Source organism: Sander lucioperca, chromosome 2 (genome assembly GCF_008315115.2).
Source record: "Sander lucioperca isolate FBNREF2018 chromosome 2, SLUC_FBN_1.2, whole genome shotgun sequence".
NCBI lineage: Eukaryota > Metazoa > Chordata > Actinopteri > Perciformes > Percidae > Sander > Sander lucioperca.
In genome coordinates this window covers 15,949,891-16,021,979 of record NC_050174.1, presented here as the reverse complement: position 1 = coordinate 16,021,979, position 72,089 = coordinate 15,949,891, and the positions used below count along the sequence as shown (strand labels likewise).

The 72,089-nt window shown below is 40.9% G+C and overlaps 2 protein-coding genes across 4 annotated transcripts; one reads left to right on the top strand and one right to left on the bottom strand.

Annotated features, from left to right (window-relative positions):
- Nucleotides 1-19,691: 19,691 nt before the first annotated feature.
- On the top strand, nucleotides 19,692-26,246 carry ccnh (cyclin H). Of its 2 annotated transcripts, none has more exons than XM_031308785.1 (10): nucleotides 19,692-19,861; nucleotides 19,992-20,110; nucleotides 20,220-20,342; nucleotides 20,450-20,523; nucleotides 21,994-22,207; nucleotides 22,858-23,021; nucleotides 23,304-23,374; nucleotides 23,495-23,600; nucleotides 25,829-25,892; nucleotides 25,997-26,246. In XM_031308785.1, the coding sequence occupies exons 2-10, from the start codon at nucleotides 19,994-19,996 to the stop codon at nucleotides 26,021-26,023; spliced, it is 960 nt and encodes a 319-aa protein (XP_031164645.1). In that variant the 5' UTR covers nucleotides 19,692-19,861; nucleotides 19,992-19,993; the 3' UTR covers nucleotides 26,024-26,246. The 2 variants fall into 2 exon arrangements, with proteins under 2 accessions (XP_031164645.1, XP_031164648.1); XM_031308788.1 differs by having other exon boundaries at nucleotides 19,692-19,869.
- Nucleotides 23,896-62,131, bottom strand: rasa1a (RAS p21 protein activator (GTPase activating protein) 1a). 2 transcript variants are annotated; one of them, XM_035994123.1, is made up of 27 exons: nucleotides 61,768-62,131; nucleotides 60,852-61,480; nucleotides 41,123-41,275; nucleotides 38,065-38,200; nucleotides 37,003-37,073; nucleotides 36,233-36,350; nucleotides 35,924-35,955; nucleotides 35,206-35,258; nucleotides 34,875-35,025; nucleotides 34,628-34,706; nucleotides 34,181-34,304; nucleotides 33,866-34,022; nucleotides 33,605-33,692; nucleotides 33,132-33,212; nucleotides 31,613-31,770; nucleotides 31,362-31,438; nucleotides 31,058-31,230; nucleotides 30,796-30,955; nucleotides 30,353-30,495; nucleotides 29,058-29,173; nucleotides 28,819-28,905; nucleotides 28,109-28,176; nucleotides 27,929-28,017; nucleotides 27,692-27,769; nucleotides 27,441-27,575; nucleotides 27,265-27,344; nucleotides 23,896-25,445 (listed from the first exon to the last, which is right to left on the bottom strand). In XM_035994123.1, exons 2-27 carry the CDS (start codon nucleotides 61,391-61,393, stop codon nucleotides 25,397-25,399), a joined length of 3,198 nt encoding a protein of 1,065 aa, XP_035850016.1. In that variant the 5' UTR covers nucleotides 61,394-61,480; nucleotides 61,768-62,131; the 3' UTR covers nucleotides 23,896-25,396. The 2 variants fall into 2 exon arrangements, with proteins under 2 accessions (XP_035850016.1, XP_035850018.1); XM_035994125.1 differs by lacking the exons at nucleotides 60,852-61,480; nucleotides 61,768-62,131 and adding an exon at nucleotides 50,938-51,277.
- Between the last annotated feature and the right edge of the window lie 9,958 nt (nucleotides 62,132-72,089).

Sequence of the window (72,089 nt, the reverse complement as noted above, 5' to 3'; positions counted from 1 at the left end):
GTAGTGCATCCAAAGCACCTAGCACTTCTTTCTGTTTTTTCAGATCCAAAGGTTTTGTGCCCTCTCAACGCAATGAAATTGAAACAAAGTTTGGTTTTGAGTTCTGTAAAAAGTTGTTACCTTTTCCACAATATTCTATTCTCTTGTTTAACACCTGATAAACCACCCCTATTCCATTGTTCAACACCTGATAAACTCAATTCGTAAGGGCCAGGAAACAATTCTGCTGAAGAGAGAAGCAAGAAAATAGCTGCAATCAGCCACTAGATTGCAATGTTTTGTCTGTGTTTTGGAAGAGTGGAGAGATTCTATCAGGCTAGTTGTTGTGGCTGATATGCTACTGGTAATACGTTCCGCCCAGGTAAACTTCCAATGGGATGAATAGACATTTTATATAAACTTTCATATATAACACTTAAGAGCTGGCATGGTCTTTTGGAGACAAACAAACCGTGCTTCTCCATTTTTTCCAGGTGTAAAAATTCCCATCTCTGCCAATGTGTTTCTTTTTTTCCCCTCAGCCTTGAGCAGATTGTAGCTTTATAATTACTTTGTGTTACGGAGAGACAAAACACTGAATTAAATGCAGTTAATGAATAAGAAAGGATTAACAGGAAACCATTTAATTATTTCTTAAAGAAGAGAGAGAACAAATCAAAGTTCAGGTGTGTGGATTTTATTTTTATTTATTATATTCCCCAGGGATGACTTCAAAACATTTAAAGATGTGAGAGGGACAGAGTGAATCGTAATGCATAAAACAAAATGGCTGCCATTCATCACAACACATGCAAGCTGCACCAAGAGAAGGAAAAACAGCACAGATCCTCTCTGTGCAATGTACACCGCAGACCATTTCTCCCTCAAGATCATCTGCTGCTTCTATCTTTACTCTCCACAGGAACAGTGCTGGTCCATGTGTGTGCGTTCGGGTGGAGGGGGTCTTTCTCATCGTCTCTCAAAGCAAGCGAGCACGCACCCCTCTCAGATCAACAAAGCCCTAGTCACACATTACTGTACACGTCTATTCCACTGCAAAACCAGACTCCTGAAAACCCGTCAGAGACCCAGAGAAGATACGAGCAGGGGAACATTAAAAAAGGATGACCTTATTATAAGTAGGAACGTCGGTTATATTTTTTATGGCATGTAGACAGAGAAAAGGTGATAATGGCAGGATGATATGTTTTATTTATCCATTTTGCCGATGTCTATTTATTATTCAATAGCTCAGTGTGTTAGCTTCAAATGACATCCTAGGACTACAAGAGGCAAAATGTAAATGCACATCTACTTAGTGAGTAAAGCATAAGGAAGAAGGAATTTGTGTGCTAATATTGCAGGATCATGCTGTGATACAAATAAACATATTTACATATTTACTACATGTAACAAAAACAAACAAAGTAGGATTGTAAATGAATTATAATCAGAATATTGCACAAGATTTTAAAAGGGTTTGTCTCTGCTTTACACACAATTTGCATTAGTGATAGAAACACCTGTGATCGCTCCAAAAGCCCAACTAGTGATTAAACCAGTTAATAAATCATGTTTTTCATGTCATTCTGGGTCACAAAATGCAAATATTGTATCCTGTGACCTCTGAAATTAGTTCTCACACACAGAATGTTAATCCATTTTATTATTCAAGATATTTTACTTCAACTTTTTTTGCGTTCTACTTACATTACGTTGTTATTCTTTCCTGACTGCACGTCAACGGCAGCTGCCATCATTATTGAATCATCATACTATATTTTGTGATCACACACCTTGGTGTATTTTCTACAACACTGGTTGTTGCTCTTACCCTGCTAAAATTACCATGACATTATTTGACTTCATTATCCATTATCACAATTAGTTATTAATAAAACCGGGGATTGGACCTGCACAGGTGTGTAGTCAGTCACACATCTCACACACACACACACACACACGCACACACGCACACACGCACACACGCACACACGCACACACGCACACACGCACACACACACACACACACACACACACACAGACAAAGCCCTTTGTACTGTCTGCACACCAGCACTCCTCCAGGGGCCAATACTGTGCTCCAAAGCCCTTTAGAGGGGCAGCAAGCCGGAAAATGACCCCATGCTGTCCCCGCTCGCCTCAGCCCCGCCTGGTTACGCCCGTTTCCCAGGGACCCGCTGAGGGTCCAATGCCCCTAGGCCTCCCTCTCACGCCACACTACCTCCCAGGGCCAAACGTTAACGGGGGCTCCTCGCCACGGACAATGGGTGCCTGGAAACGTGGGAAAGAAATGTCACAAGGCTCTCTGACAACCGAGGTTCGACCCCCTGACCTCCAGGGCTGGTCCCACTGGGCCTCTTTATGTAAACACAGGGTGTCCAAACAAAAGCAAACCCTGTGTTAATCAGATTCATAACCCATGTGAGACGTTGTATAGAAGCTAAGGTGTGGAAGATTTACGTTTGGACTGGTAGCAACGTATCCATTGGACTGAAGAAATGCTTGATATATGTATATATCTTTTTCTTGCATTGTTATATATTTATTTGGGAATAACTGCTACTGATACATTTTATCATTTGGATCAATTATTCAAGATTATTTAAAAAAATATATAAATTCATACAGTTGACCAATAATGGCTTAAATACTCTGTCTCTCTACTCTGTCCGTCTTTAATGGAGTCATTAACAGAGTGAGGACAAAGACTGGACAAGCGTCTGCTGTTTGAACTCCCCATCGCCTTGTAAACAGTCCTGGTCATTTAACCTCTGACCTCCCGGCAGTGTCTCCTCTCTATCCGTCCAGTGCCTCTCTCCATATGGGAGATGTAGGTCAAATGAGGATAGGATGGGGGGGGGCACTGGATGGACACAGACTGCAATGGTAGGGGGGGGGGGGCAATTTGTTGAGGAGTGGGGGGTGAACGAGGGAGTGATAGGCACTAAGCAACACTCGACTTAACCAAGACTCCTTGGCTTTGACTATTTTTTTGCTGGGATTAATGTGTGATTGGTGAGAGGCATGTTTGGGTTCGTACTGTTTTAGCATTTTTTTTTTTTTGAGCTGCTATTTTTCTTTTGTTTGTGTAAATTATTACATATTGCTTAAATTGTAGGATCAAATTTATGTTTCACCTTCAAAAATAGTAAAATATTATTTGCATGGTCTCCTGCTTTTTCTCAACAACGAGGTGTTACGCAAACTATTTGTTAATAAATGGTGTCACAGCAGAAAAAATACACATACATCTTACCAAGGGATGCCTTTAAATTTGCCAAAAACTTCAACAACCACTTGAGCTCCCAATAAACTGGGCCTCGTGTCAGTTTACTTCTTCACGGATCACGTAATTATAGTGACGGGCAGTGAGGCAGCTGGTCATCCTGTTTACAAACAATGGGCCTAATCTGTTTGCTCAAGGCCCTTGACAATGTCCCATTGATGACCTCATTGGTACAAGAGCACATGTGTGGGTCAGACCACTGTGGTCACAAGAGGTCAAAGTTTGCGAACCAAACACCACGACCTCATTCCCAGGAGACTCTTGCTGAAGGATTCCTGTGCTAGTTAGTGGACATCATTAAGGACTTAGGGTGGAAGAGTGAAGGATTAATGACCCTTGACATGATGAGTTACTAACCTTGGCGGTCAGAGTTATGACCAAAAAGCAAGGCAAGTATGTTCAGTTTTAATGCAGGGGAAGAATAAGACCACATTGTATTCACTGAATTCCCAGTCCAACACCTGCCCTGATAAAGCCCCATGATAGAAAGCATTATAGTTTGAAAGGGGAAAAAAATGCACTGGAAGTCATTAACAATGCAGAACTGTGAGTGGGAAACGATAATTAACTCTTCGGATGGGGTCTAGAGGGACAGTCTTTGAGGATTGCATTTTCCAGCGTTGATCTCAAGGTTAACTATTCAGCATGGAAATAAGGGGCCAAAGGTGCAGCTTTCCCTGACCATGAGCTTCATCCAGAATTAGCATGTTAATATGTGGTTTGTATCCATATGAGCATTTGCATGGTAGTTTTCATATGAATTAGAACTGACTTGGTTGGGCTCTATTATCCATCCAAAAGCATCATAACCACAACATTGTGCGCAACAGCTTACTCGCTGTCCTTCCCCACCTTATCCCAGCCTCCTATTTCTCCATCACCTCCTCATCATCGCCATCATCACCACCACCATGACTGCATACAAACTCACAGGACTGTGCTATTTACTGTATATGAGTATATATGAGATGCTGCATTGTCCCATGTCTCCTTGTAACCCCCATGATCATAAATCTGCCAGCATGGCCTATGATCGTTTACTAGCACTTTACATGAAGATCACTCTCACAAACAACGCCCTTCAGCCAGTAATGAAAGCCAAGCGTCAAAGTTGAAGATCAATGTCAGGTTACGAGATTCGTGACAGGGACTGCTTATATGTATATGACCCCATATGTAAGGAAGATCTCAATGGGATGTGAATGGCGAACAACGGGAGATACAGACCGAGCCATTACGACGGGTGACATTTTGCTCGATATGTCAACAAAATAATGGTACATGAGCACCTTTTTTAACTGAACTTTGGGCCTTTAAACAGATCTACCCATCAAACGGCCAAAGAAAAGCAAAGTTATCGTTGAGTATGAAAGTTCATTCTTGACCTCGAAAAGCTTCTTCTTCGTATTATTTTTTGTCCAGATAATTATATTATGTAAAAGATGTCAAGTTTTCAAAATCTACTTATCTATAGCAAAATAGGTGTCCAGAAGAAGAGAAGAATCTTTTTTAAGCCACAGGCCAACTGAAATAAACTGAATCCCCAAATTGGGACATGCTTTCAGCTAGTAGCTGAGGTGAAAGGTTAAATGACTGAGGTCAGAGAGTCTTGAACCTCTGTCTAGGGACCTCTCAGATCAATGAAAGGGTGTTGAACATGTGTACTCATAATGGGGGATTGATTAGAGGAAGGACAAGTGTCAGAGGGGTTGATTGGTCTGTGGTCAGTGTTACAGAGAATTATTCTGTTATATCTGTTATCCAAAACAAAAATGTGAATAAGTATGTAATATTATAAAAGCATACAAAGTGGATATTTTGGTTTTGAATGCTGGAAGACATGTTCACATAAAAAGGACATTCTTCATTGAGAAGCGGACACTCCGGAAAAACCAGCAAGTTCTCCAAATAAGATGACGAAAAATACGTCATACGTTTGTAATTGGGACTTCTGATCTGACAGGATGTCTTCCAGAACTACAACCTTACAAATCCATTGTATGATGTGATGAGACTTTGGTTAAGATTTGGTTAGGTTTAGGCACAAAGACGACTTGGTTAAGTTTACGGAAAGATCTCAGTTTGGGTTAAATAAGTTCTTAGTTAAGGTTAGGGAAACATTGTGGTGTGGGTTAAAATTACTAGTTTGTAGAGGTGGGGACCATGGTTACAATAATAACCACTTGGATAAGGTTAGTGAACGATTGTGGTCATGGTTTGAAAAACACAACATTGACTAGCGATTTGAAACGGGAAATGAATTGCAGTCTGTTAAAGTCAGATTTTTTGTTAACTCATCCATCCACCCAGAACACCTCCCTACATTGACTCCTCGTTATAACATAACTTGAACGTAAACAAATGTCGTTTAAGGGCCCTTGCCGAAATTGCCTGATCTTGATCTTGTTTTCTTGGGAGGACAGACTGGAAAAAACACAACTGAACCTAACATTTATTACAGCGATACCTGTCCACTTCTTCAACCTTGAATGCCTGGTGTTTACCTGATGCTGTGACCAGACTCAGCCTTGGCTGGGCCCAGGCAGGTGCCAGCTCAGATCAGCACCCCACTCTCTGGCCTGGGCCACAGATTAAAACATGTCTCCCCTTTGCCCACTTTCATCTACGGCCAAATGTCCAGCCAAGCATACCCTATGCCTCCTCACCCCTGCCTCCTCTTATCCTCTTCCTCCTCCTGCCTATGCTTTCTGTCTCATGCAGGGGGCTGAGAGTGGCATGCAGGGACAACCCTGAGACCTTAAAAAGAAGAAGAAGAAGAAGAAGAAGAAGAAAACAGGAGGGGAAGGACATTGAGGGGTGGGCATGGTGAGGAAGAAAGGAGACGAGGAGAAAAAGAGAAACGCACATTGTACTTTTCAAATGGATGGGAAATGATTCGCTGGGATTTGCTGACAATTATACGGTGGGGTTTAATCAATTCGGACCATTCACAGCGTGGAGAGGGCTGATCCCCCAGTACAAAGGAACAGACCGTGGGAGGGCGGTACCTGAGAAAGCGCCGGCCTGGTGTAAGTAACATGAGGCAACACTCCCCTCCCCACACATTGCACCGCAGCATATGGCCCCTCTCTGAACTTATTAGCTGGCGGATTAAGGCCAATCGCAGAGACCCAATGGCCTGTGGCTGCCTCCGTCGCACCCTCCCTCGTCCCTCTTCACCACCAGGAATGAGGCTGACTGACAAGGGGCATTGTGTTGGGCACCTAGATCGCCACACCCCTCACTTACCCTGTCATGCGGTGCAGTTTGATGAGGTTATTTGGTAGAGAGAGCAGGATCTGACCATTAACCTTACAGCCACACAACACATTGTACATGCGCTTAGATAATTACTGCGTGTTATATCAGAACAGGTCCCTTCAAACATGTCTACATTCTAATTTTTCACAAGATAATTTTAGCCTTTTCCCTTGACCACTATGTTAATACTACCTGCAAATTAGCAAGCTGTCGGCTATGGAGTGGATTAAAAGCACCTGAATGTGAACACACAGATTAGCCCTGTAGATATGAGGTCTAATTAGCATCTTATTGCAACTCGACATGCAAGCTCAACATGAGTGCAGACACGCTGAGAGAAAAGGCTCCATTGGCCAGGGGTTGATTATAGGTCCATTATGCACACAGTACTTAGTGATGGGCTGAGAGTAGGAATTAAGAGCTTGATGGCTACTGTGAGGGGACCTGGGCTGAAGTACAGGGGTGTTAGCAGTCAACAGGGTCTCAGGTCTACAGGAGGCCAAGACTGGGGGAGGCTATACAGTAGTCTCTGGCCTTCCTGAGTATTCATGGAGAGAGATTTGACAAGAGAGTAGCCCCCTATTTAAGCCCTCATTTGATCTGGCAAGCGGCAGGTGATCCTCTGCCTCTTTTTGTGTCAGACCACAGGGGTTTGTCGACCCCTCGTGACCTGTCTTACCTGGAGCGCTTCAGGACACCTCATTTAGCGAGGAAGAGAGAAGATAATTCAGTAGTGGGTACCACCCATCGTGGAGCTCCACCTGGCCACAGGGTTGCAGGGTCAGCTCCACACTGAGACAGCGGGGGTGCTCGAGGCCTGCTTTGCTAATCCCCTCATATACTGGGAACTCTTGGAGGACCCGAAGGCCAGAGAAGGAGCAGAGAAGCCATCTTCCTGGTTCTTTTAGACAGGATTAGAAGCCCAGCAGGGGTTGGTCTTCAGGGGCGAGGTCTCACGCTTGGAGTTCATGAAGGCATTTCTGAGAAGGGCAGAAGAAGAAGGGCCCAGCTTTGCTCTGCTTCCCTCTTGAGACCAACTGTGACCTATGACCTCATATTGATAGCGCACATCCACAACTTATCCTGACAAGTGCGACGCCGGAGAGTTTAGTGGAGGTACAGAGTTGACAATATGCAATATCGTCTATTGTGGAAAGCCTCTTCTCCGTTTTGTGGTTCCTACCCTCCAAGTGAGTGCCTGTTTGTTTGTTTGCTTTCAAGAAGGAGTTCTCGTTAGGTGAGAGCCGAGCAGTTGATCTTTAATGAGAGGGGAAATCCTCTCCCCCTTCTCCCTGCACAATGGTTCACTATACTTTATCTTGAACCCCCCCTTGCTAGCTTTCATGTGTGTCTCGTCATTCTGGGGTGAGTGACTACTCCTCAGAGAGACTGTGTCTTTGAGAACCAGTGATTAATGCTCTTTGAGGATGGGGGGGGGGGGTTCTGCACCTCACCTTCTTTACATACAAAGTAAAATACCCTCCTTTTTCCTACACAAACAGTGACGCCACAGAGAAAGAGTTGGTAAGAGAAACACACACAGGCTGCCTGCACACAGATGTCCTAATAGTCAAATATTTTTCTCCAACCACCTCTCCCCAATCAGCGCTTCTGCACTTTGTAGCTCACCATTTCTAACACTCTCTCACCTCCGAAAACACCCCAGAAGCTTGGCCTCTCTCATCAAAAGCTTTTCTCGCACTAAAATTAGCCACGGTATGGGAAAGATCAACTATTTTTAAGAGTGAATGACACATATGGAAATAGAGATGAACATAGATGTTCAGTGGAATCAAAAAATTCAATCAAAAATACAAACCCATGAACAAAAAAAATAAACACGTACACATGATTGCATTTGGATTACATTTTTTGATTTCTTTCATTTACTGAATGCCAATGATCGCCACACTAAATGCTTGTAATGCTCAAGAGCATTAAGCAGAGGCTATTAGATAACCATAGTAATAACACCAAATAGCATCAGTGCAAGGGCAACTGTTAACATTTCAGATTAGCTCCATGCTGAACTTTGGGGTTCATTTGGCTGCATTTGCTTCCATTATCGACTGAATAAGCAGATCCAGCTGGCAGAGATCCATTTCTCTCCACACACTGTACCACTCCGCCTGAGCCCACTCAAATCACGTTAGCTAGTCAAATCAGGTTAGCTCCTCTTAAGCGGCAAACGTACTTTTAATTCAAAGCATCACTTCATCGACACCAGACTTGTTGGCATGCCAGAGCCTGAGTTGTCAGTGCCTCTGCACTGATCCACATCCACTGGGGTCAGACAGATCAGGATATTGAGCCAGTCTGTGTGTGTGTGTGTGTGTGTGTGTGTGTGTGTGTGTGTGTGTGTGTGTGTGTGTGTGTGTAACTATGAGATATTTTAGGGTTGGATGAGAAGTTACTGACAATCTGGCAGTCCCTCACACTGACATGTGTGTTTGATGGTACACACAGCCCGTCGGCAGACTCACTGACCCAGTGCTGACACAGAGGGTCGAGTATGAAACAACGTGCTGCGGAGGCCCGCAGTTTGTAGAGGGTGGGTTGGTGGGGGCAAGGACAAGGCTGGGGGTTGGCGCTGAGGACAGAGGTTGTGTCGAGATTTCCAGTCCTTGTGGTTGTAGGTCATGGAAATACACCCACCAAGTTTTTTTTTCCCACCATCTTGATTTCACAGAAATCAGAACAATGCAATCATTTCTCCATGTTTTTAAATAAACACACACGGGAAACAACATATTTCACTTTTCTCCAAAAATGCCAAATCTAGATATAGAGAATGTCTTTTTGGACAATACAGAACCTTTTTTTTTTTTTTTTTATAAAAATTGACTTATCCATGCGTCATCATGTGCACTTTGTGATTCTTGTGGTCATTCATTTCTGACCCACTGCAAATCCACATGAAAAGCCGAGTTGTAGGCAGCAGTAACACTGTGTCCTATCTATAATAAATCAGCAGGTTGAATGCAGAACAGCAGCGCTACACAGAGACAGTATTTCACAGCCTTTCACTCCGAGGGCTCGGTGTAGACATTGTTAGAGTCCAACTACAAACCTAGCTTTATCACAGACCCCTGCTCTTATCCCACTCACTGCCTGCCAGGTACGATTAATGTCCATTTCTATAAGCAAAAAGGTTCCAAGGAGCAAAGAGATGTACAAGGTACAAACGAAAGAGAGAATGACTCTCTGTCAAAAGTTGAATTTTCTCTTTTCATGCGCCTGAGGCTACACTTGCATCATGTAAGACTAAATAAGACTCCCTGACCATATATGAAATAAAATCACAGGGGATAGGCTGAGCTGCAAAGGCTTTAAGTTGCAAGAATAAAACAAAAAAAACTCTTATAACTGTATTTACAACACACATTGCACTGTGTGCTTTTCCACCATATTGGAAATATTTGTTTCATGATTGCTAAAGAATCTCTAATGATTTCACTGTCTTAGATATTTTACTAATATCTCACTAATGTATTTTTTACCGTAGCAGTTTTTTCATTCTGCAGTGGCAATTTGATGCATACACATGGAACAATTATGCACTTGAAAATAACTGAGACTGCAGGTCATTCTGACTCATACATATATACAGTATATGCTGCGAGGTGGAGTCAGGTAGCCTGATTGTCTGAGGCTAATAACAGTAGAGTGGGAGGAAGGGGTGCACAAAGGAGAAGTTTAAAAAGGCTATGAGGCTTACAGTGGGTGTAGGCGGACGTCTGGGGCTAAACGTGTGTGCTGTATATGCTGTATGTTTGCGTGAGGGCACAGGGAAAGTGTAGGCACAGTGTGGTACGCTAACCCTATTCTGATAAATGTGTGGGATGTGAGGATCGTTGTGGAGCCCCAGAGCCAATCTGCCCAAGACCCTCACTGTAGCCTGAGGGCCTCCTCAGTGCCTCCCTCTACCTGCCTGTCTCTATTTTCCACTCTCCTGCTATTCAAACACTCCAGGATTGACTGAATAAAAAGGCTTTCTTGTTGTTTCAAGTGTGTGCATTTGTCCATTTTTTGTAGGAAATTTCACAGTTTGCAAATTGTAAAAAATCTTCAACCAAATTACTGATTATTGGCCCTGACTTGAAATATTAAACAATTAATAAAAGATTTGATCTGATGTTGCTTTGATTAACTACAGGCAAAACATCTCCAAATCAAATTCACACTCAACTGACTATTCTTGAAAAGGTAAACCAAGTCCAAACATTTTTAATGAGAGTTTTCATAGCCATTATTACAATTCTTCTTCTGACAAGTCCATCATTAAGAGCGGCCCACATTAAGGTAAACGCACAATGCCCTCCTCTGTTGAAACTGAGAATTAGCTGCTTCGTTACAGCACAGCGTGAAGCCTCGCGACAATCACTCTGCAGCAACACTGTAATAACTGCGCTGTGCATCAACAAATAGACATTACAACATGTGAGAAATATAGATGACACAAACACTTTGTGAATGTAATTTTTTGCATTTGAACTGATGAGTGGTGCAATATACAGGGCTGGAATCAAATAAAGATTGTGAGAGAGGAAGAAAAGAGTGATGCAGAATCAGTGTGTGTGATGGAGCTGAGCAGCAGACAGAATAAGGTGGTTTTGATCAGGAGTTTCTCTGGGATAATTGTCAGGATCTGCTGTTTGGGAGATGACTGACAAAAGGAAAAATATGACAGTGGAATTTGTTGAGGAAACATGAAAATGTGTCACACATCCGTCAAATAAAGAAATGCAATATTTATGAATTCTTGAAGAACCTCTCTCTCTCTCGCCACACAAACACACACACACACACACATGCAAATTGTTAGTCTTCTCAGCGTCTTCTCTACGAATCATTTCTCATGTCGTCATGCGTCTCTCTAATGTTCTCCCATAAAAGGATTAACATGCAAAAAAGGCTGTTTACATAACAATGACAAGAGTGTTTAAAAATCCACACTTCAAAACATGATTATGATAAGCATGTAAAAGTTTGAACAGAGCCTCAAGCATATGTGGGAGACCATTTTTATTCTTTTACTACCGGTAATGTTATTGATGATTAAAAGATTACGAGTACAGTACAAACACTTCAAATAATGTGTATTTCAATTCATATACATACACATTTTTTTTCCTTAATTGTTGTCTTCTTTTTTATTATCAGAATATATATATATATATATACATACAGTAAAACTAGGAAAATTAATTTAATTTAACCAATAATTTTATTTAACTAATGATTTGATATAGGCTATTATTTTTATTCTGTTATTATTGTTTTTTTTTAAATATAATCTAATAAGTATATTTGTTCAATTTTAGGTCCATGCTATTGACACATTACACACAAGCATTTACTTGCACAAATAAACAGACCCACACGCTGTCATTGCTAATTGAAATAGAAGAAAGAAAGAAAGAAAGAAAGAAAGCTTTTTTTTCCTTTTTCAGAGCCCGTTGATTAATTAGAGCTATCTGTCTGAAGACCTCCTGGTTAGACAACCTCTCCTCCCTCACCTCTCTTTTTCTCTAACACACGCGCACGCACACACACACACACACACACACACACACACACACACACACACACATTCAGTCACAAAACACTCACACACCTACTAAGAAAACAAAACCCCACTAATCATCTGAAGCCTGTGCTTTGTAGGTGGGGCCCAGTCATTATCAGGCCTCAGCAGTGCAGGTTTTTGTTGGTTTTAGCTCTGCATCCTCAATCAATCGCTAACAGGAAGAACTTTAATCAGGTTTTTAATGCAGCTGTACAAGAGGTGGGCCGGCCCATTGTCTGGGTCTGAAAAGGTTGATCGGAGGGGAGTCCTCTTGCGTTTCTTTACATTCACCTGCTGGGCCCTATTGGGTCTCTTTCTGAAAGAAAAGGACAAGGGAAATGAATAAAGAACACAGTGTGTCCGCTCAACCAGCCTATGGGTTAATCAAGGAGCTACTTGTCATCTCCACAGAGCCTCACAGTTCTGGCCGTTAAGCTCTCCCCTTCTCTTTCCCATGCCAATTCAGACACACTGAGGAGCTGGGACAAGACGAACAACAGCGGGCCATAACACAACCATGAGCTAATGATATGCTACTCTGCAATCAATGTACGAAGGAGGAGGGGGGTGGGGAGTGCTGGGAAAAGAGAAGGACAGAGAGGAAAAACTTTATGAATCACAGAGAAACGCAATTTTAAGAGTCTGAATATACGCGGAAAAACGAATTACATGAAACCTAAAATAGATTCAAAAATATTGTACTGTGGGAAAATGTGTTTCTTTTAAAAGTTATTTTGTTTAATACAAACACTAGTTACATACAAACACCCACAGCAGGCCTACTCAAACTGTAGTGGAGGCTCCATTATGAAAACACTAATGCAACACACACACACACACACACACACACACAATATACACTTGTTTTGTTACTTGGATATTTTTCTTTGCATTTTGGTATTTTGGTAATTATTGCTCACACCTTAGCCATGCACATATGCACATTTGAGCAGGAAAACAATTCAAAGACCTCCTCTCAGAGATTTAAACCATGCACAACTTGCTAAGGTGATTTAAGTTCAGCCCTTACCAAGACCCTGGATTTCTAGAAAAAACTAAAAGGAATTAAATTACAATTTTATCAAGAAATTGCTATTTGCAAAGGTGCAGTGGGGCAACATTTGCTCAGTTTCAAAACCTTTTAAATGAGGCTCTTTCCCCATCTAGTGAAAAGAGAGGGTAATTCCCATCATCCCCACAAGTGTTTATGTGTGTGTGCTGTGCGTGTGTGTGTGTGTGTGTGTATATATGTGTTCGGTGTTTCTCTTAAATGAACATCTCAAGACTCTCAAGAGGAAGAATTAAAAGAGGAAATGAAAGTGTTAACATAATTAAAATAAAATAATAGGAGATAAAGTAAAAGGGGAAAAAAATGTATTTGTACTGTTATCATCATATTAATTATATATTTCCTCTGCTTAATTTTCCTCACACAAAGACCACAAGAGGGCATTATTTAATCAGGGCATTGTCTAAATTTATTGCAGATTACACTGAAGTTGAAAAAATACATAAAACTTAAATTCAGATAAAGACAACAGACATACATGACATAATTTGCCCCATTATTATTATTATTATTATTATTATTATTATTATTATTATTATTATTATTATTATTATTATTATTATTTGTATTTGTATTTGTATTATGTTTAAATTACCATTAAAAATTGTAACACATTTCAGAGTAACTTGAAATGCTTTTTCACACAAGCATTTGTGAATATGAATTCAGAATTATAACTGCAAAGTCTCCTTTGATGCCAAAAATGATGCCATGCCAGTCAGCCTATGAAAATAATGGCAATCATTTTCAGCAATTAAATCAATCAATTTCAATATTTTCAATCGGTGTATTCCAAAATTTTCTATTGCTATAGGCCTACATGTGATGAGATGAGATTGAGATGAGCAAAGGCTCAACATTTTGTATCAACATGTTTTCTGTTAAAAGTTCAACCTGACATTTATGACAATACCAGGATAAAACGCATGCAATTTGTGGTGCACAGAGGGTGCTTTGGAATTATGCATGTACTTTAAACGTCAGATTTGTCAGAGACAATGTAGACTGGTGACTAATGGCTGATCCACCTGACAAGGCTTTTTGTTGAAGTCCACAGGAAGTCTACAGGAGGCCTTCAGTGCTCTGAAAAAGGGATTGATGCACTTATAAGAATGCTCTTTAACAAAAGGGAAGACGGCAATTAGGAAAACAAAAGAGAGGAGGGTGCCAGTGATTATAGTAGGAGCACTTCAACAGCCAAAACCCAGCTTTCACACTGTCAATTTGAGAAGCAATGAAGAGCGTCAGAAAATATACCTTCTGGTGATTCCTATTTTTGAAATATGTTTATATGAAATCTCTGTGGTTAGTTACAGAAAATACAAATAGAAATATTATTCATTTAAAAAATGGATTTGTATCATCATTGTGCAAAAATGTATGCTATTTGTATAAAAGAAACATGAGAAAGACGTATATTGGCATTTTTTCTCCTTTGGCTGTTATTATATCTGTCTGTCATTATATTTGGTTTTATTTCCAGAAATAAACGAGGCATGCAAACTGTGAATCTGTCTGAGTAGAAAATTGAAAATGCCCTCGTGTTTAATTCATATTAATTCGCGTTTAGACTCACTTGAGCTTGCTTAATTAACACAATTCTAAATGAGAAGAATACACTGTATGCACATGCCGGTTTAATTTTCTTCCCTTCAGCTTTTAGAAGCTACATTTAAAAGCTTATTTTGGCTGATTTGCAGTGTTTGAGTGCTGATGTTCACAGGCACTCACTGCAGAAGGTCAGCAATTCACCTGTAAATCGAGAAATTATCCTGCCTAATTTTTGCCGTCCTTCAGGTGCAGCCTGACAGCTTCCTTTGCATTTTAATGTAGACAACCTGATTATTAAATCTTAGAGGGCTTTTTTTTTTAGTCTGAAATAAATGGCTTGTGTTGCTGGGCAACCTGACTTGATCAAACACGGTCCCCCTCCCCCATTTTCAGGCTCATAATTCTCCATCTGTATTCAGGCATCTAGTTCTTAATTAGATTAAGATGCAAAAACCCCTGTGAGCAAATTCACACTGATGTATGTATCTCATACACCCGCTTTAGTGATGTACACACACATTTAAAAATGTAGCTATCAGGGAAAGTGGACATTTTTGGGGAGGTATCTAATTTTTAATGTAATTGCTGCATGTTTGTAAAGAAGAATGTATCTATTTTAAATGTAGCATTTAAACCAAAATGTTAAATTTATTGAGACATTAGAGATTACAATTGTGAACGTTTATCTTATCTCAGAAATTAAATATATTAAATTAAATATATATATATATATATATATATATATATATATATATATATATATATATGTATGATAAATGAATGTAATATTTTTTTAAAGAAAAAAAAGCCTCACAATTACACAATATACAGCCCACATAGTAGACACATCCATACTCAAATACACACATACACTCCAGCTCTTTGGCAAGAAAAAGAGAACAGTGCCAACAGACTCTTACATTACTCTGCAGCACACTATACATGCATCCATTTCACCCAAATGGCCCAGCTATTTGGAAAGGTGAGGACATTGCACGTTGATATAAAGGGTCATTTGGAGGACTTGCTGGAGCTTCGTGAAGGATTGGACTTTCAACAGAATGGCTGCACTTTAACATCACTCCATCTGCCCTTCTCTGCATTTCACTCAAAGCTACGGTGCTCAGAATGATATGTGTTTTTCACTCCCCTGTGATTTAAATTCTGACAGCCATTCACAAATGAACACCGAAGTTACTTTGTTTTCTAAATAAAACATTTCAATCTAAACTCACTGAGGGAACAAACCTGAAACACTTTTGCACTGCTTGTCTTCAAGGTAAAGTTAAATGCATCATTAAATTACACTCAATTCTCAGTGGTCCTACTGTGGAGGAAGAAGTTGTATGCATATAGCAAACCAAGGACAGTTGGATTTGCCATAAAGAGCATGCCATTTTTGCTCTCCCTGGAGCCATGGCTTTGATGAATCCTGAAATGAGTTGAAATGTCACAAATCCCTACCAATATGCTAGAAATGAAAATTGGCCTTGGGGTTTTAAGGTTCCCATTAAGGGCATGCTTAACACAGTCTGTTAAGTGTGGTTGGATTGCATAAAAAATACAACATCATTACGTGTCTCTGTGCACTCAAGCAAAATGTCCCTAAAATTCCTCGATGCTGAGGAAGTCTCTCTGAGGAAGTGCAATAAAGCTCAGGATCAGGCCTCCACAGGACTGAAGCCAGAGAAAAGCCAAGGGGCAGCTGGGTCCGAATTAAACCTGGCAATATTTGAGCAAAACAGGAGAAATTATGATGTCAAACTGGCACCAAAAAAAAAAAAAGCTAGGTAAATCCTGTATTTCCCTGCAGAATGTTTGTGATATGAAGAAAAAAAAATGAAATCACGTTCAAACTGGAGTGCAGAAGCACTGATGTCTGAACACTAACATGTAAAACTCGCTTTTTATCACAATCTTCCTTTATATAATACCACAGTACATCTGGCTACTTTTATGTCAAATTATATATGATACCATCTGCAATGTCTTGTTTTATTAGAAATAATAAACTCTTCCTCTACATCAGGATCTGCTTTCAGGCTGGTAATGCCTGTCTTGCTCTGAATACACTGATTTGATACAACCATCCTCCTTCCTCTCTACCCCTCATCGCTCAGGTAGCTGTGTTTTCAGGAAACAGGAAAATGACTCTCCTCGCTGCTTAGTATTCACGTCACGTAAAGTGGGTCTGTGTTCCTCATTTAGTTCTGTACTGTACAGCTGGGGAGCTGTCCGGCATGCGGCGGCAGTATGCAAATGATTCTGGATTTGAATGGAGATGGAGGTAGACACAAAGCTCAATTAGAGACAGAGAGGGAGAGAGAGATGGTGGGGGAGCTTTGAGTGTCTGGAGGGGAGGGGGACAGGGAGGGAGAGAGGGGGGGAAAAAACATTGGCTGCTTAATGCCAACCTGAGGAAACCAATGTACGGACACATTCAAACACAAAGGCACACACACGGATGTGAATGCACTTAAATAGCCAGGCAGATTTGTACATTCTTCAGACAGGCAGCGGATCTCTGTCGGGCTCAGACAGCTCAGCTCTGTCATGTGTTTCGGTCACACCAATCACACTGAGAATATCCCACATTGTCCATATCACACACGTCATCAAAACAAAAAGGTATCAGGCAAGCACAGGTGCACCTCCTCTTTTGTTTAAAGCCCATGCGGCAAAAAGTAGGTATAAAGGGGATGGTGGCCATTTTGTTCTTGGGTGTTAGCCGATGCCCAGTAGCAGTACATATCACCTGACCCAGCGCCTGCATGACTGTCCTTGGAAGAGTCTCTGACATCAGCACTGCCACTCCTGGTTGCCACGGCAACTGCAGCGCAATGGGGGGGTAGGGCGTTGGTGCTGGATAGAGGGCAGAATAATTAATATGCACATATAGGGAGTTTGAATCAGGATTTAATTGTATTTGTTGGTGTGTGAAGCTGAAATGGATTGAACGCTACAGCAAAAACGGGGAGCATCAGAGAACGGGAAAAAGAGATTAAGCAAGCTCACTGGTCAGATAAATCATTTGCATCGTTGTCAAGGTTATTTTAAAATTATTTCCTTTCATACAAGAAAGTAACTTCAGAGATGAGACGGTGGGGAAGTGGGCTACTGGGTGGGGATTATCTTCCTCTTCCTCCACAACATTATCATCATCATGAATAGTTTACAAAGCCAAGGTGATGCTTTGCACAGCATAAATCCGTCAGTCAACGGCTGACTTTGTGTCCATGAATTGCAATAATTTCAGCATGCCTGGAAAGGTTTTCATAGGCAGCTGAGAAATAACAGACAGGAGTGCAGACTAGACTCTGGGTGGATGAGACTAACTTGATCAGGGAGGCTCAAAGATCATTCAGCTGATCTGGCGATGCCACCAAATCACCCAAGTCTGATTTTCCATTAAACACTGCCTGTCAGATTATATAGGCACAACCTTTTGTCACAGACATACACACTCACGCCTGACCTAACATGTTGTCTCTCTCTTCCAAACCATCTCTCACACACACTCATAGCAATACACACAGAGAGTTTTACTCGCTGCCTCAGTTTCAATAGCATCCAAGCATTTCTTCTGTAAATAAATAGACTGCAAGCTGCATTGATTACTGCCAAAACTGTGAGTAGAAAATTCAACATCAATGTAACAAAATACATATGTTTTAAGATATTCTAACACAAGATAAAAAAGACAAAAATGTGTCATCTACACCACCACACTGCAGAATTATGCGAAATAGCAGAAGGAAAAGTGTTTGGTTATACTGACAAAACAGACGTATATGCACAAAGTCACTCACGCACACACGCAAGCATACACACAGTACACGTTGCAATGGTCTCATCAATAATGCATCGGCACTTCATGTTTATGCAATTGACAGGGCAAGACCGAGCGATGGATACTGTAGATGTAAACCTGGCGCACACTGAACGTAGGCTGTAGCGTTTTACATCCTATCACAGACAGAGCTCAGACATTTAAGTTCAAATCTTTTCCGCCTGTAGAGAAAGAGATTAAGATAATAAAACAGTCCTCAGCACATACCTGTTAAAGCATTATTTCTTTGATTCTGGTTTATGCAGGCTTGAAGGGCTTCATGATAACACCGCACTAAGGAAATAAAACTGTAGCTGTGGTGATATGCAAATTAATGGCTCCCGCTGAATGCAAGGGCATTTATTATTCATAAATTACTCATGTTTATGCAAATTACGGTATAAGGAAACACAGGTGGGGGTTGAGTGGCTCCACCTAAACATACTGTGATTCAATTTCTGTTAGGCTATGCTCTTCATCTAAAATGATCCAAATCCAGGAATTTGACCAACATGGTCATGAAGCAACTATTCTGAAGTTTCAACCAGGTAGTGAGTGAGGAAGTGGAGGGAACTGTGCAAATCAAAGCAGGCTTCCTGATAACTGATTGGCTATTGTATGGACAAATAGTCTTACACACCATGTAAGGATAGGGCCTTGTGGATAAAACTCATTTATCCATCTATTTCATTTTATTTTTCAAGAGCAGGTTGGTTGTCTAACGCTTCTCAAGATGTGGGACACCCAGATGTGGTCCTTTGCATAAGTGGTATATTTTTTTGTCAAAATGCAAAGTTAAATTTTTTTTAATCAAAATGCTTTGGTAAAAAAAAATAGATAGCCTAGCCGAAGCTAAATTTATTATTAAGTAGGAATTTGTAACGTATAGATTACAATAGTGTTGGAGCCAGAAACCTTTGCATTTTTTTAAATGACTGTAATCCCAAGCCTACTTAAATTAGTGTGTGTGTGTGTGTGTGTGTGTGTGTGTGTGTGTGTGTGTGTGTGTGTGTGTGTGTGTGTGTGTGTGTGTGTGTGTGTGTGTGTGTGTGAGTGAGTGAGAGAGAGAAGCCTACTGATAAACACATTCCTTGTGCGTACTGTATCCAAATTTACGGTACTAGCGCGTCATCAAAACGGGACAACGTTGACGCAAGAGAGTGGCGACGCGCATCAATTTTATTATTGCTGGTGTACGTTTTCGTATTTTGTTGATTTTAAGTTTCACGAGGAATTATAGAGGCGGTTTGGTACACAGCTGCCTACTCCTTCATTACACCATTGTCGTCGTCAACGGTATCCGGGTTTGTTGGACTAGCGTATATTTAGACACACATAAAGTGAATTAATGCTAGTGCAAAGTTGTTACACTGTGAGCAACAACTCTAAGCGTTACTGTCACTGTTGTTGTTTCCTCGCCCTGCAGCCATGTTCCACAACAGTTCACAGGGAAAATACTGGATCTTTAAAAGTGACAACGAAGTTGAGCAGAAGCGATACAAGGCCAACCAGAAATTCCGTAACAAGATACTAGAAAGTGGGAAGGTAAGTAAAGTTAGTAACGTTACGTTACACAAAATCAACATCAAGCAAGAACAAAAGTCCAATGTGTGACCGTTTCCTTCACCTCCTCCCGCCTCTTTGTCTGAATCAGCCTGGGCTGAGTGAGTCCAAGTTCTTGGAGCGTCATGAGGAAGACGTTTTATTCCGACACTATGAGAAGAGGATGCTGGACTTCTGCAATGCTTTCAAGCCTGCAATGCCCAAGTCTGTTGTGGTATGTGTGTGCTTTCTTTACATCTGTATGAGAACAATATATTTATATAATAATAATATATATTACTGCCGGAAGATATCTGACCTGTGTGTGTCTTTCCTGTGCAGGGAACAGCTATCATGTACTTCAGAAGATTCTACCTGAACAACTCCATTATGGAGTACCACCCTAGGATTATCATGTGAGTACACATATGTTTGAGGGGGAATCAAATAAGCAAGCATTTCCAAATTTGACCCGTTTTCAAAGAAGTTTCTATATCAGAAATGTGGGTTTCTTTCAACCAAATTGTCAAAAAGAAATAACGTGGATGGTTCCGTACAACGCTCTTCACAAGTATTTAATATATATTATAAATTAAAATGATCAGCTCACTACTTTCATTGAATTTGGGTGTTTTAGTCAATTTTGTAGCATTTGAGGAAAAAAAAAAAAAAAAGATAAAAGAACGTCAGAAAAAGCACCGAAAAAATCGACAAAAACATCAGAAAAAAGTGACAAAATCATCAAAACATCGGGAAAAGTGTCAAAAAAGATAACCAAAACAATGAAAAAAGTTTACATTTTTACACAGAAAATAGGGATGCAAGATATATCGACTCAATATCGTTATTGCAATATTATATCGAAAGTGTCGCAATAAGTATGCAATATTTTTTTTTATTTTGTGGAGCGCTGCGTCCCGTCCGTTGGCTGTGTGGCTTAGTTGTGTTTGATTTAGAGCCCACTTGAAAAGCTATAATGATAATGTTTCATTGGCCAGTTACCGTAGCACTTGCACATGTTAGTGCACGTCAGCACACGGGTCCACTATGTCACAAACCCTATGGAGCGTACCATGTGACGTGTGTGCATATTTCAACAGAGTGACAGTGTAAGTGAAGAAATAGAGACAACAAAATGGAACGAATCAGAGAAGCAAAAGAAAAGTTGTGTCCTGTTCTCTATTTATTTATTTTATACTGTACAACCAGTAAAACATGTCCTGTTCTGTAGACATGGTCCTTATTTATTTATTCATGTTGTACCAGTCCAATATGAGTTGAAATAAACCTTGTGTTGTAAGAAAACTTGTTTAATTTGTTAAGAATCTATTTTGATGTGTTTTCCCGTAACTTTTGTAATTTTACATTTGTTTAAAAATATCAAAATTAATATCGATATCGCAATATCACATTTTGTCAATATCGTTCAACCCTAACAGAAAAGCAAAGGTGCACGGTCGACGGGAAGACAACACAAGGGTAAAAAGAACAATTAGTCCTAGCTCTAGATAATAGTGGTAGGATCCAATTATTGAATCAACACATGAATTAATAAATGAACTCCAGTTGTGTGTTCCAAAATGCTAGAAGCAATATTATTTGGAGCAGATACATAATATTATCAACATATCTCTGCTTTGTGTTATTAGCCGTAGTTTTAAAAAGGTGTGTACATGTGGCGGGCCAGTTCCCAATATGTTGTCAGATCCTCTCAGCTGTAGCCTGGTTTCTGGACATCTAAATGGGCCGCCCACATCTGCAATTTGATTCGAAACACAATGGCAGTGGCATCTAATTAACTGGCAACTAGGGCTGAGGGGAAAAAAAGTACTGATCTACTGTATGTGGTCTATGCAACCTATTTCAAACTCCCCTTCCTGTTTCAGGCTGACATGTGCATACCTGTCCTGTAAAGTGGATGAGTTCAACGTGTCCAGCACCCAGTTTGTGGGCAACCTTGTGCAGGAGACCCCGGCAGGGCAGGAAAGGGTTCTGGAGCAGATCCTGGAGTATGAGCTGCTGCTGATCCAACAACTCAATTTTCACCTGGTGGTGCACAACCCCTACAGACCGATGGAGGGCCTGCTCATCGACCTCAAGGTAGGGGGATTACTGGAGAGCTTCAAATATTACTCATGTACTCATAAAATATCATAACTAGCTAACCAAATAGTAGGGGTGGGGGGGGAAAAAATCGTATGTATCGAGATTTCTTTTTTTGCGACCATTTTTTAAATTGATTCTTTTCCCTTGAATCAGTATTTTTTATTTATTTTTTTAACAAGGATTTACCTTCATATTTTCTGTTTTATACGGTACCTCCGACGGCGACTACATCATATCCGTTTCCAGCAAAACGGAGCGAATGCAGAAAATGCAGAAAATCCATGTTATGTACTTCTTTACAAATGAAATAAATGTCAGACTGACTGACATGTCATGTGCATTCTTTCTAGAAAACTAGTTTTCTAGAAATGTCTCATGATATATTGTCTCTAGAAGTGCGTTATTCAACTTTTGTTTTTGTTAAAGAAGGAAAAGGTAATCCCAATACTATAGAATTGCACTACTTCTAGAATCACGATGAATGAAAATCGCAATACAAATCGAATCGGCACCCATTTATCGTGAAGGAATCGAATCGGGACAAAAGCACATCATCCCATCCCTACTAAATAGTTGACATTTTTTGTCCTGTCTCAATGAACTGTCCTTTTTTTATTTTTATTTTTATACATTTCATCTCTCAGACAAGATACCCCACACTGGAGAACCCTGAGTCACTGAGGAAGAGTGCTGATGACTTTCTGACACAGGCAACCATGACAGACGCAGGACTGCTGTTCCCCCCCTCTCAGATCGCTCTAACAGCTATACTGAACAGCGCCTCGAGAGCCGGTCTCAGCATGGAGAGGTGGGTCTCTATAGACGTGCTCAGGTTAAAACAAGGAACATTGCTAAGTGTGAATTTTGATAAGTGGATTTTGATTTAGTGATGATAAACTGCATGACATTTCCTTAAATAATCAGCTGACCATCATTAACTCATTTGTTTGTATTGCCATTAAAGGGAAACGTGCAACCAGAATAAAAAAAAAAAAACAACTAAAACCTTCAACTGAAATGTCACTCAAGAAGAATTGTTAAATGTGCAAATCAACACTGATGCTTTTGTTGGGTTGTTTCACCTGCCTAGCTACCTGACTGAATGTTTGGGACTGAAAGAGGACAAAGAGACTCTGTCAAAGATGTATGACTCAATGAGACGTAAGTAAAGTGCACCTCCAGTGTGACACCACGAGATGGTGATATTGAGCCAATGTTGTAACGATGCAAAGGACGAGTCTTAGCTGACATTTTAAGTACATGTGTTCTCTGTTCATCCAGGGATGAAAACCCTCTTAAAGAAGTATGAACTTCCCAAACCAGAGGAGGTGAATGCTTGCAAAAAGAAGTTGGAGAGGATTCATGCTGAATTTGCCAGTTCAAACAAGTAAGGAGATTAAGTCCGATACCACAATATGTTGTCACACTACACACTACCATTATAAAAGTCAGAATTTGTGACTTTACTGTGAAGAAAATGAAATGTCTTATCTAGTCCTTATATTGAGACAGAACTAGTTTAGTGTAATTTTGAGCACATTTTTAGTTTCAGCAGTTAATGTTACAATACCAAATGTTCTGAAACGTCGTGCATTGGTGCTGGTGTGTGTGTGTATGCTTTTTGTAATCGCCAGTGTAATTTCTATCGCCCACGCCCCCAAGTAAGCGACTCAAGTTTTCCGTTGTCATACATAGTAACAGTTTTATTTTTAGCCAGGTTGTCGTATCTAAGATGCAAAAGGTTCAGTATAAGGTAGAAAAATAAAAAGGAACACATCATCAGTTGTATGAAATACAGAAAGCAAGTACAACAGCACGCCACATTCCTCCCTACATCACCCATACCATGTAGCACAGCTGATATTGGTATCGCTGATGAGGAGACGTTTAGGCTCATTCGACATCATTTGTCTGTCGCCAGCGGCCTGTTAACACTTGGTGAGGTCGGTGAGGTCCGTGGTATCTTTAAGTGCAACTACAGTAAACAGTTTGGTAAACTCTTGAGCTATGACAGGCACAGATTCAGACTCTGCAGCTGCTTGAATCATCAGGAGGCACACGAGGCCGACCCCTTATGACTTTGAAGTTGATAAATCTGTGCGTGGCATGACTTCTCAGGATGAATCTATATGAAAATAGTCGGTGCAGAGGTGTACTGAAACGCCACCTGTGATGGCAGGACAGCAAGAGAGACTGCAAATGCATGAAAGCTTTTGTTCACACCCCCAAGGCTCATGGGGGGGGGGAGGGGGGGGGGGGATGTTGGTTAGAGCAGCATATATGTAGGCCCACACACTACTGTATAGCAGGATCCATTCAGGGTTAACACATGCACAGTACAGGTTACAGAGATCTCCTACAAACTCTTAGACTATCTTCCAGCTCTGTTCAGCTAGATCATACACAAACACCTTTTACTTCTATGCAAGCCTAAGTATATAATATCAACAAACAAAGCATTATATAAAAATGTAACAAGTGGTTCCAGTGCTGCGTGGTAGTTTATACACAAAGACGGTGGAAGTCATTAGTGGTGTAAAGGAAGAGCTTGTAATAAAACCAGGTGAAGTGGCCGCGCGGATGGTGTGTAGAAAGCGGAGTTAAGGCTTGTGTCATCTTGGAGAGAGGTGCTGTGTTTAAAGTTCCCTGATGACGGCAGAAAAACGCTACTTCATGACTTTGGATTGCCTCCCCTGTAATCCTCGCAAGTGTTTGTCCAAGGAAAGGAGTGGCTGATCAGGGTGCCACATTTGTCTGGTTGTCGTGTCAATCACCAATCGTAACCAGTCAAACTGAGGGAGTGGCAGGCATACCAGGATAAAAGGTCAGACGTGTCTGCGGTAGACTGTATCTCAGGTCCATCTTCATAGAAATCATCTCTTCAAGGTCTTATGCGACAAGGCTTCTTATCAAATTTTTATCAGTTCACACTGTCTGTGTCTGAAATATTTTGGGGCTTTGGAAGGACAGTTTTCAGACATGCAGCATGTGGTTTCCCATGGAGAACAGCCATATTGTGTTTGAACTGTCAGGAATCTAGGCCACATGCTTATAAATACAAACTGACTCAAGTCTTCGGTCGGGCACCTCATGGGATGAGGCCTCACTTTGGCTGGCTGGCTGTGCAGTCTGACTACCACACTGATTCTCGGGTAAGGGTGGGGGGAGGGGGATCTGTAAAACTCACATTACCTGGATGGCAGCAGCCAGTGACATGATGGTGCACTCTGTCCTGTAAGATAAAGTGGACATGTTTGTAAAAGGCACATGCTTGGAGAATCACTTAACTTAAAATGCTATGTCAGTATATACTGTATATATTCACACATGGCGTGAACTGGTCTAAATGAAGTTGCCTAACGACTGAAAATGAAAAGACATGGGGAAACTACAACTACTATTGGTGATCATGAAGGTGTAGTATAAAACTAGATGCCACATTATCTATATACTACGATGAGTGTTAAATGGACTTGAAGGGGTTGAACAGAATGAACAATGTTCACCAACAGTTACGGCTTGCAAAGATAAGTTCTGATTTGGAGTTATTCTAAACTTGCCGTTTTGTTACGCGTTGACTTAACTGCTCTTAGTAAAATTACTTTTGTATTGCAGCAAACGAAAGCGAGGATATGAAGAAGACGGTCATGTAGCAAAAGAACCACGTTTAACAGAAGAGGTGAGACAGTATTTTGCATTACAGGCTGACATTATGACAGACTTCGTTAAGCTACATCATTCTTGTAAAATCCTTCTGAAATTAACTTTTCTTTGTCATTGCAGGAATGGACTGATGAAGACCTGGCATGAGCATTTACCCCAAAATGGTTTTGGATTTAAAGTTAATATACTAGTTAATTTCAATATTAAACTGTCATGGTTGGATGACCAAGCCATTATGTAAAGCACAGTGGAGTGTCATAGACAGTTATATAGTTGCATATGTGTACATGTTGTATTTACTTTCTACGGGATATTGTAGAAACTTGAGTTTGCTTTTGTCCTGCAGTAAGAATAAATATATTTTTCTACATTTTGTCTTACTGTTTCTGCAGTTAATAAATGTAACAAAGCCACATGAACTGTGTGCATACATTTCTCCACCTTTGTCAGGGGTCAATGAATGACTCAATCTACTTTACAAAAACTTTAATAAGTGCATGCATGTCTGATACAGTCCGTACTATTGAAATTTTTTTACTGCTGTAAACAATTGCATTTTACTTGGTTTCTCTGATTATGTGTCTTGTCTGGCATTGAGAAGTTTCAAAAAAGACTTAACCAAATAATCAAAAAATAGCTGATACAATCGGAGGAAAAAAAAAAAAATGCAGCTCATCTCACTTATATACTCATGATTCCAGCAAGAGAATTTATTCTTAATATAAAATAACCATACTTTTCTGAAAGACTTTGTTCCAATCTAGAAAACAAAGAAAAAAAAAAAAATAGACAGAAATGCTAGTTTTAGCACTTTGCGGATATTGTCACAACCTTAAAATAAGTCAGTCAATTACAGTATAAAAAGCATTATCGCTCATAATCCAGTTACAAGAAAAGGTCACTGAGAGAACTAGCTTTTTCTGGTCAGTTTCCTCATATTGAATAGGAGGGGGAAAGGGGGGGGGGGGGAAATACACTTTGGCAACCTGTGCTATCAAAACACATAGTGAGTACAAAGAAACTCTTGAAATCTTAATATTTGGCCCTCATGATGAAGGGAATGAAATGTACCCAAGTCAGAATTTGTGAACACAGTTTATAAGGGGAAAATATGTTTCCTGTGCATACAGCTGTCAGTCACTGGTGCAAGTTGTTTTTGTATTTGTGTTTTAAGTACTGTGTTGGTTGTACTCAGCAGCGGTTGTTGCATAGCTCTCTGGTGGTGAACGGGACAAGATGGTGGGTGGGTGGGGATGGGCGGGACTGTTGGAGGAAGACGTGATGAAGGGGGTTGCCATGGTGATGAGGGTAGAGCATGCTAGGTCTCCTCTGCGCTGCACTCCGGTGGAGGATGGGAAGATGGGAGGAGAGGAGGAGTGCAGTACTACCTGTTGCTGTTGGACATGGCATACTGAGCCTGCTTCTGCTGGAGCAGTTCTGTGATGGCCAGCAGCTTTTTCAACACATGCTGCAGAGAGGAAACAGGAATTAGATAAATCCTCAGAAACAGGGCGGCATACATTGTCCTGTGCGTGCACAGCAGTGCATCTCATCGGTCTCTGACCTGCTGTGCTCCCCTCTCGTTGCTCAGCGTCCGGAGCTCGTCTGAGTGTGTGGCACAGACCTCATGCAGCGCAGCCAGGTCCCGGGACAGGTCCGTCCTAAAGTGCTCTGTGGCTTCAGGGAGGTCAGGGACATTCTACAAACACAGTGGACATTTTGCTAAGCTTGTGAAGTTTAGTCGGCAGTCAGGGTCGGCAAGGAAGAATAGGAGACTTCTGAGGATTTGATCGGAAGGCAAAGAATGTTACTCACCCCCAACTCATCCAGAAACATGATCATCCTGTGTTTGTTGTTTTTGATGAAAGGGTTCACACCCTCCATATAGGGCTCCTGTTTGAGGATAGAACAACCCTTTGTAGAATGAGTCTATCATAACTTACAGCAGACGTAACAAATACCATTGCAAATGACTCCACTGATGTATAGCCACTGTCAAAACCAATATTTCTACTCAACTGCATGCTATTGTTTCAAGTACATGATCCTCACCTTAGCACCGAATTCAACCAGGTTGGCCAGGTTCTGGACAGACTTAGCCACCAGTGTGAGGGTCCTGCCTGCTGCTGAAGATGGAGGGTCTGCAAGAAGAGAGGGTAGTATAAAACACACATTATAACATTGTCACATGGCAAATAGGGGGATTTTGTGTGTTTTTCAACTGATGCTTACCAGCAATGATGTTAAACAATCTGGGGTTGAGGATGGCAGGACAGATGAGTCTTAGAAAGACGAAGCCACTGGAAGAAGAATAGATGAATTAAGTTGGACTGAATAAGAACTAACCATGCCTGGATTATCCATAAGGGCACTTGGGCCAGTGCCCAGGGGCACCAACCATTCACAACCAGTGGGGCACCACATGACACAAGCTTTAACAATGTTTTCCTAAATTGTTTAATTATTAACAATAATCAAAAGTGGCCAGTTTAACCCCCCGAAAAATTTTATCAATGTTATAAAAATGATAAGTGGTTGGCTTTCTTGATTCATTGTAATTGGCAAGCAAAGAAAAACATTTTTTACACAAACCCCCCCACCTCTGGGTGAGACTTGGTTGCGCACAACCCTTCTCCGTGTTTTCCAAGCACACAGCACGACGGTGCGCTTTGTGAGTTTATTCAGTATGCAGAGAAGTGTAAAAGACCGGTCCACAGTCTGCGCTTCTTTTCCTAGAACTCGTATTTCTTTCAGAGGACTTTGAAGTATAGTGCCCAGGGGCACCACATTGTCTTAATACGGGCCTGGAACTAACGCTACATAACATGCTAAAATTAAAGTTGTAATTCTAATGGGCAGTTAACACAGACAAAAAGGTATGTTGACAGCTTTTCAACTCTCAAAAGAAGTGTGTCCGACATTGAGTATTTGTGTTTCTTTACCTTACAACTCTGGTTCGCATGGTGGTGTTGGTGGGCCATTTCTGCTGCACAGACTTCTGCAGACAGCCATAGATGAACCTCAATGTCCTGGATGGGTCATCATCACAGAGAGACAATGACATATTATTTGGGTTTATTAGACCTTTGGCTTTGTATTTCTGCATGAACAGCCAGTTTTGAGTGATCTACCCAGAACACAGAACACCACCGTGTGTGAGTATATGTGGGTTTGTTCTTACGGCGGTAGGATCTCAGCAGCCATGAAGATCTTCTCCACCAGCTCAGACAGGATGTTGAGGAGATGAGCAAGGTTCAGGTTCACATCCTCATTCTTTTCCAGTTTGGAAGGGTTTAGCTTAAAAGCGAAGATAGAGAGACAGAAGCATTTCATTCAAATTCACAATACATGATTGTGAACCATGAACTAAAAGAATTAATTCATCCCATTCTACAGTAAAAGGAACATTATACGTTGCATGTAATGTTGATACATTGTGTGCGTTGGGTAGATGTGGATCAGCCACTGGTAAATGTATTTGAGTTTTTCTTATTTATAACACGAGAAGTAAAGAAAAACACAAAAGCTTATGCACTGACTAAAAATGCATATCAATGGGTGCATGAGCTCTCTAAAGGCGCTGACACCAACACGATTATCGGCCATCGGTCAGTCTGGCGAGGTCGGTGACTCGAGTCCGTTCGGTGTGTTCCGTGCCGACGTTCATTTTGGCCGATTTGACTTGTTGAACTAGTCGGACTCAATGACCAATCTGATTGGTGGAGTGCTAGCCCTTGACTAGCGAATCAGTGCACGAGAAAACCGGAGCTGACAACGCCAGTATCTTCTTATTACTAGCCATCGTATTTTCTTCCGTTCAGCGAGTAATGACAACAACGATCCTTCTTGACTACTATCAACACTCTCTGATGAAAACAATGACTGATGACAGCGTGCTCTGCGTTTACTAGGTCTAGAGAGAAGTTCCGTCATTTCCGGTTTTCATTTTTTGGGCGACAATACAGATTAGCGCCGTCTGCTGTTACGGAGACGTATTATGTCTCGCGCACGCGCAGAACTTCCCCTCAGTCGGCGTCGCTCTGGTGTGTTCCGGGGCACTTTTTTGACCTCGGGGAGCCGACTGATCAGTTCGACTGCCTTTTCTGCCGACAGTCGGCCGTCGGGTTGGTGTGTCAGAGCCTTATGAACTGCAGAGTGTTTTAAAAAATATAGATTTTGACTAAGGCTCACAGAGCAGCCTCGACCTCAGCCTGGTTGATGCTGTGTCACTGTATGTTCTTCGGCCAGGCTTGCAGAGCAACTGCACTGATATAGACCTACTCTATCTGTAAAGTGTCTCGAGATAACTCTTGTTATGATTTGATACTATAAATAAATAAAATTGAATTGAAATTGAATATGATATATAGATGCCATGTGCTTTTTAACCGTGTACCACAGATACATGCAGGAGAAAATAGGTTAGAGACTTGTATTGCTGCGTGTAAGAGAGAAAAACCCTGTGTAGGTCTTTACCTCGCAGGACTGTTTGCTCTCCATGATCCTGAGGATGGTGTCTTTGAGAGCATGGTGGACAAACGGTGTGGCTGTGGCCTTCATGTACTGCTCCATCAGCGTGCTGGCCAGTGTGGTCGCTCTGAACAATGTTGTGGCTTCGTCTGGTAGCAGTGCACAAGCAGAGAAGGTTATGCAAGTGTACGCGTACATGGTTGTACATGTTTCTGGCTGAAGCGTCTCCACGAACAACCAAAACATTAAAGCTGAACCCTGTAAAACACTGCAGACTGAGGTGTTGCGATGAAAAAGGATTGAAGGTTTTAGCACCAATTCACATTACATTTCATTCAACATTAATATACTGTGGGTTCCTTGGGTAAAATGTATGCAGATCCATTATTTATTATCCATATTGCTTGTTTTTACATCACGTTTTTTGTTATTATTGCTTGCTTCCTCACCCTCCATGTTAATCTCTCTGTCATTGAGTGTCCTGAGTAGAGGGGCTTCAGCCTTCTCGTGCCTGAAGATCCGCAGAAGAAGGCTTGCCAATAAGGTGCGGTCCTGACCACACACATGGGCCAGACCGTAGATGACGTGGAACTCTTTCTGCAAGATCATCTGCAGACGACACACGACAATGATATCATTGTCATTTTAAGTGAATAACAGCAGACAGTTAATGAACATTGCAATCAAAAAACGCTTTACGGCCGATCAGACCTCTTTGAACTCGCTGTACTCCTCTTCGGGCATGATCTTCTCCATGGAGTAGCGGGCACGTACACGTAAAGAGCCCGGCTCGATGCCCTTCAGAGGCACGTGGGAGCTGAGAGGGAACCACTCATCAATCATCTGGCCCTTCTGCAGACGATTCAGCTGGCAACGCATGAACACTGAGAGGGAGAGAGATTGAGGCATGAAAAGGTGGGAGAGATGTCAGTTGTGAAATGAAACAAAAGGAGATAAGGTGAATGTAGAGACCCACAGAGATTACATTTGTTTTAAAATGTGCAAATGTACTTACAGATGTCACTTTCTTTGCTCTTTTTTGTTTTGTTGCTCAGGCTGATTTCAAATCGGTTGATTTCACTGGACAAGTCACTGAAACAACAGATAAATATATTCTATAATTCTGTAAACCAGTAGGAAAAAATGTTAGCAATTCAAAGAAAATGGGTTGCTGGAAATGTGAGTTGGATAACATAGAGAGGGAGAAAGAGCAGTGAAGAATCCAAAGGAGGAAAATATTCACATTCAAATATGTGACAGACTCACTCAAAGATAAACTCCTCTGTGAAGACAGGGTTCTGCCCCTCCCTAGGGTGTGTTTTAGCCACCTGGACACTGTTCAGGTAGATGTTACAGTAGGGGTTGGTGAAATATTTCACTGGCAGCTTGTGGGCCTCCTCCACATACAGCACCAGGCTGCTCACCTGAGAGAAAAAAAAGGATTAAGCATGCAAAACGTACGCAGCAGATAACATACATACATATGGATGGGTTGTAATCATTGCTGAGCATATTCAATAATATTCTAAACTAAAAATGTACATAATAAATCGAAAACAGTTAATGAACACAAAAGAAGATTTTGAGAATGTGAAATCTTAAGGAGGACAGCAAGAGACTGTTTTCAATCTGCACTTGCTTTCTTTTACAGCATGTCCAGCCATTACCACCCACTCCTGATGATCCACCCCACCTCTACACAATCTGATCTTTCCTGTTCACAATCTGTCTGTCTTGTCTCACAGAGAAAATAAAACATGCATAGCCCTTACAGATTTTTTTGCCTAAGAATTGCTAATAGTTACTCATTTGTTAAATAAGCCAGCTATAGATGAAATGAACCTTATTGTCTTTAAAAGTAAAACAAACATTTTGACATGCCATTTGGGAGTGTGAATTTGTTTACCCATTTTGGGAAAAAGTACTAGAATACAAAGGCAAGTGGTTAGGTTCGACGGTACCTTTATCACCAAGATTATGTCTATTTGGGGACCAAACAGAAATGCCAAATATTTCAAAGTATGACTTCACAGTGATAAAGGTTGGGGTGGTCACGACTGGCCGAATTATTCTCAGATTCTGGAAAAGTAGATGGAATTTATGTTTGAAACAGTATCATATGAACACATGTTAGCTAGGGTCAATAATGATGATGGGAATTTTAAGAGGACATGGGACAGTGTTTTTGCTTATAGCCCCTCTGAGACAAGGTAATGCCTTGGTCGTACAGTTCTAACTGGTAGATGTTTATTTTGGAATTTCTAAATATGTTCATGTATCATAGGCCTTTGTACATCTGGTAACCAAATGTAAGGATGCTGTCGGTTTACTGTATGTATACGTAAGTAAATAAAAACTTTAATGACAAAAAAAAGAAGTAAAAAACATATTTAAGGGATCGCTAGGCATGAAGCCTTCAAAAAATTGAGTTGAGCCAAGTTGTGTGGGAAAGGTGTAATTATGCAGTAAAAGGATTGACTTGTCTTACAACGGCAGTACAATTAACTTGCTCAATGTGTGACAAGCCAGCCATGATAAGCCAGGTATTTTTAATAAATGCATTTAGCCACTTCAGACCTTTCAAACTATTTAAAGGCTTTCAATCATGTGGCCTCCCTATCACAGTTATGCTCAACTTTGATTAATTATGAACTTCAAATGTTACAATTACTAATTGCTGGTGGTCTTACGCCTGAGCGATAAAAACATTTTTACTGGCTTGCTGGATGTGATCCATCTACTGCTTTACTTTGTCTACATGAACACACGCTGATGGAATACGTACCTGTCTAAGCCTTTTGTTGGAGGTTGGCTGAGTGGTTTTCCTTAAGTTACTGCAGAAAGTTTGAAGGCATTTCATCCAATCCTGCAAATACAGACACTGTCAAAACACTTGTAAAACATGGTTGTCATGGGCTCTGTCTCCTTAAGAACTCACAACACTGTAAACTGTTCACACCGTTTGTACTTATTTGTTTTATGAAGAAAGAAATGACTGGCTCCTCGTCATATACAAAGGTCCTGATAACCACTGTAACTAATTATCCAATAGTCCTCTGTGTCTGATAACAACCAGTTTGGGCTGGAAATGTATTTCTTTTTTTAAACAACAGGAGCAGTTCACAGTGTTGCATCTTCAAGACAGAACACATACAGTAGTTAGTTTTTTGGAGCGTCTTGACAAAATAGATGTGCATGTGCTTCTACCGTTTGATGAGACAGTTATCAGTGACAGGGCGGTGCTGAACCTCTTATTACCTGTGCCTGCTCTGGAGCCTCCCCCGCAAAGTAGAATATGTACTGTTCCTCACTAAAGTGCTGGACCACAATCTGGAAACAGTGTGGCCTGAAAAAGTAAAATAGAAAAGAAGATGTCGAATTACTTTGTACTGTGTGATACATCATTTTAAAGAAATTGCCTTCATGTGGTGTCTGGGTGACTGATCATTCAGAGCTGAGTGACAGTACTTCCTGCCAACTTTACTGAATTAGACCAAGAGCAATATTCCGACATCTCACCTGCCAAACAGACTGTCATGCACACCATACACGGAGCACACGCTTAGGTCGATTAGCCCTTTGGGTTTGGTGGCCCTCTTCTCACTCTCAAAGTAGATGAGCTGGGCATCGTTACCCTCCAGGATGAAGTAAAGGTTCTTCCATCGTTTGCCTTTGCCTAAAGGTGAGAGGAACCACAGAAATGTTTATTGTAATGGTAGATCCTGACTGACATGACAACAAGACAAGACAGATATAATATTATTCATGGTATTACATGGGAGCTACTGCATGTCCTTAGAAAAATTATATACAAAGCAGATGTTACATATATACCTTTGTTGAACTGGAGGTAGCCTTTCTTGACAATGTTTTTGTAGAAAGCGTCTTTTGTTTTCCGTCTGATAGTGTTATAAATTTCTCTCCCATCCACTGTGTCAGTAAGAACTTGTTCCTGGTGCTGTAGTGAATATAAAAACAAAATCAATCATTGACACAACCATCAAATCAACTCCATTCAAAGGGCCAGCTTACATTCAATTATTTATTTTTTTAAATGAAGTGCTACATCTATTGCCCCACAGAGATGTTCAGCAATATAGTCTCTTCAGAATTCAGCATTTACTCTTTGTCCAAAGTGGTATGTGCTGACATCAATATTTGGATATTTTGCAAGGCAGTAAGGGTATATTCAATGTGAGTATTTAAATATTATCCAACCCCTTAAATGGTTAAATGCCATCCCATTAAGGCTCAATAAGGCTAATATACATTTGTACGTACCTGCACTGAAACTGGCTCTTTCAGGTTGTAGCCCTCGACAATCTGCTCTTTCTTGTAATGGTCGATAATGTCATCAACACTGCCAATGAGAGAGTGAGAGCAAACAAAATGCAGCACGTTAAACTGCCAGTCCAAATACACAGTACACGCTGGCTACGACTTCAAAAATGCTACAATTAGCATATAATTTATCTTGATATTATCCTGTTATAACGACCGCTGATAGCAGGCACGTTGCCAGACATACCTGTTGTAGTACCTCCCCCCCATCATGTACTGATTTGTGGGGGTGGGGGAGATCTTGAACCTTTGGATGTTTTCATTGGTGCGAAAAAAGAGGGAGTAGTCCCCAGGTGTGTTGTCTGATGGTCGGACTAGAAAACCGCACACCTGGCCAACTATGAAATGAGAGGCGGCAAAACAATCAGAGCGAGGGAGAAAGACAGAGGTTGTAGTGCATGCTCAGCATTGTATTTTGATAAATGGAGTTCACAACTCATTTCTGACAAATACAATGCACAATAACGTCACAAGTGATTAATAATGTTCGCCTAATGAAAGGCAAAGAGGAATGGTACCTGTCATCAGCAGGTTGTAGGCCTCTTGCTTGGTGATCTTTCCGTGATACCAGCTGTTCAGGAGATCGAGAAAGAGACACGGGCAATCAAATTAGTTCAATCATCAAAATGCAGATGTTCAGTAGAACCTACTGCAACCACATCCCTAAACAATACTCATCTGAATAAAATGACTATCAAATGTTTGCAAAATGAATTACTAGGTTCTACAAACATATCACATGTGCCCTTTTATTATCTATGTATTGTCCAAAGAAACACTTAGGTGTTCATCATTTAATGAATCATTTCTATCCTCTCACAGAGGCATCTAGCATACTAAAGGTTGTTTTTTAGGTAGAGTCACCAACTCAGTCAAAATTAAAGACTTGCCAAAGCTGAAGGACATGTTAGGTGAGGAGACAATAATAACTAATACTGTGTACAATGTGCTGTCATGCTATTCATAAGGACAAAGGAAACAAGGTTGTGTGAATAGAGGCAAACAAAGAGGCAGAAATAACAGGGTAGATATTATTCTGTAATGATATTTTGTCTAAAAGTATAAACAAAGCAACCACTATTACAAAATAACGTTGACTAATAAGTCGCTGCATCATAGAGAATCGAATCTAATGGGAAACGTATGCATGTAAACCTTTTCATCCTGCTTTGGAATTTTACAAACTGATCAGATATTGGATAATAAGACAAGTGAGTTCAGTGCAACACAACTTACGCTTTTCCCTCATGTGGATCCTCCTCCCGCCCCTGAAAAATATCAGAAACAGAAATCTGTTAAGAGACCAACGCTAAGGAACCAATGACTGAAGTCTTTGTGACGTCTATGGACTGCTATTCTGTATATTCATATGTCAAATCACTACCATGGGTGCTATGCTAATGCCACTTTGGTATGATATATTGTAGTCACATCACATTGGTTTCTTTTGATGCCACTATTAATTTCGTCTTTAATTGTCTTTGAAGTTTTGAAACACATCTTCTAAAAAACAGATATAGCCTTCACATCTTGTGCTGTACTTACCACCTCCTCCACCAGATCCTCCACAATGAGGCCCTGCTCCTCTGTGCGTACATTGGTCACCCACATCCAGCCATCATCCAGTTCATTGTGAACAATAAACATGTCCCCTTTCAGGAAGCTGAAGATACAAGTTAGTCAAAAAGGGCATAGGGAGAAAGCCATAACAGTGTGACATTGTGCATATTGGATGAAAAAGGTTAAAAAAAAAAAAAAAAAAAGACGTGTGAAACCCACTATAAACTGCTATACATATGACACCATATTTCTCTATAGCACTTTTGCTACATCAAAGCATTCTCATCTGGATGATGTAAAACATAAAGTGTCTATTTATTTAGTGACTATTGTAATACCAGAGCATTACCAGCAGGTGTCTCCTCTGACTCATAACATTTGAGGTAAATATTGCATGTCTATCCACTCCGTTAAGCCAGTGGCTCCCTGGCAGACTCAGAGTTGAGGTCGACTTCAGACAGATGTTTATCAGATTTAGGAAATCAGGGATAGCTGGGATCATGTTTTTCATTAATAAGTGAGATGATGTGCTTTCCAGGCTGCTGTGAGGGGAAGAGCAGGCCTGTGAAATGGCCAAAAATCAAAGGGAGCAATATAATCAAATACTATATTTTTAAGCCCAGGAAATCATCAGGGCTTGTCTGTGTCTCAAAGATTACGGATCATATTTATGACAGTAGAAAGCGGCTGGATGGATAGGAAAATGGTATAACACAAGGAAAGTCTCTTTTGTACAGTTACACACAGATGCGTACCTGATCTCATCAGTATCTGGCACTTTGGTGTATGGAAGTATGGCCCTGACTCTCCTCCTGTCTTCTACAGGCTGTGGAAACATGCACACGAAGTATAAAACCGTTATTTTTTAGCCTTGACCTTCCAAAACCACATCTATGTTAGATCTCCTAATTATTGCACAAAATCAAGTATTCTCCTACAACTCCCTCTGGGAGATATATCACACTCCGCTACAAAAGCTAATTAGCATTAGTTTAAACTTAGCCTAAAACAGTTCTGAATACTGCCTGAAGGCAAAAAAAAAAAGGGAAAAGGAAGACGTAATAAAATACACCCTTGTACATTGAGCAAGTGGCTGAATAAAGGAATCGAGGTTGACTTCAAGTTAACTTGACAAGGTAGATTTTTCCCACTCATCTTTAACCCTCAAACTTTAAATCAGGTAATTTTACTGGTCAACATTTCAGGACATTAGGTTTCATTTTGCATACCTTACTGTTGATTCTCACCGTTTTTGCATGCATTTGACATGATTAAAAAGGTCTGAATTTAGTTTTGCTAGATCTCTGGGGAAAATTATTTCCCTTTTCTATTACAAACAGCATAAGAGACGAATTCACCAGGTCAGGGTGATCCATTACTGAAAACAAGAAGCTGCCAATTTCATTTAGATCAAAATGCTACTATAAAGTTATAAAAATGTCTATTTTCAAAGATGCAAACCACAGTAATGGTTCATCCAACAGAAAAAAACCAAGATGCCCCGCCCTTACATTATGTATAGTCTTTAAAATGAAACCAAAAGAGAATTTTTTATATTGCACAATTTCAGCTCAAATATGACACCCTTAACCTACTGGGAGGACCTTATCTTATTTACACAAGGTGCATTTTGCAATATTTATTTAAAAAAACAACTACAAGGGGAAAAAAGCAAATCAAGTAATGTCATGTCCCACAAGCAATTGAAGGAGTTTAGAATTGCGTAAAATTGCAGGGGAGTGCTGCAAAATCTCAAATATGCTAGAATTTAAAATGTAGTATCTACTTTTTACTCCCAGCCATAAAGTCAGTCTTACCTCTGGGGGTGCCACTGGCGATAGCAGTTTCTCTCCTTTTAGCAGGCAAGACACATAGCTGTAGTAACCAATCAGGTCTGATAGAGAAGAGAACCGCCGCCCACCAATGTAATAGTCCCCACACATGGCGATTATCCTGTTGAGGGAAAACACAACAATGAAAAAAGACAGCACAGTTATTTTTAAATACTGTCTAATTGCTGGGCAGTGAAGGAAATAGAAAACATTCAACTTTGATTCATTTGACAATGAAATGATCTATCTGGACAACATTGTTTTTCATCAGTGCTTCAACACTGCAGATGACACACAGCACATATAAACTAAGATATACAATAAGACTAAGCAGCTGTGCCACAATCCTTAAATGCCAGAAAATAGTAAATACATACGTAAAGAGGATTTCAGACAGTGAGAGAAAGAGCTATTTGCATTTTGGGACTGAAAATCACTACAGGGAATGAATACAATGGTATGATAAAAGTACTGCTCCAAACCATATCCCATTGTAGAGCCATTAATCCTAATTCTCTGCTCATCAGTTGAATGGATCTCTGATGACTGTTTATAATAAATGCACTCGTGCGATTAGTTATTTGATCTGTGCACAATCTAAGGACATCAACTGAATCAATTGAAGTGTAGGTGTCACGCAATTAACCTTATGTTCATGATTCCCTTACAAAAGGGATCCTTCCTTCCAGCATCAATGACATCATGGGTTAAACCAATGTGAGTGAAGAAGATGATGTCATTGTTACTTAATTAGAGAAGTGCATTTTCTGGAGAGAAAAAAAAATGTCCACGATTTCTCAGGGCACAAACCTTTTTGCTTTCTAAAGACTAAAATTAGGACTAACAGGTCAAACATGAGCATTAGAGTAGTAGCGGAAAATACTATTAAAATACTAATTAAATTACAGTTTACTTATAGGTGCATCAAAAAAAACAAGCTTTAAAAAGAGAAGAGAGTAAACATTTGAGAGAAATATGCGCTTATGCATTGAGAGGCAGTATGATGAAAACAGGTGTTTCAATGACCACAATCGGCGCGATGGCCTGGACAGATATGCACTGATAGATGGACTTTCACCACACGCCCACATTATGTCTTCAAGTATTTACAGTTAGTATTAAATACACAACAGGGAATGCAGAAACCTGGGTGCCACCTGGAAATGCAAAATGTTATTCTCAGTAGCCTGCTTATTGATCATTAAAGTGCCCATATTATGAAAAAATCACTTTTTCTGGGATTTGGGGTGTTATTTTGTGTCTCTGGTGCTTCCACACACATACAAACTTTGAAAAAAATCCATCCATGCTGTTTAGAGTGAGATACGGTTTCTGAATGTGTCCTGCCTTCAGTCTCTGGGTGAGCTGTTCAAAATCGGCACGGCTTGTGACGTCACAAGCCGAAACGAGCAGGCTAACCACAACCATTAGCTCGTAGCGTTAGCATGCTAACGCTATGGCTAACGCTAGCATGCTAACGCTAGCATGCTACCTCGTTCTCAATAGCAAAGGACTGCTACAACACACACAAGTTCACCATAATCTACAAAAGAACTACTTACATGTGTGCCCTCATTTAGAAGTCTCCCAGCTAATCCTGCCTTGTAACTGACCGAAGTTGTAGAAACAGCCTTTCTTTTACTGTCTATGGAGCTAGCTAGCTGACATGATCTACATCTGAGCTACTGGGCATGTGCAGTGCAATCAAAGATAGTACAGAAGAAGAAGAAGAAGAAAAGAGGTCTCACTCTGTAGCTAAAACAGACCAGCTGAAAAGAGGATCTGCAGCAGTGAGAGAGAGCACTGCAGTACAACACAAATATGGTGTTTTTTGAAAATTAAACCATGTAAACTTATTCTGGTACAACCTTAAAATACAATTATGAACCTGAAAATGAGCATAATATGGCTGCTTTAATAAATACTTCCACTTTATCACATCCCATCTTCAAGTGAGCCACTCTAAATTAGCCAAAAAAACTAAGTAGAAGATGTCACATTGTCTGCCCTTGATCAGAAAGAGCATATCTTTACCCGTTATGTGTGAGCTGCAGGATAAATGTACCCTCATACTGATGATAACATATCCATTGAAGGGGAGGACATATTGTAAGGCCTAATCTGTTTTGTTTTATTGACTATAAGGTTGGTAAATACCCCAAGGTATTGTTGCTAGACGGTGTGGTATCTTTGTTCTTTTACTTCAGGTCCACCCACACACAAAGACATCTAAGTGTGCAAGTTGATACGCATTATGTCTGCATGCTGTTTGTTTGAATGACTGTTAAGACAAATAGGCTGATGTGGTCTACGATGGCATGGCATAGCACCGGAAACCACTTGTCCAACCTAAATATTCTCCTTTCAGTATCGGCTCATATCTGAGGTTGATCTTTCACTGCAGTGTCTGTGGCTCTCTGCCCTTTTGGTTAGCGGGTAATGAATAACTTCTGTAGTTCCCCTATCCTTATCTGCTACTGTACTTTAGGGTGGCATGCTGCCTGCTTATTGTGAAATGCCATGTTTTGTTCTATTTCACCTACTAAAAGGGCTCTATAGACAATAGAGGTGCAACAGTTCATGTCGGACCAAATTATTCCAACTATTCCACCCACATAGCTCTCTCAGTTGTACAATGTTAGCAATACCATGCTAGAGAGGTTAGCTAACTCTACGTGGCTTCTATAATTGGTACGGTAAACACAAATGGCACGTCAAATTACTGTCCCATTTCATGTAAATTCCATGTTTGGGACCGTTTTGGCTTCCCAGTAAATTTTAGCAATGGATAACGATGGATAAAAAATAGTTCATTGGACAAACATTTGTGTATACCAGCAAGTCAAGTCAGGTTAGGTAAGGTTACATCTCTTAAAATAGCTACTTCAAACATGCTAAATAATTTGCAACAGCACCACCTGAATGTGTCAATACAAAAACCTACTTCTCCCTAAGGCATATAAGTAGGTTCTTGTTGTAGATTCAGACTGGGCCTATCACTGAGATTAAGTTATTTCTGCCTGTCGCATGTACTCTGTCTTACCTGAAATGGTTGACCACGTTGGTCACACTGAGGAAAGACAGGACAAAGGAACCGGGCCGGCGGTCACTCTCCCTGATGAGGTAGCTGCCAGGGTTCCGGGCCTGACGCAGCCGCTCCTCAGCAATGGTTCGGTCTAGCTTGCCATGGTACCACCTGAGACAGACAAATAGAAATAATTTGATTATTATTGAGATGCAACTGATTACACATTTCTGTTAGGCAGTAAATACACCATAAATTCAACTGCTTGATTGGTTGAATTTAGTGGCAGGTAGTGCTAGGCAAAATGGCTGAAAATGTTTACACAAAACATTCCATATCATGCTATAACAATATTTATTACAATACACTAGTAGTACACTATGTGAAATTTCTGTTAAACGTTACATTTATTAAAATAAAAATAAACACTTACAACTAATACAATACAACCAACAAGCTCCTGAGGTAAACATGATGAGAGAAGGACATCATTTATTGTTTTGAGAGACCAACAGACTCCAGAAACATACAAATAAGGCTTGTTATTTAATCAGAAAAATTTAGTCTAATAAAACATAAAACCTCAAGAGAATGACATAAAACTTTGAGGACACAGTGCTTCTCTTACCAATGCATATTTCTAATGATATAGCCTAGAACATTCTTTTGAGTCCTTCACAGTCCAGTTTTATGAAATAATCATAAATAAGTTGTTGTTTAAGACTGCAATCACAAATCATAATCTCAAAATCTGAATCATAACAGAGATCTCAAGCACAGGTTGTCTGATGTCATGTGTTCTACATTTCCACTTTACCCTTGAGAGCATAGTGCTCCTTTTCATTTCAAAAAAGTTCTGTAAATTTGGTGAGGGAAACACTCAAACAATCAAAAAAAGAGTGATAGACTAATTGAAAATGAAATCAATATTAGATATGAAGCTCTAAGGAATTTTACTAACTTCTTTCAGGAGAGTACCACCCAGACAGAATCAGCAGGTCATGTATTCTTAAACAAATGGAAGTCCAAAAGCTTTTATTTTTGAGTTTTCAGCACACCATTAAAGGCTTGCTGCTCTCTGAATTAAACAGAAGCCTCAGGAACAACACTGGTTAAAATTTCAGCAGGTGAGGCTGAACTTTACTGGGCCTTGCCAGCTGGGGTAAAAAATTAACACGCTTTTCCAAATTTAGGCCACTGGCGCCTATTGAAGCAGAAGGCAGTGACTGCAAAAAAAAACACCCAGCGGTGAAAAGATGAACGAGGTGCTGCAGTAGCTTTTTTTATAGGAGACCTAAAGGGCTCCCATCTGGTTTAGGTGAGTAGAAGTCTCTACTTATACAGAAAACATGGTGAAGTCTGCTACCATGGAGTAAGCTGGAGAAGGCTTGTAGAAGAGGAGGGGAGAGTTAAGTGTCTGTGAGGGGGCTTTGGGTGATAAGAGAATTGAAGAGGGTGATTGAGAGCCGTTGGAGAGTAGGGCCAAGCAGTCCGTAAAAGGCTGGGGAAGCTGGGGGGAAATAACATGGAAGGAGAATGGAACATTCAAGAGGGAAAGGTCTATGAGACAAAATAAGAATGGCAGAAAGCAGAGCTGGGAACACCATACTACAAGCCAAACTTGCTAGGTTCCAATTATTACGGCATAATTTGATTTAAGTAGTATATGCCCCTACCAACATGTACACATGACCCATTATACCCTGTATTTAATTACATTAAAAGCCAAATAAAAGACATGTGATACAAACTCCTACTGCCACTAATCCTAAACCAGGCCAAGAAAGAACTGAGGTCTCAAAACCAAATTACCCAAACCACAATGTCTACAAAAACATTCTAATTCAACATTCAAATAGCCACAATACAACATGAAAAACAGCACGAGGACCACTTACTGTTTCCATTGCTTTAAGCCATTCTAAACAACCAAACAGAGGGAGCAGCTAGTGTCGGGCCTGCAACTGGGAGACTGGCAAGGCACAAGACTGTACGGACCATGATGGACAGGAAGATGCTGGTTTGTAACCAGGGTCTCTCCTTTCTGTCTGCTCTGTATACCAACGGCAAAACCCACTTCTGACTTACTAATTCAAGACATTTTTAGAGTGTGTGGTATATTTGACAGGCACGCCCTCCTTAGATCCAGTCTTTAGATCACCAGTAAAAATCCAAAAGAAAAAAACCTCATGAAAACAACTAGGGACTATTAACCCTTTATTCTTGAAATGCATTAAGAAGCAAACTCGAATGAGTCACATTTTTAGATATGATATAAAAATTTGCTACGTGAAATACATAAGAATTATGACTGAAATAGCATTGGATTGATACGATCACATGAACTGCTGAACCAAACATTTTTTATCATCATTCTGCTAATTAACTGTAAAGGGAAAAAAAACGTGTCGCTCTGCACCATCCAGACAACAACATGATGTGAATGGCTAAGTATTTATTAATCACCACAACCTGAAATCTAAATTCACCATCAGCTTCAAGCCTTCATCCAGGTTTGCATGTCTGCATTAGGCAGCCCAATGAAACCATTAACAATGGTGGAACCAAGCCTAACTCCAGTAAAACTGTGGCTCAGTCTACTGTTTTTGACTATAATAGAGGCCACTTGACAGTTCTTCCGCTATCGTCATGCACTTGTATAGAAGGGGGCTATGCTAATGCAGCAAAATGTTCAAACTGATAAACTCCCCGAGGCTGTGCATCGTGCTGCCCGACAGCCTGCTGCTGTTGCTGTTGGTTAGGCTGTGGTACGCACGTCCAACAACTGCATCAGCCAGCTTATTTTGGGCTGACGAAAATAATGTATGCTTCCTATAAAACAAAAAGCCATCCACCACAAAGTCCAATCAAGTGTAACATCTGTGTTAACTTCAGTACAGGAAGGTTTAAAGTACAAGACTGTAAGGTGTGACATTTCTTAGACAACTGTTATTGTATCAACCCTGTCACTTTAATACTTTGTGTGTTTCTATTTTTGGATTCTGATTCTTCAAGCTGTTATTACTTGTCTTCCCACCCACCAAACGCACAAATGTCTAAAAAAGGGATGTTAACGATTAACCGTTAACCGACAATAAGAATTTTGACATGTTAATTTATTAAAAACAATATTATTAAAACAAACATTTTTTGCATTGTAAAAGAAAAATAGGGTTATTTATTTAACCAAGTTAACCATTTAAAAAAAAAAAATTCTGCCAAGTTCGTGGCTCTCTGATGGACGGCGCTCCCAGCTAATAGCTACATGCAAATGCCACTATATCAATGAGGACTGGCGGGTTAAATCAGCCGTCCTACACACAGAGTATGCCAAACATATGCCACTATCAATAAGGCCTGGCGGGGTAAATCGGCCATCCTACACACATATGATGCCAGGCAGACACACAGCTGATAACCTTGCAGGTGGATGCAGTGGAGAAGGGCTCAGATATGCTCTGCGGACAGCTGCGGACTTGCGTCGACGGCCTGAACGCAAGCAGTTTTAGGAAAGTGGCTGCATGTCTCCATAACAATGCACGGAACATTGCGGCTGCGTGACCGGCACAAATCCCCAGCTGTCCATGGATGGTGGAAAGTATGTCCGAGCGTCCTGGGACTCCGTTGCCTGCTTGTCAGTTAACGATCGTTTAACAAGGGTCGCCATCGGTCAGAAATAAATTCAAAATTAGCATCCCTGGTCTAATTAATAGCTAAATGTTAATCATAAAGATAGGCTAGTAAAAAGGGTAAAAAAATTAAAAGATCACTACTGACATCATTACATAAAACCAAGCAGAGCACCGGTAACCAGTATCAAGTTATCTAGCAAGCCTAAACCCATGGGTCACTACCAAAAGATCAATTTTGTCAACCAAGAAGTTATTGATTTAAACAAGAAATAATCAAACTAAGGTCAAACGTGGTGCCTGAACCTGATTGGCAACGCCACACTTAAACCACTGACTTAATCAGGGTTCATACGCATTTTAACCAATACTTTTCCATGACTTTTTCATGACTTTTCCATGACTTTTTGGCAAATTTCTATGACTATGTATTCCTGAAAAGCAGTCAACATTATACAATAAGAATAACAATCTGTGTTAAAGTTTACCCTCAGAGGTTTAACAATAAAATGAAGGAATTTATGTGGTTCATAGTGGGATTCGTAATATCGCGCCCCGAATAGAACGTTGAGGTTAAGACGACATGACAATACATTTGTTAATCACATATTATTATGCTGTGTTAAAAAAAAGTTCCATGACTTTTCCAAAACTTTCTGGGTCTTTTTATGTTTCCGAAACCTTTCCAGGCCTGGAATTTGCATTTTTCAAATTCCATAACTTTTCCAGGTTTTTTCAAAACATATGAACCCTGCTTAATGTTGAAGGTAAAGGAAACTCCAAATTGAAAATCTATCTATAAATCGAGGAATCTCTGTGCGTGTCCCCACACGTGCGCAGTACAGCAGCGGGGGCGGGAATTTGCTACATCTCTACAAGGCTCATTGATCGCCTAAAAACTACCATGATGTGTGACTGCTACACAAAAAAAAGGATACACACCAAATCTCCACATGAGCCGCAGCTGCACCGCACCTGATTGAACTGTGCTGCAACATGTGTTGCAGGTTGAATAATTACAAAAAAAAACATTCACTACTAGGCGCTTAACCTATGCCGTATGGTAAAATCACCTGTGACTGCACATGTTCTGCTTTCAACTGTTCAGTTAAAGTAAAAAGAGGCATTATCAGCACAATGTACTTTTACATACTAGATTACGTACTAGATTTTTAACTCTAATATAATACTAGATAGCTTAATGATTATATTTAACTGTGATATTTTGTAAATAGATTCTGAATCTGCAACGTTCTGTCAGGTACATGTAGTAGTACAATGTTTTTACTCTAAAGTACAAGTACACAGTAAGTCAGTAGGCCTACAGTTGCGTTGGGGTCCTTCTGTAAGTTATTTCACAGTACAATGGTTCTGGAGAAAGCTGCAAGCAGCAATACAGGAGGCCAAGCAATCAGCCCATTCCAAACAGGCATGTTTTGAACGGGCACTGCACTAGTACATCTAAATAGGTGTTAATAGTATTGGTGGTCTTACAATCAGCTCCTAGAAATGGCATATTTTATGAAATATAGAATACGGTTCTTTCCCGATTGTTGCCTTGGATATATGACGAACTTGATAGAATGGGGACTCGTTGACCTTTGTACACAAGTCAACAATACAGGGACTATTACAGCAGTAGACACTCCATTTGGATTGTTTTTCCACCATAGAAATTCAAAGCCACTTCTTCCAAGTGTGGATGAAAAAGGATATTTGTTTGCATTGTGCATTTAAGCCAGGACCCAGTACAAAACGTTTCAGTGCATGATGCAGGGGAACTTCACTGTTGGTGTTTTGTGGAGCTCAGCAACAGGTGAGTTTTCAAAATACATGTTAAATGGCAAAGACAATATATTTGTTTGTCACCTACCATATTTTTTCCTGTTATAGCTATGGCGTTTTGGCAGACATGTGACATATAATCCTTAAATTATTGAATCCCGCTCGTACTCTATGCATGAAATATACACAGAGTGAAATACAGACCTTTTTATATGGGTTGTTGAATCAAGCAGGTGGCGCACAAACTGCATAACCCAGTCTTGTTTATCGAGTATATTTCAAGCCAGTATTGATTATCAGTATTCAGCACAAACAAACTTTCTACTGGTTTGCTTTGCTGTACTTTTGTTTTGGCTTGCTGTTAATCGCACCAGAAAAATATATTTTATAGCTATGGTGTTCCTCTTTTACTTTACCGCTGTACAACCATGTGGATTTGTTGTTGTACAGTGCCTTGAGGTCATCTGCATTATTTACGCAGCCTGGTTGATTTCATTTACTGTACACACCTGTCTTTTTTACAGTCTGCACCTTTGGGAGAGTCAGAACAAAATCTGGTATTTTACAGTTTGTGAAACTTTAGATGCTTTGCACTGTAAAACACACACCTATTTATAGATTTGGAAACAAATTTAGATCAACTTTTACAGCAGTTTTACATGTCTGAGCAATAATATTAAATTATATATGAGCAATAATACTACATTCTGAAATTGCACTGTCCATGATGACATGTGATGTGAGTGAGAAAACCAGGCAGAAAGGGTGTTATGATAAACAGGATCTGAGCATAAGCCATGACAGCGGTGATTGGATACAGTGCTACCATCAGCTTGAGGAATGTCCCGTCATGTCAGTACATGAACAGCGAGTAGTACATTGACGTCCTGGTTCTCTCCTCTATGTATTTTTTCCAGTTTGGGAGGGTTCGCAGGGGGGAAGGTTCCGAATCGCAGGAGGGTGCCATATTTGTTAGAGGCAAAATATTTGTCCAACTATTCTGAATTAAGTATTGTGTTGCTGCAGAGCCGTCACGGCCTACAAATCATATCCTACAGACTAAAAACACAATCTTAGTTGTTTGGTACAGATCTTCGCAAAAATCACACTATAATCATTTTCATTTTTTAAATCTTAATATTTTTCAATGAAAATGAGAATAATAATACAAAAAGCATCATTCCCTCCAATATCGTGAATCATATCGCAATTGCAGTATCAGTCAAAATAATCGTAATTAGATATTTTACTCATATCATGCAGCCCTAGCCTCCATATCCAATTGCTGTATCAATAGTACCGGAGTATCGAAAAATGCCTCGTCGTTCAATACCAAATTTCAATACCTAAGGAGTATATCTCTCTCTACCAAGATTCAATAATGCTGATGATTGGCTGTCTTCCCGTCATAGAGGCATTCAGGAAAAAATATGTTACGCACAGAGACATGGCTCACGTGTATATGTGTGTGTGTGTGTGTGTGTGTGTGTGTGTGTGTTTAACTGCAGTGCTTGTCACACAGATGTAAAGGAGTTGAAAAAAAAAAAAAGATTTGTACCATAATGTAATGTTGTAATTACTTTTAGCCCTTCCTAACTACCTGTTAATGACACCATCACGCCAAAATTCTAATTGCTGAGGTGAGTGAGAAAAAGGAAGTCAACAACAATGCCTTCATCTCCCAATGCCCACATCCTGAACCTCACTTCACACAACACACCCATTTAGTCAGTACATTATGAGACAAGCGCCAAAGACCATCCTTTCAGCTGTTCCTGTGAGCATACAAGTTACTAGGTTAAGTTATATGCATAGTTCAGCTACTTGTGTCATGCTGTCATGGACAATATTACTGCACGTGCACACTGCTGAAATTGAACATGCCCAAGCCTAGAGAGCTTGGGCAAGATGCCAAAATATAGGGCTTAGGCTCCAGCAAGCATAGCAGCATGATTTATTGTGTATACAATCCTTCTAGCTATATTTTAAGGCTGATTGCCTTAAAAATATTGCATCGCAAAAGCTCCGACAAGACAGGAGTGACATAGGCTATGGTTTGTAGAGCCTGTAGTGTTGAGCCAAATAAACGTTCACTGTGGTTTTCTCACAGTTTATAACTTTTGATTTGGATTGAACAACCTGTGGTGTACACAGAGTGAACACTGTAGATTTGTTCTTCCAACTGGGATGAGATATTTAAGTTACAGAATCAATCTACAATTGTCTGAGAAAATGCACAAAGATGACCAAAGTGAATACTTAGCAGAATAGAATATAATACTTTTCCTGAGAAAGAAAGAAGCACTATTCCCACAAATTAATAAAGTAAAATACTTTAGTTGGATAAATATATTTCTTTCTAAAATTGTAATGAGGTTGTTTTATTTAAAGATAAATTATATGGAACACAGCTAGCCTAATTTGTGCTGTAACTGCAGTGACTAATATGTGAAGGCATAACATGCATGTATGTAATTGATGTTTTAATTAAATAGGCAACAGCTGCTGCACACAGAAATGTTTAATACAGCAATATAAATAAATTCTCGGCTAAATAGCATACGCTGCCCGCATTGCTTGGGTCATTATTGTGCACCCAACTCATGATTAGGGTGTTTTAGACAGCACTTAAAGACAGCAATACCCGCATAAGCATGTTGTCTGTTGTACTCCCCATAGGAGGAATTACGCAATGACTTAAATGGATAAATGGATTAAGAAAATGGATAACATCATTCAACATTTAAATTCTCTGGGGCAAAGTGTGTCATCCCAAGGTGGAATCATTGCTAAAAATAGTACAGACGCTTAAGCAATGACAAGCTATGGTTTGAATAGGACACCAAGTCTTGAAATGTTTGTGCTCAAAATGAGGACACTGCGTACTCTACTGACCAAAATCCTTCAAGCGTAACTATTTTTAAAAAGTAACAATAACCAGGGTATATTGGGTAGGACTTAACCATTTAACAAGCCTCGGTTAATGGTAGGGACAGACCGATTATCGGGCCGTTTTTGGCAGTTTGCAGATTATCTGTATCTGCGTTTTATTTGCCTGATAACCGATAAAGTTAATTAACTAAGAAGTGCTCTACTTTGGCTCCGCTACAGCTCTGGGTCTGTCCCTCTGCTTCGGTTTCACTCACCACTGAGTCTGACTTAATGTCCCGCCCATAACACTATCTGACTATATTTTACTGTGTATTAAGTTAAAAGATTCTAATTTATTAAATAATTACTTAAAGCATTTAAACAAAGTGTTGTGTTGGAGTTTGTAACATTCTAAAATTTGACTTAAAGATTTTCATTTTCACTGTAAATGCATATCGGTTCCAAGTATCGGCCTTGAAAAGCCTGTATTGGTCGATCCCTAGTTGATGGATTACTGAAGCAGCTGTGCATTATGCATTTTTGAAACTACTGTAAATATACAAAGTTTTAATGGTAATTTCAGGTAAACAAAGATTCTACTATTTGTGCCCCTTCACTTTATGTACAGCTTTATTATTACCAGATTCTAGAAAAACACTGTTTTCTTTCTGTTTGCTGGAGCCTTGTCTCCAGGGGCAGTAAAACTAACAGGACAGACACAGATTGCTGTGACTTGAGTGAGTTAGACCTTGTTTCTCCGTCAGTCTGTCTCTCATTAAGCTCTTTTGTGAACTCTTTCGCTCCAGCTCATGTCTCTCTTCTTCATCTTCTCCTTCTGTCTTGATGGATGCAGCTGAACTCAAACATCTCCACAGACATACTGTCAGCCCTCATAAGTATCAAAATGAATGAAACATTACATTACTGTCGATTAGCAATGCACCTCAGTGAAGCTTCCGTCTTTCTATAGGGGGTACTGAGTACATGTTTTCTACACACAAATGTAATGCCCAGTAAACACTGCACTAACATTTTTCAATAGAGCCAATATACTCAATTAGGTTGTCTTGACCTCAAGCATTACCGTGTAGTTACACATATGTACACGTAGCATGACCTTTCCTGACTTCCATGTGTCAGGTCTGTGAAATATGTGATTAGATAAAACTAGCACAGTATACCATTATATTTTAAGTGTTTGTCTATCAAGTAAACACTTTTCCAAGCAAAACATTAAGGACACAAAAATATCTATGGTAGATCCCCTGTGATATTAAAACTGAAAAGTCAGATGATCACAGTTGGCTGAAAGATCTCACATAAAAGAAAGTCCCCTGCATAATATTAAACGAATAAACTGCACACACACATAATCACTGATATTCCGTTTTAACAAACAATATTTTTAACAACTACAATGAAATTGGAATCCTAAAATAAAAAAATTTAAAAAAAACAGTTGACAAACAGGAGTTGTCAGCTGTCTCTACCAGCCCATTGTTGGGGAGGCAAGGTTAGAGTTGCAGGGTTATTTGATGCCCCACTTACGCCGAGTTCGCCCTCTGCTGCATCTCCCTCCTGTGTCCCGTGGTTTCACAAGGTGCACCGACTCCACTGATACTGCTGCTGGCCAGGCAAAAACTGTAAGCTCCGAGGTGGAAAGCAGAGCAAAGGTAGCTCTAAAGCCATACAAGGCATGATGATGTGACCCTGCTGCTGGCCTGATACAGTCATCTCCAGTCACTAGAGTCAATGAGCAACATCCATGGAGGTAAGATGAACAGTCAGAGATGCAGACTGACACCCCACATGCATTTAGTTGTGCTAACTAATCCGAGGAAAATTGGAGTACCCTGTCTGGTTCCATTATCCTCCAGACGCTGTTCTGATGAAGTTGATCTTTCAGAAACTGAGGCAAATTAGTCCTGTCGTCTTTGCTCCCACTTTATCCTGCTCTGACTTTCTCTTACTCTTACCCTCCCCTCTTTCTCTCTCATAAAGTCACGCATCATGAGCATGCTGCCTATTGGTTTTTGAAGCAGTGGGACAGCAAGGGTAGGGAGTGGCATCTAACTGTATGAATATGCATCAATGTGGTGCCCATGAACACTCAAATACACAGATGCACAGACCTTTTATAGCCTTAGAGAGTACTTTATATACACCTGAACTTGGTTAACCATGCTTAAAGATTAAACACACAATGACATAAACCTCCCTCAAAATTTCAAACTGGTTTCAAACCCACACCAAGCATTATTTCAGTAAATGAACAAACGCGAGCTTTTAATGTAAACACTGTATGGGTTTATGCACTAACCAACCAGCCAACAACTATTACATAAATTGTTATCCCTTAAACATTTACTCATATTTGTGTGCTCAAATTTCCACAATGGAAAAAGGTGGAGCTGCGAGGCCTGACAGTAGCTGTGAATTGGTTTTCTTTTGCTTTGCACATGATGGACTGCCACAGCTTGTTACCTATGGTGATGGCATGAGAATGACAGCACACGGGCAGACTTAAAATGTACAGATGGAGAGATGGGAAAGGCCCATCCATGCATCTTCAGCCTTGCTCAGCCTGAATGATAACAAACCGTCATCGTTTTAATGCCCGGCCAGACACACAGGGACCAAGGCCGACATCTCGGCTTTCCTGCTGTGAATCAGCCTCCCTGAAATAACATCATTACATCAGTGATAATAGGCTTCACTGTCATCTACCCATACAATATTCTAGGGTTGGGCGATGTCCCCTAAATTGGCAGTTGACGATGTTTACAGTAAAACGTTGCGATAGACGATGATATCGTCGTCGGGTAACAGTTAACATAGAAAATGATCAGACATACATCTAAATGCCCTCTGTAAATAGAGAGTATTACATGGCTATGCTGCCGCCTGCTGGTAGGGGCAGTAAATGACCTACTTGACCCACTTTCACTTAACTATGGCGCCGTAAAGTCTAGACTCAATCAGTTCTCCGTGATCTGCATAACGACAGTACAGTGGAACGTTTGCCTTTAACAGAGCACCAGTAATAACCTAATCTACCATAATTACTGAGATTAAACTACATTCTCTGTTATATTTGCACTGAATAACGCATTCAATAATCAGAAACATAACTTTTGCAGCGCACATGAACAGATGCGCAATATTAGCTCACACATAAAATAGCACCCCCGTGAATTAGCCTACTGTTGCTAATGAACATTCATAAATCCTACATAACATCGTCCGTACCCACAGGACATCAGACTTACTTATTGATGCACAGCAATGTCCATAAACTTAGTCCAATGAGGGGAGAAAGGAAAGTGTGATAGCGTTCCACGTTAACGCCTTTTCTCTCTCAACTACTGCATGCTGATACGTTACTAGTCCAGGTAGAGTGAGCTAATGCTGACAGGGAGAGAGCGAGACTGTATCCCTAACAGCCAATCCAGTCTGCTCAAAGCGATGGTCTTTTTCACAAATAGATTGCACGTAAGGGGAAAAAAACAGTAGCTTCCACTTAAGGGGCCCTATCTTGCACCCTGCGCAAAGCCCGACGCAAGTGTCTTTGCTAGTTTAAGACCGACACGGTGGTCAATTTCCCGTCCAGCGCCTGCGACTAGGATTACCGTGTGTCTGACAGGGTGGGGGGCGTGGCATCACGATGGTGGCTCTCCATCGTGATGTCGGTCAGCCATCACGATGGACGATGATATCGTCCATTGGCACAACCCTACGATATTCCTCCTGTGCTTCTGATTTCTACAAACGGGGGCATCCAGTTAAGAACATTCTCTTACTGCAGAATTTAAGCCATCATTTCTTGTCAAACTTAATGTGGAGTAACTTATACAAACATCCACAAGACAAACACAGGATCTCAATAAAATGGAAATGTGCAACACTAGCTTTCAGTTAAGTGGCTGCTCTTTTGTACAAGTAGCAATGCAATGACAACACTGTTAAAAGAAACACCTTTATTATACTTGGGTAGGAAAGCATGTAATCTGGTGCTTAAAATTAACCTGGCACTGTAAAATTTTCTATGCAAATGACCCAACTTATTATTCAGCAACTAACTAATGTGAAAAGTCATTCAAATCTGGGTATTGTCAAACACAACTGAAATGCTTCTGAGGATCCTGTTAAGGCCACAATGAGTGGCTCAAAAGTCTTGAAAACAGGATGTAGGAGAGAAAAGGCAGGGCAGTGTGGGTATTAGAAGGGCATGACAGGACGTTGCATAACACATTGAAACCATAGGATTTGCCTTATCAATGCACAGCAAAGAGCTTACACTAATAAAAGTGGGACTGGTGTGGCCGGGTTAGAGCAGGCGCACGTATACTGAGAGGTTTATGCCTCGACGCAGAGGTCCAGGGTTCGAATCTGACCTGGGACAATTTCCTGCATGTCTTCCCCCTCTCTCTCCCCTTTCTCACCTAGCTGTCCTGTCAAAAATTAAAGGCGGAAAAGCCCCCAAAAAAATTCTAAAATAAAAGTGGGACTGGTATTTCAATCAATGGGTCTAGTAAACCACCCCTAATCATGTGCATCCTTCGCTATAAGGGCTGGAAGACTGAGGGGCAGTCGTGCAGACAAGCTGCAGTAGTCTCTGTAACTTTCCAGCGAGGAGTATTACAGTCATTTCAAAAATCTACGGCAGGAAATTACAGGCTTAATACTAATTGCTGGGCTTACCATTCATCAAAACTGTGTAATGACTGATCCAATCCCATTAATAAGACCATGCTTTGTTATAAAAGTGCTGTAACATTTTGGCTAGTGAGAACAATCTCCATTAGGGAATAACCTTGTTAAGCTATGTGACATGATCCTTCTGCCATTTGAGAATTCCACTGTCTCTGCCTCCCTACACAAAGGGCAATTAGGTAGTGTGGGTACTCAATTAACCGTCAGTTACAGATATGTTTCTACAGCCAACTGCTAAACTCTTTCACAAAGCCACTGATCTTCAAATCCAACCTCTCTTTCCCCTTTTTCTCCTTCCTCCTACCACCACCTCCACGGGGAAACCCTTTAGGATTCAAAATCCTCGCTAATCTTCGTGGAAACTCAAAATCCACCACTCATTTCTCAACATGCTGTTTGTTTAAGCTCATGCACTGGCCCGGAGGTTTCTAATGCCAACAAGAACGCGCACTGTTAGAGCCACCTGACGTCTTCACTCTTGCCTCTTTGTTAAGCTATCATCAGTGTGAAATTCTTATTACACTGCTGCAGTCATTGTTTATGAATGACACTGTTGTACAGAGGTGTGAATGAATGTGGCTGCTGTTCGTCTACCTCTCACGCTCACGAACATTTTCACTCTACTGCACTCTGCAAATGTGCCAAGTTTAGCTTTCACACTCACTGTGCAACACACAGTGGGACCACTTCCAACGGTGTGGAAGTTTTCCACCATCACTCTTCCAACAAGCACTTTGCAGGCTGCTAACATAACTCAAAGGAATACAAGATCGGTCATAAAGCCCAATTACAGAAGGCGTTCACAGATAGCTACACAGCTGAAGGGACAGGGTGAAATTCAGAATCATTCAGGGTAGTGAGCTGTGAATGTAACACCCATTGCTGCCAATGGTAGATTTGCCACTGGCATATGCTTTTAGGGGCACAATGAAAGAAAAGTCCAGCACTACACATAGATTTGACGTTCACATACATAATGTGACACAAGATAAGTTGATGTTATGCCATAACATTTGGCCATTAGTGTCAGTTCATTGCCTACAGGCCAATACCTGAGCTATGTCCATGACTGTGACACATTTGCCTGAATCCCATGTTAGATTATATGGCACAGAACCACTTAATGAGACAGTAACCCTGCAGAAGGTCCACATATCATCCCTGCTGTCCATCAATAGTTGATCAGTGGCACATCCTGAAGTAGATACAGACACTCGCCCTAACTGGGTCATCTTTACAAGGCGATGACCTTACAACTCCTCTGTTCAAGAGAAGCATCCACTGCCAGACAAGGGGATGAACGAATGTACGTATGCCTAGCTCTTAGGACACCCTGGCCCTGGCCTTGCTTATATTGCCAATGGCAGGTTCTCATGATGAGCACACATATACATTCTGCTATTGACCTTAATGTTTTTTTTACCAGATGTTTGCTAGGTCCAAGGCACTGATAACAGTAAACTAGGAAATTCCAAAAATGAAGCCTTAAAAGAAATAAAGAATATTGAGAAGAATATAGCAGTACATCATAAGAGCAGCTTTTTTTGTCACTATCCTCCTGCGGATCTACTTAACATTGTAGACCTCATTTTGACAAAATCATACACTTCACAACACCAATAGGGAAATTGCAGGCAAATAATAACCAGAAACTTTAAAGAAATGCGGTCCAGCTTTCCAGGGCATTCACAACTACAAGCAATTTACCAAAACCACGAACCCAATATAGAGGAACGGCTTGTGCTGCACATGTGCCTTGCACAACTCGGGTTGAGTAATAGGTGTTATATACTGAATGCATCCAAGCTGGTGCGCGCCATCGTGACGTCAAAATGATGTCATATCCTGCCGGCGCGTCCGATTTATAGCGCGCGCCGAGCTGTCGCGCACGGCTCTTTTTTTTTCAGCGGCGGTTTACAAAGCGGAAACGGGAGGCCAAACGGGTCCGCAGCCAACCGGATGCCAGGGCTCTCACAGTGACTGCTAGTCTCTCTTGTAAACTTACTGGGTTAAGATGAGTTCTTTTATGGCGAATGAAAGGCTTGATCTGACGAAGTAGCTCATCCAATCAAATCGAAGCATTGACGGCAATGCTGCTGCCAGTTCTGCCGTTGTTTACGTTTTTCTTCTTCTTCTAGTCCGTAGAAAGAGCAACGTCGGTAGTATTTGCTCATTAGCGCCACCGCTGTTCAGGAGAAGACTGCAACTAGTGTCGCGACCACCAGCGCGGGTATAAATGGTCACGGCGATCTCATGACGTCACATTTGGATGCGCCACGCGGGCTGCGGTTACTGTAAAACGGCCTTAAAGCATTTCAGAGTAGGCAAGAGTGAGAGAGTGAGTAGATTCATTTTGACTCTCACCAGCGGGTAAAGTTATGTGTGTTAGTGAATGTGGCAGATAAATATTTGACTACAAGACTCTCATTGTGAAACAAGCAAGACCAAAGAAAATCAATGCCATTCATGCACAAGTGACAACTGTTCCACTGCCTTGCTGGCAACCCTGCAAGTTGATAAACTGGAATCCAAGTGCAAAAACATGAAGAAGTCTGTATTCCCTTGGCAAAACTACTTCCACAGTAGTACTATATGTAAGAACTTGGAATCAACTGCTGTCAATTCCATGTAGGGTTGTTAATTACCAGTACAGGCAAGACTGGTGAAATGCTGGCCTTCCCCTTCCTCTGTATTTTGACAGGGATATATAGGATGGCTTCTAAAATAAGAGCTGAATCCACACTCCAGGCCCAGACACTTCCGTATCTTACAGTATGAGGGCCAGAAATGACTAAGCTCAGCAGTTCTCTAATGAGACTGTAACAAATGGGAGGGCCGTATTTAGGTTATTACAACACAACCACACACACACACACACACACACACACACACACACACACACACACACACACATTTGCACAAGTGCATGCCTGATAAATTCATAAAAATGCCTATAAATGTATCCCATCCATCCATTATCTGTACATGCTTATCCATTACAGGGTCGCGGGGTCCTGGAGCCGATCCCAAGGCAAGAAAAAATGCACATTTTTAGCTATGCGACTCTAAAATACTATGCAGAGGATGCATTTTCCATGCTGCAATTAAAAAAGGTTAACATATGGGCTACTCTGTAATATGCTTGTGTACTTGTACATTTTTTTCTACACACCCATCTCTATTTACCATGTAGCAGGATAGAACACAATACTTCAATGAAAATAAATGACCTACTATTACAGTGGCATAATAACAGGTATTTTATGGGGCAGCACCAACCACAAGAATAATTGATAACTTACTCTATATTACAAATGTAAAGGGGCAATTGCTGGTTAATTAATCATAAATAAGCATTTGATTAATTAAGAATATACAGAATTAACAAAGTTGCCTGGGCAGGATTTGTGCCTCCCCTGAATATGCATCTACCGTATGTCTATCTATGCAGGTGTTCCCAGCACCTTGACTCAAGCTGAACTCCATAAAGTTGTGAGCAGATCAGAGCCTATGATGCAGGTATGACACAACTGGTTTTTGATACAACAGAAAAGGCACATAAAGATGTTGTTTGCGTCACGCACTGACCTCACTCAGACTGAAGTAAGCGCTTGTCACCTGTAACTCTTCATCAAACCAGTTCACTTAAGGCCCTGACACACCAACCAGACGGGCCGACCGTTGGCAGAAAAGCCAGTCGGACTGATCAGTCGGGTCCCGAGGTCCAAAAAATGCCTCAGAACACACTGAGGCGACGCCAACTTGAGCATACGCTCTGCGCGTGCGCGAAACGTAATACGTCTCCATAGCAGCAGGCGGCGCTGCTCTGTATTGTTTCCATTAACAGTCTGATTATTTACCAGAAAATGAAGACCGGCAGCAGATTGGACGAACGCGTCACGTGGTTCTTTTTTCTCCGGAAATTCACAGCCAGACTGTCATGGCGGCTTGTTCAGAATACGATCTCATATTGTACTAAAATAGTTCACCGAAACGTGTTTCTGAAAACATTTTAAGCGAGAAATAGGCCATGCAGCTGCTGAATCTGTCTTCATTTCAGATTGACAAAGGTCAGTTTAAAAGATTTTCGTCAGATTTTGAGCGGCTCATCCGCTCCCCATTTCCGGGTGAGTCCCGACTGCCCTGTCCCCGACTGAACATGTCGGGTCGGCCCAAATGAATGCCAACGGCTCCTCGAACGGCCGACGGCACGGGACACACAGAACAGACTCGAGTCACGGACCTTGCCAGACGGCCCGACGCCCGATTATCGGGCTGGTGTGTCTTCTCTCTTAAGCTGCTTCCTCTCATTTTCCCCTTCATGGTAAAACTAATCTGCTGATTTGTCCCCCCTATGAAACAAATCAGACAATTTATTTATGGTAAAAAGACTGCACAAGTAATCCGTACCTAGTGGATATGCTCATATTCTTTAACAATAACCAGGAAGATTTAAGGAGAATGCATAACCATTTCACTTTTATACCTTTTTATACAGGCACTTGTATGCGACAGCTTTTTGTTGATACAAGATGCACTTCTGTACACTCAATACACTTTTTTAAATTTGATCAATTATTAATCAATAATGTGGTAGTAAATAAAGATAAATGCTTAAAATTGGCATTCTTACTCTCAATGCATCACTTCTCATTTTAAGGTTCATGGTTTTGATTGCAAAAAAATATGCACACAGACATCAATACTGTGCTGTGCGCTCGATTTTAAAGGGGGTGTAACAATTTGACTTCACTTTGACTGTTTTAACAACGACTCAATGTATCATCAAATTGCGCATTCTGCTACTAATTCGATCTGAGTAGTTTTGATTTGATTTTTTGGGATCTCCATTAGCTGGGGCTAATAGAGCTCAACAGTCCCGCCCCTCCTCCGAGAGACCTTGGGTTCCGGAAGTAAATTTCCCATTCATTTCTCCCATTGACGTCTGGAAAAATCTGTATAAAGAGTTTTAGACCATGCCTTGGGCTAACCAGCTATGACGTGACTCATAAGCATACAACATATCATTTCAAGTGAAAAAATGAACAGAAAATCCAAAGAAAGTCAAAAGGTACAAGACTGTGTACAGATTTTCATTATAGAGAGAAGGAACTACTCATCCCATAAACCACCGCGCACCACTGAATAAAGGAAGCTAACGTTAGTTTAGCTAACAGCTAATTTGGCTAACCGCTAGCTGAGACAGCATGTAATAACTTTAAAAGACCCTCAAAATAAAACCTGAAAATAACCGTTAAAATATATAACAGCTGTTACGTCAGCTGTAGCCTGCTTTTCCCAGTGTTTAGTTTGAGTTAACGTTATTTTAGACTGAATCAAGCTGTCAGCTAGCGGTTAGCCGAATTAGCTGTTAGCTAAACTAACGTTAGCTTCCCGTGGAACAGATCGTGATTCGTGCAGTGTCGTAAATCCTCATAAAACAGGATTATCATCTTGCGCATGCGCATGACGGATCGTGCAGGCAGTGTCGGTACACGATCCGTTCTGCCTGCACGATCCGTTCTGCACATGCGCAAAATGTTCGCGCATGCGCGGTTGTACGAGGATTTACGACACTGCACGATCTGTTCCACGCTTCCGGTCGACAGCCAAGCTAACGTTAGTTTAGCTAACAGCTAATTCGGCTAACTGCTAGCTGAGACAGCATGTAATAACTTTAAAAGACCCTCAAAATAAAACTTGAAAATAAACGTTGACATATATAACAAACACCTAACATATATAACAGCTGTTACGTCAGTTCTACTTTACTTGTGCTCATTTAAAATACAATCACTCAATACTTGTCTTTATTGTTATTACTGTGAAGTCTTAATTTAGCTGTAGCCTGCTTTTCCCATTACGTTTGAGTTAACGTTATTTTAGACTGAATCTAGCTGTCAGCTAGCGGTTAGCCGAATTAGCTGTTAGCTAAACTAACGTTAGCTTCCCGGTGGAGGCTAGCCATAGGCTAGCGTGGAACAGATCGTGCAGGTCGTATGGATACGTAAAACAGTATTATCTTGCGCATGTGCAGAATGGATCGTGCAGGCAGAACGGATCGTGTACCGACAGGCAGCACAGATCAGGTACCGACCTCCTCACCAGCATGAGTTCCACCAATCAGAGGCATCACTGTGGGATTGTTCAGGATTGTGGGTAATGAAGTACTTATCCAAGACATCGCGAATAAAATACATTTATCTCAAAGCAAGGTTGGTGCCCCATGAACTTTTGGCATCTACATGAGCATATACAATCGCTTAGTCAGGTCGTAGCTGGTTTTAATTCTACCATCCACGGTTACGATTTTATGGCTTATACTCCAATTGTCAATGGAGAAATTGCATTGTATTTTTACTTCCAGAACCAGCTGTGGGCGGGACTGTATAGTAGTCTATAGTAGTTTTGATTCTTCCAACAAGTATAACAACTTTGTAAATGTGAAAAACATACACAGAAGGTAACAGGTCTTGTTAGATTGTGTTGCTTATTGGTTATACAAATCCACAGTGCACGGAGTAATGATTGTGGCATGTACTGTAAATGTAAATCAAAAGTGATGATAGCTGTGAGTAGCACAAGTCACTATTGAACCTGCATTAGTAAACTAATCAAATTCAGACCTGTGTCAAGTGTATGATATCAGGAAGGAACCCGTGAACCCAGCAAAAAGTACAGGATGCTTGAAAAAAATTATTTCTAGGTGTCAATGAACAAGACTTAATTTTTACTGGCAGTATACTTACTGGTTCGTGGGCGGTGCAGAGAGGGGGAACACCACCTCTTCTTCCTCGATTTCCGGTCCATCCTGCATGTCGCTTTCATCCATAGTGCCACCGAGCACCCCGCCGCCTGGAGGGGGAGGAGGTGGTGGCAGTGGGGGGAAGTCAGTGGGCCCATGCGGGCCTGTTGATGTGGGTGAAATCCGACTAGCTGGACCCTCCGAAGTGGGAGAGCAGCAAATGCCGCCCACGGTCCCTGAGCTTGTTCCTTGGAAAACTGAATGTCCACCTCCTGCTCCGCCACTCCCTGTTGCGGAAAGCACTGGTCCGGTGATATCCCCACTAGACATGGGGTAGGTGATACTCATTTCGGGAAGTGAGTCCGGAAAGGTGTTTGAAAGTTGGCGGAGGCTTGGTGCTGGTCCTTGTCCCACATCAGTGACTCGCACTCTGTTCGGCTTGGGATAGTAGGGGAAAGGGGCTGTCTCCGGGCCTCCTCCGCCTGCCACCCCTGTCCCTGTCGTGACCGAGCCCGTATCCTCACTGCTGACCTCCGTAGCCATCATATTAGGACAATATATAGAGGGGGGAAAGTCCAGAAGGGAACCTGCCCTTCCCCTCTGTTCTTACAATACTCCTTCAGTGTTTGGGCTCTGGGGAAACAACACCAAAAGTTTCTCAAAAACGCGTTTAGCTAGCCAGCTAACGTTAGCCGACAAGCTAACTTAGCTCACTTGGCCGCACTAGCGGGCGTTAGCTTTACCTCGCATTCGCTCGCTGCAAGAAAGCCAAGCTAACGCTAGCGGGATGGCTAGCAGCGTCGAGACACTTGATGAGTTCTTGCTCGCTATGTCTTCATTGTTTCCTGAGTTTAAAGTTCACACAGAAACGATATCTTGAAACGAACATTTATAATGATTAAAATAGAATATTAATTCACCAGTTTCCTGTTATTTTGTTCAGACTTCACCCTCGGCACCAGGCAGACCACTTGTCGGGGAGTGTTGTTTTATTGTCACTGTTGTGTGTAACCCCCGTATTTTTTCCAGTGTTGTTGTTTTCTTTCCTTCTGAGTTTCCAGCCGTGTCGTGTAGAGTCCACAAACGACCAACCCTTATCGCCTAAATCCCCGGAACGGTATGTTGTTCTGTGCGAACTATCATGTCGTAAAGCAAGGTAAATTATTCTTGCGTATACAAGCTAAGTTCGGCTTTATTTCTGGGTTTCAGGGCTGGTGGCTTGCCCGCCGCTGCCTGCGCTGCTCTTTCTCCCCTCCCTCTCCCACTCCTCTCCAGTCACAGAGCAGACACAGCCAAGTGAACACAGAGCAACACTGGTTCAATCCATGACATCTTCAATCAGTGCCCTACAAAAATTAAGCTATTAAGCTATATGAAATATGATGGTGTCCCAATTGTTTAAAATACAGCTTCATAATATTTTTTTTTTCAGAGATTCAGATAGTAGGTAGAAAACAGACCTGGAGCAAATTGGCTTTCAGACAAGCAGCACAGACGCTTGTCAAACCGGGCTTCTGGACTACTTGCATATTTTCCATTTGTCTGTATATATGTTGAACTAGGCTACCCTATAATCACAGTACATTTGGATACATTTGATCAGTTGTTTTGAGGCAATCAAACATACTGTCACTCTTTTTGGTTGTCTGATAAGTAATGTGTAGCTTATATCATGAACAGAAAATAGGAACTGGAAAAATAATTAGACTACTGTGACAACAGGATTGCAATCTTACAATCTCTTAATGATTGTTCCATTTTCTCTGCTTAAATTCAAGGATTCTTCCTTTTGGATGATAAAGCTTTGTTCATTTTAGCTAGATTGAGTATTCCATTTTAATTTAACTAATTTGGCCTCTGCATTCTGTTAGACTGGCATACGGAGTGGCTTCATACAATGCATTCAGAAAGTATAAGGTCAGTGATAGCTTTTCAATTGTTTGGAGTGCTACCTTTGTATTGGGAGAACACTGTATCTATTTGTGTACATAGTTGTCCAGTTTTAAGACAGTGTAGCAAGACAATGATCCTTAATATGTAGGCAAGGCAACCAAGGTTTTTTTTGTTTTGTTTTTGTTTTTTTAGCCAAATGCTTGACTGACCAAGTCAGATAATGTCCACAATACAACTGAAGATCAGACACAAAATACCCCATGAGACGAGCAAGGAGTGGCTGCAGTGCAGGCCTGGCAGGAAGGATGACAAATGTCTGCTGATGTCTGTTGATAGTAGTCTTGGTTTTAGCGACCACTGTTACATATTTCACCGAAAGTGGACACGCAATCGTGTGATTTTTACTGGACCTGTGTATGAGCTGGTGCACATAAACATACAATCAGGGCTTTTTGGAAGCTGGTCAAGTGGTGTCTTTTTGGCACATTTAAAGGTTTTCATATTTTATTTATAAATGTTTATTATAAATACAATTGCCACACAACATATTTCCTTTAGAGCATAGTTCAATAACGACATCTAGAAACATCTATATTCACACACCTGCTCTTTTTTTAAATTTGTAAAAAAGAACGTTAACCTACATCTGCAAAGTCAGTGGACATAAACCGACTCAATGGCATCAAGACAGTGCATGATGTGGTTGCTCTTTTCTGCAAATTCTGATCTGGGTAAGCTTTAAATACCTTAAACGTTTAAATGTAATTTGCAGGCTGGGGTAGTTGATTTGAAAGCTCCAGTAAGTCAGCCATGGGCTAAACCTGATAGAGATTGTATAGTGTTGAGCAGCTCCAACTGTTGGTCTCCACTCACCATCTCCAGTCATGACCTTAGTGCAGTTGCCATCACCATTCTATCCTCCACACTGATCTGTCTACTCTCTGTCTAAGTTCCTTTTTTCAAATTATGAACCCTCATGCTTCTGTTCTCTCTCTTTTGTTGTACTGTGATTGGACACTCCTTTCAAGACGGATAGATAGGTTTTTAAAGCTCTCATGACGAATGGCTTCTGCATGTGCTATGACAGAGGACACCTTGCATTCCCGTGCGTCACTCGGAGCTGATGCCTATGTTGTCCGCTACAGCACAGGCTTCCTTTAAGTCCTGTGACACAGAAGTCAGTGAACTGTGAAATCTAAAGGCTGACATTGACTTGACATATAACCACAAAAGCTACTCCACTTAAAACGCACAAATACTCTGTTGTAAACACACACAAACAAACATGCACCACTAGCTGTAGTCATACACTAAGCATGCTTATTAAGCACGTAGGTGCTTAAGTCCTCCAGTGTGAGTGGGCTCTTGAAGTGGGCTGGTCTCAAGCCCCTGCATTTACTGTATGGCCATGCCTTATAGGCTTCATTGCTGCTAGGTCCAGTAGTCCCCTGTCCTTATTTGGCTTTATATGGTGGTGTAATGGAGGACTGGGATCATCCTCTGTTTCTGTTGATCCTACTATACTGAGCGTAATGAGATTGCAGACAGGATGTGGCTAATCGCCTTTCCCTGGCAGACAGATGAGTGGAGAGGGTCAGCTTCATACCTGCTGAGAGGTGGAGTAACCATTCTCTACCATGTTTGACTTCAACCCCTGACTCTGACATGTGCGGGTAGGAAAAAAAGAGACTTTATGTATCTGTAGAGGTTAAATAACCGAGTCCAAAATCTAACCTCAAGAGTTCAACTCATTTGTGCATGTGTATTCTGTGACTTTGTTTGTATCACCGTCATGTCTTTGTCTTCATCTCTGAATCTCTGCATGTGTTATGGGAGGGGGTCCAGGGCTTCTGCCAAGGGGAGGAAGAGTGTGAAGGAGAACGGCAGGCCAGCCTGGCTGTTCTCCCCTGTTTCACCATAACTGCGTTGTCAGATTTGAGGATGGGCACTGATTTGAGTATCACGGGAGCCTGATTGGGGAGTGAGGGCCCTCATCCATATTAATTGTCATATTATCATAACGCTTCATTGCCCTCAAAGGCAGCACGTGGGAAGATCTCCACCCTCCTACGCCTTTGAAGACAATGACGTTTTGCATTCATTGACGCGTTGCATGTGATTTTAGGCAGCAGCATCATGTCTTTTAATGTAATTAAAAAATAAGCTCCCTTGCTTACATTCACTGTGAATGAATTATCTATTGCAAGTGGTCATTGGTTCCTGATTGTGTTAGTTTGTGTAACAAGATATTTTCTGTCCTCGTTGCCATTTATGACATAAAGAAGTGTTGCAGACTAACTATATGTATCAATCATTTTTTTTATCCTATAGTGGTTAGGTGTGCTGGTTAGAGTCATACATTAGATATAAATTGTAACTTGGCAGTGAGAGTGACAGGCTATACATACACATAGACTTCCTTTCTCAGTCTCTTTTTCTGTCATCCTTCTCACATACAGACCACATGCACCTTCTTTAGCAAAATCTTCATAATGTGTGTCATCTGAATAACCCGTTAGTGTCTCATTTAAGTGCTGAAGTGGTGAGCGTACACATACTGTATGTTCCAAGTTCCTGGGTCAGTGCACAAACCCGCTTGCCTTCTCTTCCTCAACTCAAGAAGGCTATACGGGGACTTGTGTGAATAAATCACCAGATTAACATAAAAGTTTAAAAAAGCGAGTGAGTGACACATGGATGGATAGCGTGATTAAAAGTCCTCGGGACATGGTTTTCCAACATTACTTTCATAGGATTTATGAAACCTTCCCATGCCACATCCGATGTCAGCCATATACTTAAAGTTTAATGTCATATGTGAATGTGAATTTCAAGATGCAACATGAAACCTTAACCTCTGAAAAAAATAGTTCCAATGAGCTTGTTTCGGGGAATATGTTTTAGAGCGTGCACATACATTAGCTCACATTAAAATCTACTTTAATAATCTATAAATTGTCTTTGGGAATATATGTTTTGTATAATTTATCCTTGGCATTTAAGTTTCATGTCATCAGTACACAAAAATATTTTTGGCTTTAACTTTCTGTTGCTAGTTCCAGTTTTGTATTACTTTTTTTCTGTGACATTTCATCTAGTCTCCTTAGTATGCTAACAAGCCACATGACTTCAGTTCCTCCTTCGCACAAGATGGGTATTATGCTGCAGGAGACAGCAGGTCCGTCTGTTGCTGAATAGATCTGGTGTGTGTGTATGTATGAGGTGACATTTCATTGAGTGTTGTGGTGAATGTAAAACAAATGTTAAAAAAAGAGTGTGAAAGAGAGAGAAGTATGAGGCCTGCTCCACATTTGTGTTTGCGTGTGCAGCACACTCTTGCATTTGTTTCCCTGCCTGCACACTTGTCTTGTAATATTCTAATTGGTGCCGGATGAGACTTCCGTTGGCATTGCTTCAATATGTGCCCGGCCGGCCTCCGTGTGTCAGTGAGTTACTAATGTGTTGAGCAGGCTATGGAACAGTCTGCTGATCTACACCTCCTGCAGTCCCCAAAGGGAATTGGAGAAGGCAGATGGGGAGGCCACTGTGGTCCTTTATAAGTGGATAACTGCAGGTTATGTATGTGTGGTGTGTGTGCACACACAATTAATGCATCGACTTAATCACAAAACAGTGTGAAATTACACAAAAGAGAGACTTTCCTTCGTTATAGATGAATACTGCAGATGACAGAGTCCTTACAAATGAATGGTTTACTGTTTTCTACAACAATAGACACCAGAAGCTTTGACTCTTTGCTTTTTGTTTCTTCCTGACACTTACAGTGGCAGCCAGACACGCTCTGACCAGAAAAGCTATCCTACTTTCGCTGTGATGTAGGGGGCTGTTTTTCACTTTCTTTTTTCAGAGGGCAAGCGGGGGAGTTTGCAGCTGCCACTCGAACGCACATATGGGCAGAGCGGTGGTGAGATGGGGGCAGGGGACAGAGAGCACATGGCCCCCTCAGTCACACTTTTACAGAGGGGTGGCGGTAGAAAATGGGCGGCTCTCTGCATGCGCAACAGTTTAATTTTTTATCTAACTTTGACAGAGGAGACATAGAATATGAGAAGCATTTAGCAATATGCTATTGCACTATTGTCATTATCTCATATTTACTGACACAGCAGCGTCTGCACTTACTTCTAAATATTCTTCTAAAAAAAGACAACTTAACGCGTCACAAGAGAGCTCTGTTGCATCAAGATTTGGTGTTAAATATTTGGTGAAACATGTGGTCACAGTTTGGTTTCTTGCCAAAATAAATGTTAACACTCTTGTACACATACAGAACAAAGCTGCAACAAAGAAATGAACGTTGTCTATTTCTCTGTCCCTCTCTTTTACACACACACACACACACACACACACACACACAGATATTAACATTCAGAGACACATTTCTTTACTCTTTTCCAGATATGTTATGTGAATTCCAACAGCTAGACTGGAGAACAATATAATCTAATTCGGCCCCACTGCCACCCTCATCACATTTTGTGTTTCTGTTTGGGAATCAGAGGAGTAATAACTGTGACATATCAGTTCCTGTTTTGGCAAAGATCACAAGTCATCTGTGATTCATTTATGTATTTAGACCTGATTATTTCATAATTTTACATGCTGTATCTACATTATACAGCAGTTCATGTAAATGCACTTGCATGCCACTGCTTTGCTAATTAGACTATTGCTGCAACATGTTTGACATTATAGATGTAAATTCAGGAACAATTGAAATTATTTGTAAATGTGATGCCTGCATCAAAATTTTGCATTGTAGTGCCTTGTCATATTGTTTGTAAAGATGCTTGTCCAGATGGGCCCTGGAGGGAATTAAGAGCACTCAAGCACGCGTAGAATGACAACTGATACTCCACAGAAAGACTACTATTACAACTAATGGACTGCATCAATAAGAGAAGCTGCAATAAGCCTAATTTACTTGGCACCTATTCAGATATATAAAGCTCACAACTTCCTATTTTATATGACAAGCCAATAGCACTTGTTCAGCAGGATTAATATTTGCAACAAAAAAGGTCCCTGAATTTAAAAGGGGCAAAGTGAAGGATGAAGACCTTCCACGATATTAAAATGCACTGTGTGGCTCAGCGCCCATGTTTGAGGTTGATGATCAGATGATATCACCCTGGCATCAATGGTCTGGGCGGTTCCTTTTCCCGTCTAGGGTTGCCATGAGAGATGGACAGCAGCTCTCTGAGGGCCAATGAAAGAGGTTGTTATTAGAGGCACTTCCTGTAAAAAGTTACTTACAAATATCAAACTCATAAAACACATAAGTGTGTGGCAGGGTGTGTGTGTGTGTGTGTGTGTGTGTGTGTGAGAGAGAGAGAGCGAGAGAAGGACAAAAATGGTCTTATTCAGCAAATATTCATTGTATATGAGACATTACACAAACAAGTTTGTACTAATCATCAGACAAATGTATGATTATGAACATACAACATGCATAGTACAGTGTAAAAACCTACTGCATATTGATACATATGCAGGAAATTCATCATAAATCAAAATTCAACATCCATGCTTGTGACCTCAATACCCATTAGTCAAATGATATCACTTCACTCAAACAGGAAGGGTATTGCCCACAGCTACTGTGTATGGGTTTGCTGCATCAGGTGATGAGTCACAGCCTATATGAGGTTATCCCATCCATCCGGACATGCAGGCTGACACCAGAAGCTCACTGCCCAACCTATTTGAGCAACAGCTGAGACATCACACACCACACTAACTGTCCACTGAATGCATGACATCACCGGTGTTTTATATGCATAAGTAAGGGATTAACGTCTCTCTGGCTAAATTAAGACGGCTCTTGTGCTCTTTTAGCTATTTCTCTCCTTTTTTGTCTGTCTCATTACAACCTCCTAAGAGAATTTCTGTTATTCCTGTTTGCTGTTTTCTACTCTTGTCTCTATCTCCTACTTCTTCTTTAATAAAAATCGTTTTCCTCTGCTCTCTCATCTCTCTCTATCTCTCTCTCTCTCTCCGTGTCCTTTCCTCACCTCCCTCCAGCCCCTCAGGCCACGGCATGTGCATTGCAATCTGCAGCCCCAGTGCTCTGCTGTCTCCCCAGGCCCCCCCATCACCCTGTATCCTCCCCTTGTGCTTTTAGGCCCCTCTTTTTAATTCATGAGCTTCCTGTGGCTCCTGTCATGTCTCATCGGGGCCACAGGAAGGCACAGTGTAAATAATGGAGCATCCCCAAAGACATGTTCAATGCTGACTGTCACAGCAGCGCACCATGTGCTCCCATGGAGAAGACAGGACAGCAGTCTGTGTTTCTGTGCCTCTCTAACACATATGTCATGCTCATAACATTATTTTTACACATATGGTGAACACAAAGTGTAGTTACAGCAGGGCTGCTGGCACACGTAAGCACATACTGTGTTGATGTGCCACGTTTCACCTCTCAGATATTTTGTACTTTATGCAGAATGTACATAAATAAATATTCAAACAAATGAAAATGCCTCATGGGCAGGTTTCACAATTGCACAATACATTTTTTTTACTTCAAATTTCAAATAAATAACAATAGTTCAGTAGTCTACATGATCGCAGACACTCTAATCCACCATAAAACAAGCTGAGGCTCATTTATCAAATGAGCATAGCATTTTCCCTGCGAGAATGCTATACTAATCTTTACCATTGATCACCTCTGGGCATTTTATTGGCATTATTCACAGCAGAGGTGGTTTCGAAGCAACATCCCATCTTCTGTGGAATCCTTCCTTAAACCCCTTAACAGGATGCTCAGATCAATACTGTTGAGACAAAATGAGAAATCAGGGCAGCAGTAAGGAGGCAAGGCCCTCACTTAATTCTCACAGGGCAAAGTCTTTAAAATGATCTGCTTGTTAAGCATAGCTGAGCAATTCCTCAAACACAACAAAGATCCCTTTGTCCTATTCAAATATCTACCCTCAGGATATTTGTTCTGTGTACATCAATAAAGAATGGATCAGGACAGGGGACTGAGCCTGGATAGGACTGTAAAGCTCCAGGCTCAAAACATAGTGTCCTTGTAATTTGCCTTCTTCTCTTTGCAAAATCACTTACCCTGCAGGATTTCTCCATTATCATTTTTCAGGGCATCAGGCATGTTTATGGCACTATCAATTGAGCAAACAAGCCGGTAATGTAAATGGGGCTCAGTGTTGTGATGGACAGATAGAGACTGAGTCAGCTGTGGAATAAAATAAACAGATTTTGCCTTGAATCCAAGCTGAAGGCCTGTTTTTCTCTGCGATGCAGCAAACTATTTTTCATATGTGCAGGGTGTGAAAGTTTTCTACTTACCGTAAAGGACACATTTGGAGAGATGTGTTTATTTGCAGGTGTACAGTGTGGGCTTTGGTCATATTGACCCAGTGAGGCTGTCTTGCTCATTAGAGGCAGCCCTGCACATCTGGGTCACCATTATACATGAGTTACATAAAAATGTAATCAAATAAAGTGCATTACTTTTATGGAGGTATAACAGTGAATGAGAACAGCCTGTGCTCATACATACCATACCATAATATGACCTGAACTGAGGTCATGAATGCAATGGCTGCATCCTTACAGTTATGTCTCCCCACAGAGCTGAAATGATATCAGAATTAAGTGTCATGTTTGTGTGTGCACAAAATGGATGTGTTTCGATATGTATCAGGTACAGAGACAGTGAGACAGAGATGTAAATGTCACGGCAGTTGACCATATCAACATAGGGAATCTCTTGGGGGTAACAACCTGGCAACACACCATGTCCTTATTGATCTGTGCTATGTTCAGCAAATCTGCTACTTAGGCTGACTGTGTTTTACTCTTACCTGTATTGCCCCACACTGAGGTTCTTGGCTCACGTATGTTGTTTAATTCTGCTTGATCTGGCTCCCTGCAGCCCATTTGTTAATGGAATATGTGTGTGTCTGTGTGTGTGTGTGTGTGTGTGTGTGTGTGTGTAAACACTTCTCATTCATCCCTGGTGTTCTATTTGGGATCCAAGACAACCAAGGGGGTAAGCGAACATCCGGAAAACGTACCTCCTATGGGGAGATTCTGAGGCTAACAAGCCATCACCTTCCGCTAGCATTCCATTGACTGCCATTCATTTTGTCGTCACTTTGACATCGAATAACTTTACATCTAAAGAGTTTAAAGACTCTATTTGTCCATTGTTTATTTCTAAAGAAACATGACAATGTATAAAAGGCTCCATTACCTTGTATCTCACGTTATGGCCTCGTAGCAGCCGTTTTTGTAATAAAAATAGGCTAACGATTGTGTCATAACCACACGACTTTCTGTCGCACAGTAGAGAAATTACCGTATAGTACAGGAGAAGCTCGCAGGCAATCTGACTTACATTAGCTGTTTAAGTTTAATTACTAATGTTAGCTAGCATTTTAGTTAGCAATAATTAGCATGTGCCTATGTTATCTCCTTACATATACCTATTGGGTATGAATTCATATCACAAGTTCTTGAATATCATTTTACATAACTTCTTAATATTATGCATTAACTTAATATGGCACACTGGCGTTATATTTTAAAATAAATAAATATTGTGCAAAATGACAAAAATAATGAATCAAAATACTTACCAAAAGTTCCTCCTGCTCTTACGCTCATGGACAGCTCACTCACGCTCTCCGTCTCTGCAAGATTGGGAATGATTGAGATTTCTCTTGGCACAGCTATCAGAAGACTTACAACTTGCAGAGAGGTTGCTCACATCACATCTATGTCGTCAAGCTCAGTTGGAGGCTGCGCAGTAACGCTCAGCCATCACCGGAAAAGTGCTTCTAATATCCTTCACTGGTCTCTTTGGAAGTCTATGGCGTCACTGTGTCCATTTCTTTTACTGTCTATGGAGACAACAGGTCTTCTTTATTGTAATAGCTCAACAGTTTTCTTTCACCTTGATGACCTATGAACTTGAAATATTTCTATTTTATTAATGTAATTTCCATATTTCCAAAAGCCAAGTTTGTGGCAAAGGGAAGGGTTACACTTCAATACCTTTCTACATATTGAGTTATAAAGCCAGGAGCAAATAAGTATGGCATCTACCAGTGATTTAGAAGACAATGTGTGTAAGTAGAATAACATAAAATAAACATTTCCCTCGTGAAATATAGCCTATTTGCTGCCTTATATTAACTAAAGCTGCAGTGGTAGGAAATAGGAGGAGGGCACTCTATGACCATAGACCTCTGCATGCCAAGAGATGCCGTTTTTCACAGTTGGTTGTGACATTATGACAGTTGCTGTTAGTAATAAACTCACACACTGACTTTCTAATCTGGCATCAACATTT

Excerpts from the sequence above, each read along its gene's own strand:
- ccnh (XM_031308785.1), top strand. The coding sequence starts at position 19,994 with ATGTTCCACAACAGTTCACAGGGAAAATACTGGATCTTTAAAAGTGAC. Across the intron at positions 20,524-21,993 it reads TACCACCCTAGGATTATCAT|GCTGACATGTGCATACCTGT; the intron begins GTGAGTACACAT and ends TTCCTGTTTCAG. Across the intron at positions 25,893-25,996 it reads AACCACGTTTAACAGAAGAG|GAATGGACTGATGAAGACCT; the intron begins GTGAGACAGTAT and ends TTGTCATTGCAG.
- rasa1a (XM_035994123.1), bottom strand. The coding sequence starts at position 61,393 with ATGATGGCTACGGAGGTCAGCAGTGAGGATACGGGCTCGGTCACGACA. Across the intron at positions 34,305-34,627 it reads AAGAGCCAGTTTCAGTGCAG|CACCAGGAACAAGTTCTTAC; the intron begins GTACGTACAAAT and ends TATTCACTACAG. Across the intron at positions 29,174-30,352 it reads AGAGCAAACAGTCCTGCGAG|CTAAACCCTTCCAAACTGGA; the intron begins GTAAAGACCTAC and ends TTCGCTTTTAAG.